At 47.7% G+C, this 56,964-nt stretch overlaps 3 protein-coding genes across 5 annotated transcripts in view; 2 read left to right on the forward strand and 1 right to left on the reverse strand.

The window, feature by feature from the left end:
* The window catches only part of XPC (XPC complex subunit, DNA damage recognition and repair factor), a 55,172-nt gene extending 43,794 nt beyond the window's left edge, over positions 1-11,378 (forward strand). For 2 of the 3 annotated variants that reach the window (XM_004368367.2, XM_023742524.1), the window contains 6 exons: positions 602-683; positions 4,277-4,411; positions 4,492-4,661; positions 5,168-5,261; positions 6,386-6,475; positions 10,480-11,378. In XM_004368367.2, coding sequence (XP_004368424.1) covers positions 602-683; positions 4,277-4,411; positions 4,492-4,661; positions 5,168-5,261; positions 6,386-6,475; positions 10,480-10,689 — 781 coding nt within the window. In that variant the 3' untranslated portion in view covers positions 10,690-11,378. Of the gene's footprint in view, positions 1-601; positions 684-1,410; positions 2,291-4,276; positions 4,412-4,491; positions 4,662-5,167; positions 5,262-6,385; positions 6,476-10,479 lie in introns of those variants that run through there. The other variant, XM_023742488.1, reaches the window with a different exon arrangement.
* A 1,220-nt stretch (positions 11,379-12,598) lies between these two features.
* On the reverse strand, positions 12,599-30,239 carry TMEM43 (transmembrane protein 43). The gene is made up of 12 exons (XM_004368369.2): positions 30,070-30,239; positions 25,605-25,754; positions 24,543-24,677; positions 23,879-23,973; positions 22,985-23,034; positions 22,622-22,691; positions 21,742-21,812; positions 21,481-21,602; positions 21,118-21,192; positions 20,405-20,506; positions 17,088-17,205; positions 12,599-14,648 (listed from the first exon to the last, which is right to left on the reverse strand). Exons 1-12 carry the CDS (start codon positions 30,079-30,081, stop codon positions 14,446-14,448), a joined length of 1,203 nt encoding a protein of 400 aa, XP_004368426.1. The 5' UTR covers positions 30,082-30,239; the 3' UTR covers positions 12,599-14,445.
* A 243-nt stretch (positions 30,240-30,482) lies between these two features.
* On the forward strand, positions 30,483-44,683 carry CHCHD4 (coiled-coil-helix-coiled-coil-helix domain containing 4). Its single transcript, XM_023742618.1, has 3 exons — positions 30,483-30,619; positions 40,765-40,863; positions 43,562-44,683. The coding sequence occupies exons 1-3, from the start codon at positions 30,598-30,600 to the stop codon at positions 43,864-43,866; spliced, it is 426 nt and encodes a 141-aa protein (XP_023598386.1). The 5' UTR covers positions 30,483-30,597; the 3' UTR covers positions 43,867-44,683.
* Positions 44,684-56,964: the final 12,281 nt, after the last annotated feature.

Raw genomic sequence — 56,964 nt, forward strand, 5'->3', positions numbered from 1 at the left:
GTCAGAGCAGTCAGTGGTAGCCAGGCTCCATCTTGTTGTACTGGACTCACTCAGTCTGGTGGAGGCTGTGGTAGTTGTAGTCCATTAGTTTAGCTAGTTTCTATGTAATCTTTGGGGTTCCCTTCCCCCTTCTCTGGTCACTCGCCCCCTTGCCCGGGTGTTTAGCCCCACACCGGACCACAGCAGGCCCTCACTCAGTGTGAGAAAGTGTACTTGTGCCGCTGTGGGTCTAGGACAGGAGAGGAGAGGAAAACCTAGGAAGGAAAGGAGGGGCGAAGGCAAGGCATGAAGCTGCAGACAGAATAGCCCCAGTTAGCTTAGGAATCTTAAGTGGACACAGACCCCCCCCCCGCCCCCCCCAAAAAAAAGAGATGGGAAGTCACAGTTAGAGATGGTGTGCCTGACCCAGATCCTCTGGTTGCCTTAGGAGTAGGGCCTGCTCCAGGCCACGAGGCAGAGCCTGGGAAGTCAGCAGGGCTGAGCTTCCTTCGCCTACAGGGTCATGAGGTACTTCGGTTGTGCAGATTCCGTGTATAGAACATCCCATCCAGTGGGGCATGTACTAAGTTTGTCCTTTGTCTCCCTGTGTTGTCTCCTGTAGGGACTGTGTGCACACCCTGCACTCTAAGGACACGTGGCTGAAACAAGCAAGAGTGGTGAGGCTGGGAGAAGTGCCCTACAAGGTAACCGGAGCTGGGGGTTCCTGGGGAGCTCTGGATAAAGCTGGGTGGAGGAGTGGAGGTGGGAGGTGGGGAGGGATGACTAAGAAGCGAGTGGATGCCCAGGACAGGAATCCAGAGATGCCTGACTTTGCTGGCTTGAGAAAGATTTGAGGAGAAGACAAGCATTTAAATTGACTTGTTAACAAGGGATTTATAAGGGATAGATCTCCCAGAGCATGCAAGAAATCTAGACCAAAAATCAGCCCTCAGACTCCTGTTGGGTGCCAGAAGACCCTGTAGATTGGAACTGCACTGTATAAACTCAACTACCAATCAAAATTATCCTTTTTGTTTGACGATTTATCAAGCATTTTCCATGTGTATGATCTTAATGGGGTCCCAGCAACCATAGGCATTGGCATATGATGCCCATTTTACAGACGAAGAAACAGGAGCTCAGAAAGGGAAAGTGACTTGTCTAAGGGCTTACAGTTAGTAAGATGGCGGAGCCAGGCAAGAATCACGGGCCCTGCCTCATTCCAGGGTTCTCTCCCTTACACTCTGCTGCTGCGCTCAGTTGTCACTTGTGCATAAGAGACAGGAACTCAGTACAGGTGGTCCCCGACTTACAACATATATGATGAACCGTGCCTAACAGCTGTCTGTTTTTTTTCGTACATCTTACCATTAGTAATGTGCATTGCATACAGTGTTGCAGCGTGTAATCGGCTGATGTTATCATTCCCAGATGTTCGGTTGCAGATGTTCAAAGATCGGATTTATAAAGATAAGATTAATCAAAGGCAATAATAATGAAAACTGGAAAAAAAAGAGGTATTTGACTTACATCAGAACTGACTTAAGACAGAGTCATCCGAACAGAACCCTGTCAGAAGTTGGGGACTACTTGTACAGTACCTCAGAAGGCTGTCACAGCTCAGCTAAACCAGAGGAATACAGTAGCTGTCGCAGGGAACACATTTTTATTTGTCAGATCCCCAGGAGGACCTCTTTGGGATTGCAAGGCCCTGAGGACCTGTGTGGGGAGTGGGAAAGCTCCCATTAGTGGGAAGGGGCTGTAGGAATTTGTAGTGGGTCCCTTCCAGAAGCAGCTGAAGTACACTATTCTGCCTTCCAGGACCTGAAGGACTGTGGGGGTTTTTTCCAGTTTCCCCAGGCCCCTTTACCTTTGTTTTATGTTCTATATTATATAACTAGTTTCTTCATTCTAGAATACCACTGTTCAATAGAAATATAAATGTGAACTACAAACAGGAGCTCGTGTGTAAATCTAAATTTTTTTTTTAAAAGTAAAAAGAGTAGCTGAAATTTTAATATTTAAATATATTCAAATATATTTAAAAGTTATTTCAACATGTAATGTTTTTAAGGGTTATTGAGGTATTTTACATTCATTTTTTTCATATTAAGTCTTTAAAATCCAGTGTGTATTTCATACTTTAAATCCATCTCAGTTCAGATTGCCGTATTTCAAATGTTCAGTAAGCCACATTGGACTGGTGGCTGTTAAATTAGTACAATGCTAGAATAACCTGGGGGGCAGTGTTGCTTCATTGGTAGCATTTTCACCTTCCATGTGGGAGACCCAGGTTCAAGTCCCAGCTAATGTACCTCATGTGCAGCCACCACCCGTTTGTCAGTGGAGGCTTGCGTGTTGCTATGATGCTGAACAGGTTTCAGCAGGGCTTCCAGACTAAGATGGACTAGGATGAAAGGCCTGGCAATATACTTCCAAAAATCAGCCTATGAAAACCCTGTGGATCAGAACAAAATTTCAAATTCTCATGTAATCCAGAGTTTCTTGTGCCATTGAGGATGGATGAGCCCCCAAAACTACACCCACTCCTCACTTACCAACATGGTTAGGTTCCAAAGACCAAGTTGTCATGTGAAATTGGTGCTGTGTGGAAATGAAGGATAACTACATCGCTACGTAACTGCCAAATTACATCATTACAAAACTGACAAACCATGAGAATCCTGGCCCAGCCAAGTTGACACATAACCTTAACCATCACAGCCGGCTTTACTCTCTTGCCTGACACTTCAGCGTCAGTTACTGCCAGATGTACGTTGTTAACACGCAAAATAGTCGGGTTGTAGTTCTTTACTATTGTTGTAAATGTGAAATGTAGGATAACGAGAGAGTCAATAAATGAGAAATAGGTGTATTGCCCTGAGATAATCTTTAAACTTTAAACCAATAATATCCTCTGAAGTCTTCTTAAAACTAAATAATAGTCTAGCTTAATTAGTAAATAATAATGTCTGCCTTGAGCATTGTGCTCTTTTAAGAGCTATCTATATGGGATCAAACTGACGAGCAACTTCAAAGGTTAGGTTAGGAACTTAGGCGGCAGCGAGATCATGTTAATGGAGGAGGAACAGTTCGGAAAAGGAGGGTGAGAATGGTTGCATAAGTTGAACAATGTAGTCAGTGTCATGGAATTGTACATGTAGAAATTGTTGAATTGGTGTATGTTTTGCTGTGTATATTCTCAACAACAACAAAAAAAACTGTTGATCACAATGGTCTGATCTATAACTGAACGTGGGGGTTTAAATGATTAAAGTTGCACAGCTCATAATTGGCAGAACCAGTATTTAAACCCAGGAAGTTTAGCTCTAGAGTCTGTACTTTTAACCACTGTACTATTTTCTCTACTTTCATCCCTGATAGTGAAATAGAGACTCAGGGATGATGTCACTTACTTAATCTCCCATGGCTAGTAAGTTAGAAAAGCCAGGATTTAAACCCAGCTGTCTGTCCAGCCAGTGTCTTAACCACCACCTTCCTCTATGCCGCCTCCTGCATCCTGGAATGCATTGACACTTTAGGGCCCCCCAAAAAAGACTGTGTGACAAGGGACATATGTGACTCTTTACAGAAAAAGTTTGCTGACCTCTGCACCAAAAGAAGCTAGTGTGCCCAGCCCGGGAGCCAATACTTAGCCCTACCCTGCACCACTCCTCCTTGCAAAAATTATGCAACCTTTTCCTCCTTGCCAGTCCTCCACCCTTTCATCCGTTAACTCCTCAGAGGAAATCTTGGTATTGGCCGCTAGACATCTGCCAGGGAGCCTTTTGGGGGCCCTAAAGTGCCGTGGAAGATTGATTAAGTAAGTGACTTTATCCCTGAGTCTCTATTTCACCATCAGGGATGAAAGTAGAGAAAATAGTACAGTGGTTAAAAGTACAGACTCTGGAGCTAAACTTTCTGAGTTTAAATACTGGTTCTGCCCCTTATGAGCTGTTCAACTTCAATCCTTTAAACCTCCTAGGTTCCTCATCTGTCCAGTGGAATGACAATAGGGCCTACTTCACGGGTTTGTTATAAAGATTAAATAAGTTAATACATATAAAGCACTGAGAACAGTGTCTGGGACAGAGTGAGCACTCTGTACATGTTAGTTAGTACTAGTAGTAGTGGTAGTTCTAAAAGAAGATTAAAAAGCTCACCCATCTCAGAGGTTTGTTTTGAGGATTAAATGAGGGAACAGATATAAAGCACTGAGCAGAGTGCCTGGTATATACCAAGCACTCGAGAAACGGTAGCTGCGTGTCATAAACTGTGGCTGTTCCCTCTGGTGTAGATGGTGAAAGGCTATTCCAACCGGGCCCGGAAAGCCCGTCTGGCTGAGCCCCAGCTGCAGGATTACAATGACCTGCCCCTGTTTGGCCGCTGGCAGACAGAGGAGTTCCAGCCGCCGGTGGCTGTGGACGGAAAGGTAAGGGCAGCACTCAGCAGGACCAGGACAGGCTTCTTCATCTTCCAGCTGGCCAAATCCTGGTGTGTCCCTCTCCGCAGGTGCCCCGGAATGAGTTTGGAAATGTTTACCTCTTCCTGCCCAGCATGATGCCTGTCGGCTGTGTCCAGCTAAACCTGCCCAATCTGCACCGCGTGGCCCGCAAGCTGGACATTGACTGTGTGCAGGCCATCACTGGCTTTGACTTCCATGGAGGCTATTCCCACCCTGTGTGCGTGAGGGGCCTCCGACAGAGGCGAAAGGAGGGATGAGGAGTTTACGGAGATGGGGATGGGAAGCTGATGTGGGCTGGTGGAGGTTGAGGCCCGGTGGCTTTCATTTTCAAGTTTTTATACTGGATTTGCAGAATCAACCTCAACACTTTACCAATCCTGTCAACAAAGCCAGTGAAGCTAGCATCCTAATAATGCTAGATTAAAACACCTCCCTGGCAGCGGTCACAGCATCCTTCCAGGGCTGCCTGGTTCGTGGTCTGTTCTGCTATGCAGTGGGGGGTGGGAACCTCATCCCAGGGCTCAGGCAGGACTGGGGAAGTAGCTGCTGGTCCAGTTTCCCTAGGCCTTCCTTCTGCAGGAGTGATGTCTTACTAGCTGCCAGCCGGCATCGTGGACTGGCTGACCCAGCAAGTCCTTAAGGGCCTGAGTGTTTAGAAGTGCCCACTGTCCTCTGCAGAGGGAGGCAGGGTCGGGGAACATCACCCATATTTTGTCCCCTCAGAACTGACGGGTACATCATCTGTGAGGAATACAAAGAAGTACTCCTAGATGCCTGGGAAAAGGAACAGGCACTCATCGAAAAGAAGGAGAAAGAGGTGAGCGGCCTGGAAAGGGGCTAGCCTGGGAGTGCTGAGGTAGGGACAGCACACAGCTATCAGGTCTCCTCCCCTCCTTGGGCCTCACCTGCACCATGTGTAGGAAGGGGAGAGGGTAGACGAGCTTTAAAGCTCATTCTAGCTCTCTTTATGAAGGCATTGTAGGGCACCAGCACTGTATAAAAAGGGTCCTGCCTACACCTCAGAATCCACTATCAGGCTCTTGATCTGCCTGGCTCCAAGGACCACTGCCCCTGCCACCAAAACCTACGTCTGTCTTGAAAGGAGTTACCCATAGTCCAGGTTCTGGATGACCTCATCTCCTAAAACTTCAGTCAGTAACAATTAAAAGAAAGGAGCCCTCATGGCACATAAGCAACACTTGGTTATTAACCAAAAGGTTGGCAGTTCGACTCATCCAGCGGCTCCACAGGAGAAAGACCTGGTGATCTGCTCCCATAAAGATTACAGCCTAGAAATCCCTATGGGCAGTTCTACTCTGTCACATGGGGTTGCTGTGAGTTGGAAGTCGACTTGACAGCACCCAACAACACAACAACAACAGCTGTGGCTCAGTGGTAGAACTTTCCTCTTCCAGGTGGGAGCCCAGGGTTCAGTTTCCAGCCAGTGTACGTCATACGCAACCACCACCTGTCTGTCAGTGGAGGCTTATGTGTTGCTGTGATGCAGAACAGGTTTCAGCAGAGCTTCTAGACTGAGACACACTAGGAAGAAAGGCCTGGCAATCTGCTTCTGAAAATCAGCCCATGAAAACCCTATGGATCACAATGGCTTGATCCATAACCAGTCATGGGGATGGACTGGGCAGTGTTTTCCATTGTGTATGGGGTCGCCATGAGTTGGGGGTCAATTGAATGGCAGCAAACAATGGTAACAGTTAAAGGGAGAGGTTTCTTGTTTTTGGTGGTTTTATAAAGTATCACTTTATAAATGAGACCAGTTTTTAAAAAATGAGACGTGGCATGATTGAGAAACTTATTTTTTAATCTAAAATTATATATATATATCTTCATATTCACAGGCTCTATCTAGATACTTACTTTTCCTGAAAATATCAATGCTTACTTAACGTTTTATGTTCTCCACCCTTTTCTGACATGCAGAAAAAGGAGAAACGGGCTCTAGGGAACTGGAAGCTGCTGGCCAAAGGACTGCTCATCAGAGAGCGGCTGAAGCTTCGCTATGGGGCCAAGGTCAGTGCGGGCCTTTGTAAAGAAAGCAAACCAGAGTTGCTTTCCTGGGGTTTCAGCTCAGAAATCACTGGTCAGGTCCTAGATAACTGCGGCACGACACCACCATCCCTGTGTCTCCAAGGAAGGCACTCCTGGAGTCCGGCCTCTGCTGGCTCTTCCAGCACCCAGCCCTGCCCGAACATCCCTTTCCTACCCGTCTACACTAGTGCCTGCTGTGGTCCAATCTGTGCTAACTGCCACCCAGGAGGGACAGTGGCCTGCCTTGTCTGTCTGATGCACCAGACAGATGCAAATGCCTTTTCTGCATCCGTAGAGATGACCGTGTGGTTCTTTTCCTTTGTTGTATTGATGTGGTGTATTACGCTGACTGATTTTCTGATGTTGACCACTCTCTGCATTCCTGCAATAAATCCTGCTTGGGCATGGTGTATAACTCTTGTAATATGCTGTTGGATTCTGTTCCCTAGTATTTTGTTAAAGATTTTTGCATCTATATTTATAAGGGATATTGGTCTATAGTTTTCTTTTCTTGGGGTATCTTTGCCTTGTTTTGGTAGCAGGGTTATGTTTGCTTCAAAGAATGAATTAGGGAGTATTCCTTCCTTCTCTATCTTTTGGAAGCATTGAAACAGGATTGGTGTCAGTTCTTCTCTAAATGTTGGGGAGAATTCCCCAGTGAAGCCATCTTGTATTGGACTTTTTTGTTGGGAGCTGTTTTAATCACTGATTCAATCTCTTCAGTTGTTATGGGTCTGTTGAGACTTTCTATTTCCTCTTGAGCCAGTTTGGGTAGGTTTTGTGCTTCTAAGAGTTTGTTCATTTCATCTAGGTTATCCATTTTGTTGCCATGTAGTTGTTTAAATACTCTGTCATAATTGTCTTTATTTCTGTTGGTCAGTTGTAGTGTCTTCACTTTCATTTCTTATTTTGGTTATTTGCATCTTTTCTCTTTTTTCCTTGTCAGTCTGGGTAATGGTTTGTCAATTTTATTGATCTTTTCAAAGAGCCATCTTCTGGTTTTGTTAATTGTTGTTTTTCTGGTTTTGATTTTATTTATTTCTGCTATGATCTTTTTTATTTACTCTCTTCTGGTAGGTTTAGGCTTAGTTGGCTCTTCTCTTTCTAGTTCCTGAAGTTGTCAGGTTAGGCTGTTAATTTGAGATCTTCTTCTTTCATGTAGGCGTTTATGACTGTATGTTTCCCTCCGAGTACTGCCTTCGCTGCATCCCATAAGCTTTGATACGTTGTGCTTTCATTTTCTTTTGACTCGCTAAGAAATCTGGTATTTCCCTTTTGATTTCTTCCTTGACCCATTGGTAGTTTAATAGTGTGTTGTTTAATTTGTGTGTTTTCCAGTTTTTTGTTGTTGTTGTTTTCTGTTTTTGGTTATTGATTTATAGCTTTACTTTGTTGTGGTCAGAGAAGATATTTTGTCTGATTTCAGTCTTTTTAAAAGTTTATCAAGACTTGCTTTATGCCCTAATATGTGATCTTCGCTGGAGAATGATCCATGTGCACTGGAGTAGAATGGATATTATGCTGTTGTTGGGTGAAATGTTCTGTATATGCCTGTTAAGTCTAATTGGTTTGTAGTGTCATTCAGGTCCTCTGTTTCCGTGTTGCTCTCTTTCTAGATGTTTTGTCCAATATTGAAAGTAGTGTGCTGAAGTCTCCACACATTACTGAAGTACCATTTTCCCTTTAATTCTGTCAGTGTTTGCTTTATATATTTAGGTGCTCTGATGTTGAGTGCACATATATTTATGATTGTTAAATCTTGTCACTATATAATGTCCATCCTTATCTCTTCCAACAGATTTTGTCTTAAAGTCTACTTTGTCTGATATTAAGGTTGTCGTTCAAGCTCTCTTTTGGTTATTATTTGCATGGAATATTTTTTCTGTGCTTTCACTTTCAACTTATTTGTGTCCTTGGGTCTAAGGTGTATCTATCTCTTGTAAAAAGCATATGGTTAGATCATATTTTTTTTAATCCATTCTGCCACTCTCTGCCTTTTGATTCGAGTATTTAGTCCGTTCACATTCACTGTAATTACCAGTAAGAAGTGGCTTACTTCTGCTATTGTGTTATTTGTTTTTTATGTGTCTTAAACCCTCTTTGTCTTTTTTAATTCTGCTTGTTCTTGTGTTCTGTTGGTTTATTGGAGTGAGTCATTTTGGTTCCCTTCTCCTTCCCTTTTGTGTATGTTTTTAAAGGTATTTTCTTAGTGGTTATCATGAATATTACATTTAACAGCTTTTATTTATAACATCTAGGGTAAGTTTTTAACAACTTAACTTTAGTAACATACAAGAAATTCTATACATATACCACCCCCCATTTTGTTATCACTAATTACATGTTTATATTTCATGTACCCGGTAACATATTTTTATACTTGCTTTTTATACATTTGTTATGAAGAAGCATGAAGGACAAAACAATTAGAATTATCAAACATGAATAGCTTATTAATAGCTTCTCTTCTTGTCCAGGAGCCCTGGTGGTACGGTGGTTAAGAGCTTGGCTGCTCACCAAGAGGTCGGCGGTTTGAATTCACCAGCCGTTCCTTGGAAACCCTATGGGGCAGTTCTGCTCTGTCCTGTAGGATCGCTATGAGTTAGAATCAACTCGACGGCAGTGTGTTTGGTTTTGGTTTATTTTTGTCCATGCAATTCTCTTTATTAGGGATCTTTTTTTTATATATATATATATGGCTTGAATTACTTTCTAGTATCTTTTCGCTTCCATCTACAGAACCCCCATTAGTATCTTTTGTGGGGCCAGTCTGGTGGATATGAACTGTCTCAGCTTCTGTTTATCTGGGAATGTTTTAATTTCAGTCTCATTCTTGAAGGACAGTTTCACGGGGTATAGTGGTCTTGGCTGACAGTGTTTTTCTTTCAGCACTTTAAATATACCATTCTGTTGCCTTCTGGCCTCCAGGGTTTCTGAGGATAAATTGGCATTTAATCTTATTGGGGATCCTTTGTATGTGACTGTTTGCATCTCTCTTGCTGCTTTCAGGATTCTCTCTTTATCCTTATTTTTTGGGTACCTAACTATGCTGTTTTCTCAGTGTAGCTCTCTTTGGGTTTATCCTGCTTGGGGTTCTTTGAGCTTCTTGGATTTGTAGACTCATGTCCTTTGTCAGATTGGGGAAATTTTCTGTCATTATTTCTTCAAATATTCTTTCTATCATTTTCTCTTTATCATCGTCTTCTGAAATTCCCATAATGTGTATACTAGGTTTCTTGTTGTCCCATAATTCCAGTAAATTGTGTCCAGCCTTTTTGAGCCTCCGTTCTTGTTGCTCTTCAGCGTCTGCAAGTTTAACTATCTTCTACTTCACTATTCTTTCTTCTGCCTGACTAAATCTATTGTTAAATCCTTCCATTGTGTTTCTCTTTTCAGTTACTGTCCCTTGCAGTTGCAATATTTGTTTGGTTTCTTTTTATCTCTTTTTTTAGAACCGTTTTTTGTTCTTGCATTGTTTTCCTTATTTCTTTTAGATATGTGTATAGTTTTCTCTTAACTCCTTAATTATGTCTAATGTTGTTGTATTCTTCCATTCTTCGCATTAATTGGTCTTCCATAGAGCGCTTTCACTCTATAACGTACTTTTGTTCAAAACTGGGATAACAAATGCAAAGCACCAGTCACACTTATCTCCTAGATTTGATTTTGAGCTGCCCCAACATCTTTGCACTCCCCCATGCTTGGCTTACAGCAGGCTCTCCAGGACCTGCTTAAATGAGCCTCTATCCAAGGAAGGCATAGTAAGAGTCATATGAGTGGGAAGCGAGACTTGGAATGCTGATGGGAAGAACTAGGAAGTCTTGGTTCTTCCCACCAATGCCTGTGTGTCCCCAGAGCCATACCGCTCAGGCTGACTGGTAGCTGGGTCAAGTGCTGGGAGCTATACTGCCTCTTGACAGCACTCCCCGGTGTTTCTTCACTGACACGTGCCATACGTTTCCCCTCCCCCTCTCCCACCTCTGCAGAGTGAGGCGTCTCTCCACACCGATGCAGGAGGTGGGCTCTCTTCTGACGAAGAGGAGGGGACCAGCTCCCAAGCAGAAGCGGCCAGGATCTTGGCTGCCTCTTGGCCCCAAAACCGAGAAACTGAAGACCAGACGCAGAAGCGTTCTAAGAAGACCAGAAGGGGAAAGAAAGAAGCGGCTTCCCATCTATTTCCGTTTGAGAAGCTGTGATGCTAGAATCTACCTTGTTGTGTGCTCTGCCACTGCAGGCCTCAGCCTGCCCTTGAGGGGTGCCCAGGCCCTCATGGCAGCAGCTTTATTGCTGAGAAGGAAACAGAAGCAGCATGCGCTGCAGACACTGGCCAGAGGACGAAGGGGTCACAGTGAAGTTATGCCGCAGTGCGGCCTGGCCCCACCCCTTGTTGGATTCACCCAGGATAGGGCTTTCACAGCTTTTTGCTACCAAGCCCTAGCCTCTGAGCTATGAGAAGCTTCCCAAGGAGCCACTCTGCTGCCACCTTGGGCTTATTCTTCCCATCTTTGGAAATGTGGGTCAGCTCTTTTATAGACACCACTGGGGGCTTTTTAGATGATGGTGTGTTGAGGAACACGCTGGTCGTTTCTTGCGGTTAAATCCTCCAGCTGTCAAACACTGTGCTCGTGCCTCTCTTTTGGACTTTCGCTGAAGGCCACTTATTTTCCCCCTGAATCAGGTTCACTAATACTGCCTAATGCTGCCTCTTGGCACACAAGAGAGTGAAGGAGAAGCGCAGATCATCTCGGCTTGTGGTGTTGGTGGGATCTGCTCTCTGAGGTAACACCTTGTGGTTGCAGCAGAATAGAACTAAGAGCTAAAATCAGGAAAGAAAAGGAATAACTAATTGAGAATTAAGGAAATGTTAGTAAAAGTAGACCAGTGTTAAACTAGATGTTTCTCATTACTGGATAAATTTACAAAGCTACGTGCCACTGTAGATACTCAGAGAAATAACTTTCGTAATATTTTGAGAAAAAATAAAGCATTTATCTAAAAAGACTCAACTCTCCATTTTCTCTGAGATTTTGTCAGTTGAGAACACCCAGATGACTTAACAATTTGTACACATGTTGAGACTACATTAAAAATCAGATAGTGATTTCCTGTAGGCTCCTCGTTACACACATGGGATTTTTTTTTCTGTCTAAACTAGGAGATACTACTTTATCTTTGACAGGAGCCATTAAAAATTTGAGTCAGTTTTATCCCAGGGAAACAAACAAAACACTTGGGGTATGACTCATGCAGCAAGAGCCTGGCTGGAACTCTCTTGTTGAAAAACACACTGCTGTTGCTATGGAAACTGCAGTCTCACACTTCCTCTACCAATGCCCATCTCCTAGAGGTAAGCCGACTTGTTTTTTTGGTGTTTTGAGTCAAGGGTATAGTCCTGCTTCTGGAGAAGCAACTTGTTATTCAGGCAGATGCCACCTACTAGGAGGTATTCTGGAAATAAAACATTAGGTTTCGAGAAACATAAAAGTGAGTTTTGGAAAGTTACCTTGCCAGTTTCACTTGTAACAAAAAGAACTCAAACTGCTAGCTTCAGGGTGGACAATGAGGCATTTCATGGGCTTTATCTGAGACAGAAAGACATTTTCCCAATTTTAGATGAGGAAACTGAGGCTTAGTGATCATTGATTTGCCCAACATCACACATCCCATCAGTGGCAGACTTGGGACTTGGACTCAGGTCTTTGTGCTAACCCAAAGCCCTTAAGACCCTTTGTAGTGTTTCATACTGCTGCCCCATTCCACCTCTTCTAGCACATTCTGAAGATGGGTGAAGTATGAGTCATTCACTTTAAATCAAGCAAAGCAAAGTAAGCCTTGTTATGTAAGGCTTCTAAGTGCTAGGAATATTGAGTTGCCCTTTTTTAAAAAAAAAAAAAAAGTTGAAAAACTTTAGCCACTAGCTACTAAAAACAATTCAGAACTGGGTTCTGAAAATTTATCATACAGTTCTGTGACTGAATTGTCTAGGACAGAAATTCAGAAAGAATGCAAATAAAAGGATAATGGCAAGGTTGTATACCAAAAGATACTTAAAATTTTATTTTGAATTTTTCTCAAAAACACAAAAAGATAATACAAATTTCATGGTGATTTTTCAAAGGCTTCAAATTTTTCTTTATTTTGCTCTTTGAGAACAGTTTTTAAATTGTAATTCAAAATCCGTATTAAAGAAAATTATACAAACCAAATCCCAAGGACGTTGTATTTAGCTAGCATCTTGTACACTGTGTCTGTGTTTTAAAAGCATCTGTTCAGAGTTTAGGTGACACTGCTCATTTAATAAGCAGTAGTGAATACTATTTCAGTATGTAAACCCAGGTAAGTCATCTGTGGGGCTGGCTGTTTGTTTTTAACATGAAGAATCTAGAGCAGAGATGCCCCAGGACAACAGAATATTCAGTCACCAGTTTCAGAAATTCTGACCCCTTATTCAACTATCAAATACTTACTTACAAAAGCAACCACTCCCAGCAAGGGCAAAACAATTTCTGAATATTAGAAAGAAAAAAGATGCACAAAGAATATGTTAAAGACATCAAAATTACAACACACTTGTATCTTTAAAAGCGTGTAAAGTAGTTGGGAAATTTAGGGACTATGTAAATTAACCATGGGTGGATTTTACTACAGAGGAGATGCTGGAGACAACATAGACAAGAACCTCCCAGAGAAGCCTTCTGAGGCCCAGATGCCAGTGTCTGTACTCTGCGATGGAGGAACAGGCCAGACTTGGGCATTGTACAGCCAGCCTTCAGCCTGAGTCTTGATTTTGGTTGACTGGGAGTCACCATGCTGGAGCCCACTTAGTATAAAGCTTCCAACCTTTTAATGGTTGACTAAAGACTCAAAACTATCTTCAAGTAAGTGGGCAGTTTATGATACCAGAGGATGAAAGGAAATGCTTTTCTCCATCCTGTAGAGACTCCCCATCTCATCTCAGGGTGAAGAACAAATCCTTGCTAACACTTGTTTGAAAAGCTTCTTAAAGTTTTCCAATAACCCAGAATAGTGACAGAGGTAACTTTTAATTTTTACCAACTAAGCCACACCCCAATTTAACATGTTCCTGTGCTCTGAATTAACTTCAGCTGACAGGTTAAAGGGGTTTTTCTGTAACGGTCTGAAATGTTAATCATTCAGGAGGTTTTTGTTTTGTTTTTTAAATCTTATTTTAAACAATTCCCACTTGGGGTAGAAAAGTACACAAGACGAGACTATTAATCATAGCAAAGAAAAGCTTATAAACAGGACTTGCGGACATCCTTTACACTAAAAAGATTCTGCCAAACCATAAAATAAGTATAAAGCCCAATAAATGTCCCATTTTTTCTCATCATGACACCTTCAGTGTTTTTGTTTTGTTTTTCTGAAGTATGACATGAAGTTCTACCCAAACACTTGGTTTCTGGTGCTCCTGCATTGCTGTGCACGTGCTTTGTCTATCAGTAATCCAGTAGAGCTTAGCAATAACTAAAGTTTGCCCTGTAGGACCATAGATAGGTTTGATGGTTGTGGCAGAGTCCTGGCACTTGTCTCCAGTGACGGGAATCAGCAAGTGATGAGGCTGAGCCCTTTGATCAGCAGGCCTCTGTGGAGTGTCACTGCTTCGTCACCTTCTGCACACAGATGAGCTGAGTCAAACAAGCTAACCTGACCACATACACCAGGTCACAAGAGAAGGGAAGGGAACAAAAGGAGAACGCTTGTTACACTGCCAAATGTAAGCTGCCTTCTGCCCACCAAAGCTGCTTATTGGCAAGAGAAGAGGTGGGGAAGATGTTAGCTGATGAACACCAAATCCTGGCGTGTGCATGTTGCTGAGTCAGTCCTCCTGAAGAGTGGAGGGAATGTGGAATTGAAAACCAATCCGGACTCGTGCTGGGTCAGTGGAGCAGGGAGGTGGTGGCTTGGGTCAGGCAGGTGCCAGGCCTGTTTCACTCCAGCTTTTTGGCCGGTACCCGTGTCCGAGCAATGATGATGGGCACCAATGCCAGGCAGCCGATGAAGAGGGCCCACAGGGGCCGGTAGAAGAGCCAGCCAGCAGCCACAGTCAGCAGGGTCAGTGAAGTGGCCACGCAGAAGGCAAAGGCTTTCAGGCCAATGTTGACCAGGTCTCGGAAGACAGGAAACCAGTCCACTGTGGGGAAGGAAAGGCACTGAGCTGAAGAGGCCACCATGCACTGCAACTCAGCAGGTGGTTCCCTTCCTAGAACAGGGTTGGTACTTGACACCATATGAATAAGGAGAGGGAAGGGTCAAAGTGATGGAATGCAGGTAACCACATACTGACAGCCAGACAGTCCAGAGGAGGGCCCTCCCAAGCTGTGTGGCTGTGCAGAGCCTGAGCCACTCACTCTGCTCAGTTTAGGGGGATAAGGCACACAGTAGGGATCTGCAGACTTTATATATTGATAGCAGCTTGAGGCCAATATAAAGACATTCACCTGTATGTTGACAAGTGCTGTTTCCTGCATTCTCACAAAGAAGCTTGTGGATGCAGCGCTCTAAGAGTGCCGATTTGGACTGCTCAGCCATCCCTGGAGGTGTTGGTTCATTCAAGCAGCAAGCTGTGACTAAGTATCTACGCGCCCAGCTCTGGGCAGGGCTGAGGGAAATACATTAGCCCAAGCCTTGGGCCTGCCTCAGGATCTCACAGGCGACTGGCTCAGCTAACTTCACCTGAAATTACTCTGTTCTTGGCCTGACTGGCCTCTCCAGGTAGGCACTGCAGCAGCAGATGTCCACTGGGGCAATCTCCAGCCAGGTCCTAGGAGGCCCCCGGGGCTTTGATTCCACTGGGTTTGCAGAGCAGCCCTGGTACTCCATCGTGACTACAGGAGGCCCCTGAAGACCACCTCTGGGCCTCATCTTGGTCTTTTCATAATGAGTGGCTCCTCTACTTAGCCCTTACCACAAGTGAGTTCATGTTCATTAGCTCTGCCTGTGTGTCAGGCACTATGGGCATCGGCTCATCAAGCCCTAATGCCCACCCTGCAAGGCAGGTGCTATTTTTAACCCCATTTTACCCATAAGGAGGTTCAGGGAGTTAAGAAACTTGCCCAAAGTTCTACAGCTAGAAAGTGCCAGAACCAGGATTTAAACTCAAGACTGTCTGGGTGCAGAGCCTGAGCTCTTAGCCACTGCTCTAAAATGTAAGCCTTGAGAGGACAGGGACCCTGTCTGACCTGTTCACTGCTCTGTCCCCAGGATCTAGATCACTGTCTCTCACACAGCAAGCACTCACTAAGTTATTAGTTGAACGAATGAATGAGTGGATGAATGAATGCTTCTGTGTTGCAGCTTCCTGGATCTTTCTGCCTGCAATACACACCCCGTCTGCTCTATTGTCTGTCCTGAGTCGAATGTTGGCATTCTAGGGGTGGAGGGGACCAGAGGGCCACGGAGAATGAAAGAGGAGCCCTCTGAGAGGGGCTTCAGCTGCCTCATCCTGGCAGTGAGGGAACTGAGTGAGGCTCCAAGATGGGGAGCAGCCTGCCCAAGGCCACACAGCCAAGATGGGCTTAGTGCAAAGGAAAGGTGGGGATTTTGTTTAAAATTCTGGTCACTCCCTAGTGGTGCCAAAGATGTGGCCAGTTTTTCTGAGTACAGTTCAGCTGTCCAGAAAAAGCCTCAGAGGAAGAGTCCTCCCTGGGCCTCATTTTCCCTTCTGTAAGATGAGGGAGGTGGTCCTCCCAGCTCTGACAATCTGGGCTTTACAGCAGCCACATCTCTCCCCAGCTTGCAAGTGGCAATGGGGGAGAGGTTTCTGTTGAGGCCCAGAGGAGGCTGGGCAGGATCATCTGACTACATGGGGAAATGCACTGGGGTAAAGGCTCGAGTGAAAAGTCCCCTGAGAAGCCCCATCCTCCTGGATCAGCACTCAGCCCAGCACTTACTCACCCTGGGGCTCAGAACCTGAACCACGCTGGGTCACTGGGCTCCTACTGGGCTTCCTGGCTGCAGCCTCAGGCCAGGTGAGCAGCCCGGCAAACTCCCCTGAGCTCCAACCTTGCCCAGGTTTGGGGGTAGGGAAGGAAGCATAACAGTTTTTGAGTGTTTCCTATTTGCCAAACACTTCACAAAATTGTGCAAGTCCGGTGTGAAGTAACTGAAGTGGAGATGGAAAAGGGACTGACCCAAGTACCCAGAGCTCCAACAGCATAGACTGCAAGTCCAGGTCTGGCTCACTCATAGGCTGTCCAGCCTCCCCCCCTGAGGCTGTTTGATTACTTGTGGAACGAACAAATGAAGGAATGAACAAGTGACAGCCAGTGGACAGGGGGACAAGTGGGCCACACCCTCAGATCATGAGAGCTAGGCCTGCCTCCCGTGAGTCTGGCATCCACCCTGCCCTCACCCCCTGCAAGCCCGTGGTAGGCACTCCATCTTGGCCCTCATGCCTGCCTTCCTCTGCTCATTCATCCCAGAGCTGTGGAGCAGGGAACACCCTATCAGCCGGAGAGGCTGACAGATGACAGTGTGGTAAGCACAGAGGGAAGCACTCGGGGCTGAAAGAGGGAAGGTGGGGCCCCGCAGCCCCCACCCCCACAGCCCCTAGCCGCATTTCCACACCTACCTAGGGTATAGAGGATCCGGGTCATGAGGTTGAGGCCCATAAACATGGCTATCCAGCCGGTGGCCCGCAGGCCCCATGTCTTCAAGGAGTTGCTCTTTTGTTCTCTATGAAACACCTCCTGCAGGACAAGGTGGAGGCAGGGTGGTCACGACTCCCTGAGTGGTCACCAGCCTACCAGCTGGCAGGCGTGGGTGCTGAGAGGACCATGCCAACCCAGAAGCTGTTGGCCATCTCTTAGCAGATCAGAGGGAGATAGGGCAAACCTCCCACTCTAGGACTAGGCTCTCAGCCCACCTAGCACAGCACAGGGCAAGGCATAAGAGATGTTTGTGGAAGGTATGAACCCTCCTCGGGCAGATCCCACCTCCTTCAGATACCTCAGCGCACTGTCTCTTCTGTAATGAACTTGACTCTCCTTCATACTGCACCGGTATCTCTATGGGGCCATTCAGCACCATCCCTAAACAGCTGACGGTGTCTGAGCGCATGCCAGGCACTATGCAACATGCTTTGTGCATGCTATCTGGTTTACCCTCGGAACATGGCTTCTGGGATGCCTCCCTCTCCTTGCTTCCCTCCTACTTCTTAGGCTGCTGCTTCTCAGTCTCCACTGCTGTTCCTTCCCTTCGTCCTGTCCTCTAAATGCTGAAATTCTTTACTTGCTTTCTTTTTCCTTCTCAGTCTACATTCTCTACCCAAGTAATCCCGTCCACTGACTCTCAAACATAAAGCTGCAGCGCAAGCACCTCTTCTGGGCTTCATACACTCCTCTGGGTCTCCTGGCACATCCAACACTGACACGTGAGCCTCGACTCCAATCCATTTCTCTTTCCATCTTCCCCCATCTCAGCAAATGGTACAAGCAGCCACCTGCTCAAGCCCAAACCTGGGGGTCGCACCTGACTTGCTCCCCCCTCACCATCTACCATCCAATCCATCAGCAGGTCCTGTCAACTCCACAGCCACATTTTCCCAAATCTTCCCTCTCCACTGTCAACCCCCTGATCTAAGGCATCATCATCTCTCATGCCTCTCACCAGGACTACTGCAGCAGCCTCCTCAACGGTCTCTCTCCGTCCACCTGTCACCCCCACACAGCCACCTGCCAAGGCCCTGCTGCCCTGCCCCTGCAGCCTGCCCCGAGACCCACTGGCTGCCTGTCCTGAGGCCAGGTCAGGTGTCTTCTTGCCTCTGGGCCTTTCCACAGCTCCCTCTGCCTAGAACTCATCTGCCCATAGTTGTGCCCAGCCAGCTCCAACACATTCTTTCCATCTCTGCTTAAATGCCTGTTCTTCAGAGTCTTCCTGGCACCCCGATCTCAGTCAGGCCCCCTTGTCATAATCTACAGCAATAACAACAGTGACAGCTAATGTTCACCAGTTACTATCTGTCAGTCACTGTCCTAAGGTTTTACAAGTGTGACGTAATCCTCAAAATAACCTGAACAAGGTAGGCACGCTTATCCCCATTTTACGAATGAAGAAACAAGTTCTGAGAGGATAAGTAACTTGCCCAGGTCTCTAAGCAGTTAACTAAACCCTAAGTTCCCGAGGGCAGGGACCATGTCTGCTCCCTTCCTCCCTATGTCCCTGGGGCTCAATAAAAACCTGTTGAACGAATGAACAAATAATCCTCACAACAACCAAGGAAGGTAAGAATGATAACAACGGCAACAACAATAATAATAAGCAAATAAATAAATGTTTCCATCTGACAGATGAGGAAACAGTCTCAGAGAGGACGAAAGATACGCCAGGGCCTGCATGAGGGCCTGTCTCTAATGCCCACTCTATAACCACTACACTCTCCGCCTTCCTGGGACCACAGTCCAGGCATCCTGACTTGCAGGGTCTGGGGTTTCTTCCGGGTGCCACGGGCTGGCTCTGGGGCTTCTCTCTGCTTGGCAGAGACCCTAGACCCTGTGGGGGATGGGAGCAATAGGGGGCTGTGGCGAAGGTGGGTTGGGGCTACTAAGCAGCCAGAGGTGCAGTGTGATCAGGAGGCCAGCTGATCTGCACTGTCAGTCCTGGCCCCCTGGGGTGGTATCTAAGCCAGAAGCCCCACCCACTCCTCTCTCGTGGGCCATCTCTGAGACCTAGGCCACCCTCTGCCTGCAGAGGGTGGAAGCCTGGGGCTGAGCAAGAGCCCTGGGAGAGAACAAGGTCTGGACAGGGCTTCCTAATTTTAGAAACACCCCAGGGAGCCCTTAAAGCTGGGTGGAAACGGTGACTCATAGCATGGCCTGACAGGTTAGGAGGCAGCAGTTAGGAGGCTGGTGACTGGGCTCCTGGGCAACCTCCTGACCACACCCTGTCCTGGTCAGGTACAAGGAGTGGGTGTGACCCAAGTCCCTCCATGGGGCTGTGAGGCTGCAGTAGGAGAGGTGACAGCTGAGGGCCTAATATAGGGACAAAAGAGGTCATAGCTAATCCATGACACCTGCCCACCGCCTTTACCCTTTCTAGCCCTCCTGACGAAAAGCCTCACAATCCATTTTAGGGCCAGCACAGAATGTCCCACCAGTGATACAATGTGAAAACTCTATTCTTCTGTTAAAGAGAAGGATTTCCTGCCCAAAGAAGAGGCCAACTTTGAAGGCACAAAATGAACTGATCACTGTATCTTTGCACCCCTTCTCCGTGGACTTGGGTGAGGTATAACCCTTCCCATTTTACAGATGGGGAAAGGAGGCCAAAGGAGCTCTGGAGTCCACTGTCTCAGGGTACTGGTCCTGGGACACCCCAGCTCTAAACCCTCACTGCCTTCCTAAGGCTCTTGAAGAAGTGCACACCTCTGCCCGCCGTGCCAGCCTCACCTCCCGTGCCCACTCCCCGATAAGACGCACTCCTCCTTGCCTTGACTGGGTCCTTCTCCTTGCCTGAACCGCTGGCTGACTCCTGACTCTTCCAGGGTTGCCTCCTTCTCATCAGTTCAATCTCAGCAAAAGCGTCACTCCTCAGAGAAGCCTTCCGCACCCACCATCACAATCCATTTCCTTTGTCCATTTATCTCAGAGTGCCCGCTCTTCCCTTCACCACACTCAGCACAACCTGCCCTTCCTTCCTAGCTTTCCTCATTCATCTGTCCCACACAGCCGAAGGCCTGTGGCAGAGTCTGCTGTGCTCGCCATTCTCTCCTCAGTGCCCAGCAGGCTGGCACACAGAGGGAGCTGATCGTTCCTTCTATTTCTTTTTCTTGCCTCGTTGCACTGGCTATGACCTCTAGCAGCGGAGCTTGTTATATAACTGTTTCAGGAAAGGAAGGAGGGAGGGACACGCCTGTCCCCCTATCACACAGGCAGGGCAGCAGCAACTCACCTCTGCTGAGAAGTCCCCGTGGTGCAGGAGAAGCAAGGTGTCCCCAGACTTGGTGGAGTATGGGACTAGCTGGTCACCCCGCTGCCGGGCAACCACAGTGACCTGGTCAGAGAATTCAGTGTCAGAGCTGAGGGGGGTGATCAGAGGATTGGCACAGGTTGAGACCCTCCTTCCCCCACCTTCCAACCCACTTAGTCCCAGCAATCCCTCTGGGGACTGTGTGCCAGCTAGGGAAGTGAAGAGAACCAAGCGTCACCCCTGCCTGGGGCTTCTCTCTCCACACATCTACCTGGGGGGACGCCAAGCCCAGGGCGGGTTGGCTGAGCTGTTTCATCCAAAGCCCCAGGGAGGACCACAGGCAAAGCAGGGGCTGAGGTGGGACTGCGCATGACAGGGTCAGGAATACAAGACCAGGCATTTATAGATCAAAAATTGGGGGCTGGGAGGAGAGGGGCTGGACTGATTGGAAGAAGAGCCGTCACAGGTATAGTTATGAAATCCTTCTAGAACTGCAGGGGTCCACGGATGGGCTTCAGGGGACACGAACTTCTGAAATGGCTCAAAAGTGTGCACGACTGAGCGTGTGCCTGGGTGCATATGTATGGATTTTCTAGAGAAGGCTCCAAAGTGTCCATGAGATTCCTCAAGGAGTCCATGCCCGGTGAAAGGTTGTAAGCCCTGACTCAGAGTCTGCCCCTCAGAAGGCAGCTTACCACGTGAGCGGGACCCAGGTCGGGGTCATCCCCACTCAGTCCTGCATAGGAAAATGAGACGCGCAGGTCTCCCACCTGGGGGGTGGAATAGAAGTGAGATGAGTGGATCAGAAGCCATTGTCCTGGGTCCATGGGTCCTAAGCCAATGATGACATCAAGTCCCCCAGGCACTCACGCCCCTTTCACACCTCCATGCCCTGGCCCAGGCTGTTTCATCACCTGGAACTCCTTTCCCCCTCCTCCAACCTCCCAATTGGGCAAGTGTAGCTATGGAAGCAGCTGAGTTGAATCAGAGTCTCAAACGGGGACAGTGCTCCAAGGCCCTGATCTGTGCTAGCTAGACTGCCCAGGCCTGCCGTGTACCTCTGGATACTTGGGGTTCTCGCTGTGGTAGAAAAAGTCTCCCCGGCGGACGATGTCCACGTGGGGGTCCTCCAGCTTGGACAGGCTTAGTGGCTTGAAGTTGTCAACTTTGTCAATGAGGCCTGAGAGCAGCAGGGTGGTAAGGAACAAGGTGTATCAACTGAAAACCTGAACCCCTCAGCCTGACAGCTGGCCTCACCTCCCATCCTTCCCACCACCACCACACTCATATCTCATACCCCAGCCGCACCTGAGGCTTACCTGCTGAGAGGAAAAACCTGCCAATTTGGACAAAGGGGGCTGTGGCCGTGAACGACTCCACTGCCATCGCACTGTGGGACAGAGGGAGCTGTCAGTGAAATGAGGCATCAGGGTGAGAGCTGTCTGGGTCCCCCTGAGGTGTGCTGGGCAGGGTCCTTACCCAGGGGGCCTCCAGTGCATCCAGACCAGCCCAGACACGGCAGACACTTGTCCCATCCCCAGGGGCTTCTGTCCCCCCTCCCCTGGGTTGAGCACCCCCTTCTGTCTCCTGTCCCTCAGAGTTTGATACCCTCCTGCGTCAATCTGCCAGCATGCCCTGCGGCACTCATTTCCCACCCCTCACTGCCTCCTCGCAGCCCTGAGAGCATCTGAACCCTGCTGTGCGCCATCCAAGGCCCTTGCGGCACAGCCCTGCCCACTGTTGCCCACAGCCCACACTCCAGCCGTGTCTGGAACTGTTGCCGCTTCACCACCTCCATGCCCATTCCTTCCTTCGAGTGCTTCCTCCCAGGTAACCTCCCTCTGTGGAAATCCTTGGAAGCCCAGATCCAAGGCCACTGCCTCCAGAAAGCCCTTCCTGATGGTCCTCCCACCCTCCTAGCCCCCTGGCTGTTAACTAAATGCCTCCCTGGCACAGTACTGCAAACCCCTTTAGGCACTTATTCCAGGCCTTGTTTTTATGCCTCCTTTGAGGGGCACTCATGGGCCAGGGGAGTCCTTTTCCCGGGCACAGGTCCTGGCCTAAAAACCATCTCCCACATTTTCATCAACTCACAAGGCAGAAGTAACTCAACCTTATTACTCAGATGAGGAAACTGAGGCTGGAGGCCTGCCCAGGGGCAGGGAAGGCTGCCCTTAGGCCTAGGGGCTCAGCTCTCACCTGGGGTTTTTGTGGCCAATCTCTCGGTCGAAGTTTTTGCTGTTGACAATTTCCGACCTCCATTCGGTATCTGCACAGGGAGAGGAAATGACTCAGACCGTGGTAAGAGCGGCCACGTGACTGAGGCTCACTGACCCCGCGTCCTCTTATCCTAGCCCACAACCACTCAAAGGGCTGAAGGGGTAGCTCCTGGAGCCACATTCGATGGATGGGGAGACCCAGGCGCCCAGGACTGGCACCCAGGGACTTCCCACAGCTCCATCCACAGCTCCGCCCACTGTGGTCAGCCTCCCCTAGGGCAGAGACCACCTGTGTGCAGGGGACATGGCCAGCACATCTGGGGGCGAGGGTCCCGGTACTCACTGTAGGAGTACCTCGTCTCTGTCTTCACCTGCCCATCCTCAGTGTACTCCCTGCAGGGAAAGCACAGGCAGCCATGGGTCAGCCCAGTCACTCCTGGGCATTCCAATCTATGCATCTCCCACTGGAAGCAACCTCCACCATGAGGTCAAATCTCACACTGGGGCAGAGCCTTGTCCGCACCTGCCCAGGGACAGGGCGCTCACTCCCTGACAGAGGCAGCTCCATCCCCTGAAGGTTCTGACTGGAAAAAAGTACCTTCTCATCTGGAGCTGAAAGTCACCCCCACCAGGCTCACCCAAGGGTCCCAGCCTCACCCTCTGGGCCCTCCGCCCCAGGACAGCCCTGCTGAGGGCCTCCGAAACTGTCTTCTTCCAGCCACCTTCCCATCCCTCACTCATGTCGATGTGGCTTAGGGGGGGCTGACCCTACCCGACTCCAGGTGACCCCAGCCTAGCCATGACAGCCTGCTCTGGGACTTCTGCTGGGACTGGCAGGACGTAAGCCTGGAGGCCACCACTGCTCCCTCGTGGGAGAGAGGATGGAACCAACGCAGCAGAAAGCTGAGCACTGACACTGGGGTAGGGTGGGCGGTACACTGACCTAGTGACATTGCTTGAGGCCTGGATCCAGTCATGCTTAAGCCTGCGCTTCCCCTGACTCCCAAACAAGGGAGCCAATCAATCTCCTTTCTTCTGGAAGCCACTTGGCACTAAACTCCTGCCACCTCCAAACAAACGATAACGGACTAATAATTTTGGGATAATCTGCAATTTTTCTGATGGGGAGATTTTAGACTTTATACCTCAGAAGCGTCAAAATGGAAGCCACCTGCATTTGATTCTAACATCTGCACCTCCTTTACCCTCAACTGACTTTCACTTCCTGGCAGCTCACCTGGACTCTTCCGTTTCCACCCACTGATACATCTCCACGTGCCGACGCAGCTTCACAGCGGGAATGTGCACCCCGTAGTTTGGATCAGACAAGAGCTTCAAAGAGAATCAAACAAACCAAAAAATAAAGGACGAGACTTACTTCAGCTCAGAATCCCAGACTTAGGGGAAGTCAGACAGGTATCAAGAAGCAGGGACACAGAACAGAGAATTTTCCAGTCACTTCATATGGGAGAATCCAGTGAAACTGCCTGGCCCAAGTTCTTAACACTCAGTGCCCATCGCCATGAGCCACACAGCACAGGCACAATGGCAGGGCGCCAACTACAAAGTACTCAGTGTTCAAACAACAGGAGGATGGCATTAGATACCCGTGGCTAGTAATGATCATTAGATCACCTATTTGTGAAGCTCAAACATGTGCCAGGCACTGAAGCCTATCTACTTAATCTCACTTCAAACTGGCATGTTACAATTTCTGTTACAGTGCTTATTTGTTACAATTATGGTCCCCATTTTCTAGATGAAGAGTTGAGACTCAGAGTGACTGGGCCACACAGCTGTGAGTGGTGGAGCTGGGAATCATCACTTTCAAAATGCTCAACCAGACAATATCCAGCGATGCGGCAGAGCCACCAGTGGCCCACGACCATCGCCAAACCTACCTTGGATGTCCGCAGGGCCCCGATGATGTGCACCAGCCTCCCCTCATTCTCCGGAGCCACGCTGTGGATGCTGTCTGGGGATACCACAAGAGACAGCCCCTCAGCCAGGGAGGTCGCCGTCTTCAATGTGCGGCCCTGGGAGCGAAGGAAAGTGGTATCACCAAGTCAGGGGTGGCTCGAAGCAGCTGTGCTTGCTGCAGACTGTCAGAGCATGATGGGCCTCAGGGAGCACTGAGACTCATCTCTCCATTTTACAGCTGGAAAGCTGAGGCCCAGCTAGTGGCAGATCGGGATCCGAGCCCAGGATCCCTTCTTTTCCAGGCAGACCTCTTCCCACCACTCCATTGGTCCCTACCCTTTCCCTCTAGCCAGTCTCAGCACTGACCCCATGTTGGGAAGAGCTGGTGTTTCTCTCTGTCCTGGCCCTTATCCCATTTTCCTTTGCCTTCTCCACCCCTCCCCTACTCTCAGTCCATGTGGTTTACACAGGCTGATCTGAATGGTCATTTAAATCATTTGACTAAGGCCTAGCCACCCAGAACCCCCTGACTACAGGTATTGGTTCAGAGAGAGGACAGAGACCCAAGCCAGGACACTGAGAGCCCTCCCTGCAACTTTAGCTAACTGACTTAGAAAGACATGGTTCCTCTTTTCTCTGGGGTGGCTAAGCTAGTTGGATGTCACCTGAGTTTCTGGTGCCATCTCTGCCACCATGAAGAATGAGCCTTCCCAAGAACAACGCCATCACAGAGAAAAACTGCTAACAGATGGAGAAATGGAGATTCCTGGTGACCCAGCATGAACACCTGGATCCAACCAGGCCTGAAGCTGGTCCTACCCCTAGGATTTTCAGGAGTATGGACTGATCCATTCCTTTTCCTGCTTACGTCAGTTGTGAGGTGGGTCACAACAGAAAGACTTCTGATTAAGTCAGCACCTCTCTTGCTCTCTTTTGGAAAATCTGGGCCCTTTGTTACCAAATCTAGCCTCTGGATTCACAGCCTTAGCTCCCTGACACTGAGGGGACCCTCACTCTGTACCGAGGGACCCTGAACATTTTACCTCATTGGTGAAAATTATGTAGAAGGAGAGCAGGAAGGTCATGAGCCCCACAAACATCCCACCCGAGGTCTCACTAAGCCGCTCCAGGAAGCCTGGCTGGGGGCTGGCCGTTGTTTTCATGTGTTCTTTTCTCTTACTCGTACTGGAGTACTGAGGAAAAAACAGATTTTTAAAAATCAGAACGAGTTAGGTTTTAAAAAATATCATTGAGTTTTGCTATTTATGTATTTAGACTCAGTTCTTATTGAGACACAGTTTTTATATGGTAATAATGCACAGATATCAAGGGTACAGTTTGACGGGTTTTGACCAACGTATACCCTGTGTGACCAACACCCAGATCAAGAAACAGAACATTTCTATCACCCAGAAAGTTCCTTTGTGCCCTTTCCTGTCAATACTCTTCTCTCCCTACCCCCAGAGGGAACAACTACTCGGATTTCTATCACTATAGATGAGTTTTGCCTCTTCTAGAATTTGACATAAATGGAATCATACGGCATGAGCTCCTTTCTATCTGGCTTCTTTCACTCAGCATAGTGCTTTTGAGATTCACCCGCGTTGTGTATCAGTGGTTTTGTTTCTTTTTATGGCTGCATAATATTCGACTGTGTGGATATGCCACAATTCGCTTATTCATTCATCAGTTGATGAACATTGGGGTTGTTTCCAGTTTGGGGTACTATGAGTAATGTGTGGACATGTGCTTTCATTTCTTTTATATATATGTATATATAAGAGAAATTATATATATAGGAGTAGAATTGCTGGGTCATAGGAGAGATGTATGTTTAACTTTTGAAGAAACTGCCTGTTCTACAAAAAGGTTATTAGAAATGTATTTTTAATTAAACTCAACAAATAGTGACTGAGCTGAGGGCCGTGCGTGCTGGGCCTGGTGGGGAGGGAAGAAGGGGAGACAGGCTTATGGGGCAGTCATGCCACAGCCACAAACAATACTAGGAGGTCATGCTGAGTGTCCGGTGAGAGGGTGGACCCAGTGCTAAACGAGTGACCTCTTCCAGCTGGGGGATCAAGGCAGGCTGCCTGGAGGAGGGTGCATTTGAGGAGGATTTTAGAGGCAGACCCTGGGGAAGGGCATCCCTAGCAGGGGAGCTATGCAGAAGTGGTTCTATAGGAAGAGTGACGTATCTGCTGTGGCTAGGGCTTTAGGGAAGTGGGGGAGATGCAGGCAGCTAGGCATGTCCGGGCAAACTCATGGGTGGCTTCTAATGCCAGGCTTTGATCAGGTTATAAAAAACCAAGGTTCAGAGTGTGTTCACTGCTGACTACGAGGCCACCTGGTATCGCTGTCATGAGCATGGAATCTGGAGCCTGGGTCTGAGTCCTGGCTCTGCCACACCAGCTATGGGACCTTGGGCAAGCAATTTTATCCCTATGTTCCCTCCATTTCCTCATCTGTAAAATGGGGATAATCCAATGCACTGGGTTCCTGTGAGGACATAATTAGATGGCTCAGTGCCCAGTGCATGGTCAGCCCTGTATGGGTGCTGGCTGGTGGGAATGTTATCAGATTTCTGTGTGACTGATGCTAAGGTTAGTGCCAAGGCTGGGGCGAGCTGACTAAAGTCACCAAGATGTCAAGTGGTTCCCAGATGAGCATCAGGGTAAGCCAGGTCCCATCCTGCACTTGTGGGGGCGGGGAGGGGTCCGTGGAGAGATTCAAGACGGAGTATCTGCTCCGACAAAGCAGATGCCTTGTTCTTCTGACTGTCCCTCAATGCCACCAGCACAGACCTGTCAAGGATCAGGTGTCCATTATGTCCAGAAATGGTCTTGATTTTCCATGCCATTTGGAAACATTAGCGAAGCTACTCACCATAACGCTGAAGATCATAAATGTTGCAGTCTATCACATGCTCATCACGGACAAGCCCAAGGAGGTAGGTGCCATCACTACCCCAGTTTCACAGATGAGAAAACCAAGGGCCAGGGGTTAAGTCGCCTGCCCAGCTAACACAGCCAATAAAAGATGGATTGATTTAGGATTCAAATCCAGGCAGACTGGAAGCCACTCTCCTACCACTCTGCTCCAGACTGCAAATCGCATTTCTTGGGCTGTAATGTGAGCTGAACGTTGGGAGCCAGCTGTGGGCAGTGACAGAAAAGGAGCGAGGGCAGCCCTAGCCTTGGCTTCCCCTTAGCATACCTTGAGAAGCCAATGTCAAGATAAGGGGCTCAAAGATGGCCTTGAAGGGAGGGAAGAGAAGCACAGGGGGTCCCCCGCAGGCTAGGGGTATGATGACACAACACACACAGACCACATTGTGAACTGAAATTCCCAATAAACATGGAGGCATATTTATCCCCAATGACACATACCCAGGTCTCACGGCTCAGGGACAATGTGGTAGGAACCGAGGTCAACATGTACGCCTTGGTAACAGACAGAACTGAGTTCAAATCTTGGCGCTGCAAATCACTTGCTGTGTGACCCTGGGCAAGTTGCTCCACTTCTCTGATTCTGTTTATTCCCTTATAAAATAAGATAGTATACTACCTCCCTCACAGGACAGTTGTTGTTATATGAGTATAGATTCTGTCACTTCTCCGCTCCACCCCTCTATCTTCAGATCTTTCTTCCTCACTCAGCGTGGTGGCTCCTGTAAATGTGTACCCAGCTACTGGATGAAAAAACCAAGGCTTGGCCGCAAAGGATACCCAAGTGAGTCTATGTTACCTCACAAGGTGTCAGGTCCCAACATATGTGAGGTCTCTGCCTACCAGGGCAGGGAGAGAGACACAGTTCAGCAACTGTGAGGACAGATTTTTTTCCCCCATGTATTAACTACCTACTGTGTGCCAGGCAGAGCCCTGGTGGCGCAGTGGTTAAGAGCTCAGCTGCTAAGCAAAAGGATCAGCAGTTCGAATCCACCAGCTGCTCCTTGGAAACCCTATGGAGCAGTTCTGCTCTGTTCTATAGGGTCGCTATGAGTCAGAATTGACTCGAAGGCAACAGGTTTGGTTTTTCTAGTTTATGTGCCAGGCACTGTGCTGAGTGCAGTCTCACTTAACCTTCACAGCAACCTATAAGACAGAAACCATTACTGATGCTATTTTACAGAAGAGGAAACATAAACCAGAGAGATTAAGACCACACAGCTACTGAGCAGAAGAATCTGGACCTGCCCCCAGGGCACTCTGCAGCACCTTCCCATGACATAGCCCTCCAACCTGGCTACAGTTCCCAGGAGCAAGTGACTCTGCCTGCTGGGGAAGTTCCCCACCTGTAAAATATGGTGGGGGGAGGGGCAGACAGGATTCCACCCCCTGCACCCTCCTCCCAGCAGACCCTAGGCCTCTGGGTCTGAAAGCCCATGGACCACCTCAGTGGGCTTTCTAGGTGTGACATTCAAGGCTTCTACCCCCATACTCCCAAGACAACTCTAACCTGAAGCAGAGCGTGCTAGGGATGTGGGTGACAAACCCTGGTCTTTCAGGGGGCATAGGAAGCAGAGAGGATGCTTGGGGACAGAGAATGAGTATGGACAGCAGGTGTAACAGGCCAGGGAAGGGTGGCTAGAACACTCCATCAAAACCCGAGGGAGGGTGTGTCTGGGGCTGGCAGGGCGCCCAGGCTGGCTGCAGAAACACTTTCACACAGGCGAGTGGTGAGTCACCAGCTTCTCCCAGTCCAGCGCCGACACATAGGGTGCTGCTCCTCGGTTTGCTGAATGAATGTTGAGCTTAAATAGAAAAGCTCCTGAGAAAGGCTGGCTGCAAAAAGAAGACGGCAGCCTTTGGAAGGAAACCACTTTCAGCCAGGGCCTCTTCAATCGAATCCCCTCCAGAAGGAGGTGGAGCCCGACAGTTGGGAAATGCTCTTTCTCACGTAGCCCTAACTCTTGCGCCCCCACTCAACCCGAGCTCCTTAGCAGCATCACGGCCTCGATTTGCATACATCCGTGGAACCGGGAGCTCACTTTCCGTCCGGAGAGCCCTGTCCGTTGCTGGACAGCTCCACCTGCGCCCGGAACGACCACCCCACCCTGCCCGCAGGCAGGCCCTCTCTCTGAGGTCCCATTCAGCTCTCATAACACCGCAAGTTTGAGAGCCCCAATTTGCTCACACGGAGTCGCCATGAGTCTGAATCAACTCGACGCTAACTAACAAGTGCCCAGGCGGGAACTGGGAGTGAAAGGTGGGGCCTCAGGGACGCCGTGCACAAGATCCCACTGCCAGGAGCGACACCTCCCAGGTTTCCCTCCCTACAAACGCGCGATCCGAGGATGAGCTGGACTAAACAATACGGACAAGTGGAGAATGGAGAGAGTAAAGGTAGATGAACAGACTGATTAGCTGCCAGAACACACAGACACAATCGTGCATTAGTAGACAGACAGCAGGTCTGCGCACAGACGAGGGTCAGACGGACAAAACGGACCGGAGGCTCCTGGGTGATGGGAAAGTCTGGATCTGGCCCAGCTGAGCAGGAGACACTTACATTCGCTGCCATCGTGGCACCTGGCTCGTTGCCGCCGCCTCGCTCTGCTCAGCTAGAGTTGACGACCGGAGTCCAGTGGCCTCTTGCCGGCCGAGAGCTGCGAATGCCACTGTGGGGCCCAGAACAAGGCTGGACTTGCTACAGAGTTACCGCCCAGGGTCCCCATTCTTCTGAGCACGCGCGCCGCAAAGCCTCCTGGAAAATGCAGTCCGTGGAGAGCCCGGAGTCACAAAGTTGCAACATGCACGCAACCTCATTGATGCGCCTGCGCACTGCGAGCCTTTCTGGGAAATGTAGTTCCTGCTGCCTGGAGAGGGACGGAGCGTCTTGCGGCCTGCTGGGAAATGTAGTTCTCAGTTGAGAGGCCGGGCTGAGGTTAAGAGGGCGCGGAAGCAGGCGCGCGGCGGGCAGGCCTGGAGGGGGCGGGTCCGCGCGGACCTCTGAGCCGCCGGCCCTACCTGAGTAGAGGTCACGGCGTGGAGCGGTCGCCGCCGTCCCGCTGCGAAGTCTGAGTGCCGGGCTGCCGCTATGGCCTACTGCCGGCAAGAAGGTAGGGAGGACGAGCAGGCTGCCAGTGAGACCGGCCTACGAGGGCCTGCAGGGGACAGGCGACCCCGGAGAGCCCCCACAGGCCCGGCGCCCTGCGATCCTTTGGCCGGCCCCGGAAACCCGAGGCGCAGCCCTGGGAGCCTCGGTCGGGACCCTAGGGGGTGGTTTGGGCGGCAGAGTCGTCACACCGTTTTGCAGATGAGAGAACTCAGGCTCTGGGAGGAACGGGGCTGGTCCAAGGTCATGGAGAGGCTTGAACCCTGGTTTCAGAGGAACCCGCATGTGGGAGATTCATAAACTAGGCCCGGAGGGTGTACGAGAATTGCTGAGCACGTTTCCAGGCCTGTAATTGGGAATTTATTGGTATTATTACTATCGTTGTCACCACAAACCACGTGTTTCCATACTGCATGCGCCTTGTTCCTGTCTCGAAAAGTTGCCACTCAGGTCAGGTGCTGTGCAGGAGTGGTAGAAGTGCCCCTGGCGGGAACATTTGTTAGCCCCTAGTACGTATCAGGCACTGTTCAAGGAGCTTTTACATGGTTTATTTCACTGGTCTCTCAGCGATCTTTATAAGTCAGCTCCTGTTATTAACTCCATTTTACAGAAGAGTAAACTAAGGCACAGAGGGGTGTAAGTAACTTGGCCTAAGTTACATAGCCAGTATGTGGTGGAGCTGGGATATGAGCCCTGGCAGTCTGAACTGTACTATCCAATCTGGAACCTGGATTCCCAGGAGCCTTAGGCTGGGAAGGCCTCCCTGTCCCCCAACAGCGTTGGTCCCCACCCACACCTTTCTGCTTCCCTGTTGTTAACCTCTACCCCAGAGCTTGGAAGGTTGGAGGGTAACCAGTGGTTTGTCCAAGGGCCTCCCCATATACTACCACTAACTGCGCTGCCAGGTAACACCTCCAGGGCCAGCTTTCCAGACTGTAAAAGGAGAAGTTGGACTTCATTCATTCAGCAAATAATCATGAAACACCTCTGTGCAAGATAATGGAGATGGTGGAGACTTAAGAATATAAAACTCCAGAGAGCTGGAACTCACCCAGAGATTCTTTGGTGAATAGTTTAACTTAGGAAACCTGAAGTCCAGAAGAGGGGCTCACCTACCCAAGGTCATACAGCCAGTTAGGGGCAGAGCTCCTTCTAGAATGATGGGTCTTTTCCCTAGTGCCCCAGCCTGCTTCTAGAACTTTTCCTCCTTCCCTATATCATAAAGCCATAATACTGATATCTCTAAAAACCTATTGCCGGCGTCTCTGACTCAGTGACCTTATAAGACAGAATAGAACTGCCCCATAGAGTTTCCAACGCTGTAATGTTTGCAGAAGCAAATTGCCACATTTTTCTCCCCCAGAGCTGCTGGTAGGTTCAAACTGCTGACTTTTCAGTTAGCCGAGCACTTAACTGCTGCACCGCCAGGGCTCCTTGTAATGTCTCTAATGAGTACTCTTTCCTGCTGATTAATAATTAAGTCTGCCATGAACAAAAGTCCTCTGCCCTCACTGGGTATGTTAGACAGTAGCTCTCTTGTTTTTAATGCCCTTTGTCTCAGTGTCACGTTTACTTCATTTAGCAAATAATTTTTGACCCTGTTGGGTACAATGAGGCTGTGCAGATAAATAACACGTCTTGGTGGTGTAGTGGTTAAGTGCTACGGCTGCTAACCGAAAGGTCAGCAGTTCAAATCCGTGAGGCACTCCTTGGAAACTCTATGGGGCAGTTCTACTCTGTCCTGTAGGGTCGCTATCAATCTGAAATGACTCGATGGCAACGGGTTTTTTTTGTTTGTTTTCTGTTCTTGAGGAGTTCACAGCAGTCACAGATTCCCTGGGAAGGAGGGGCAGTGTTCATCTGCCACCAAAGCATGGAGCCCTGTCTTCCTGGTTCAAGGATCTCTCTCTTCCTTAGTTTGGAGATGAGAGTTGAAAGCACTCACTTTCAGGCCTTCTTGTTATTTTATCCATATCACCGTCCCCTAAAAAGTCCTTAAGTTTTTGTTTTTCTACGCATTGATCCTTTATGCTTCCTATGGGACTTAGAAAAATGATCCCAAACTCTTTTATTCTATAAGGGTCTACATGACCTAGCCCCTGCCTTTCCCCCAGCTTCATCCAGCATCCATCCTCCCAGCCTAACTAACTGGCCTCCTGGCTGTTCCCTCTACCTGGTGATCCTTCCTCCAGCTCTTCCCATTGCTTAAGATTCAGCTCAAATATTAACCTCCTCAGAGAGGCATTCTCTGACCCTTTGTGTCTAATATCCTAAACTCTTTGGGATTATCTTGTTCATTTCTGTCTATCTTCTCCTGCTAAGCTGAGAGCATTAGATGGGCTGTATCCCCAGCATCTAGCACCGGGCCAGGTATACAGTAGGTGCTCACATCTTTATTGAATGAACCCATGCACATGGCTGCCCTCTGTTCTGAGGAGATCACTCGCCACCCACCACACAGCATTCAAGTTAAAGGCCTTAGCTTGGCATTCAGGGTGTCCCAGGGTGGACTCAGCCTTGCTCTGTGGCTCTGGGCCCCCCACACTTCTCTGTGTTAGCTCCACACTGCTCCTTTCTTTGGTTTATTCTCTATACTCTGTAGTACTGAGCCTGTCCTCTCCCATTCAGTCAACAAATATTTATTGAGCATCTGTTAGGTGCCAGCCATTGGACATATATTAGTGACAAAGGTGACACAATCTATGCCTCCCTGGCATCTAGTGGAAGAGATGGGCATTAAAGCACCACCAGTTATTGTTGTTAGGTGCCATTGAGTCGATTCCGACTCAGTACCCTGTGTACAACAGAATGAAACACTGCCGGGCCCTGTGCCATCCTCACAATCCTTGTATTTTTTCATCAGTTCTTTCAGTTTAAGAAATGCTTAGCGTGTTCTTCCCTTTTGGTTTTCTATCTCCAGGTCTTTGCACATGTCATTATAATACTTTACTTTATCTTCTCAAGCTGCCCTTTGAAATCTTCTGTTCAGCTCTTTTACTTCATCATTTCTTCCTTTTGCTTTAGCTACTCGACGTTTAAGAGCAAGTTTCAGAGTCTCTTCTGACATCCATTTTGGTCTTTTCTTTCTTTCCTGTCTTTTTAATGAGGCACCAACAGATGAGTATATAATTCCAAACAGATAAGTACCATGAAGAAAAAGCCCAGCATGCTATGATAATGTAATGAAAGATTCTGTGGGGTCAGGGAAGGCTTCCCTGGGTTTTAGAGCCCATTTCAAATGCCACTTTCTCAAGAAAACCTTTTCCAGTCCTTCTGACCACATGTGAGTGAACACTACCACCTTAGAACCACCTTTTGCTTTCCAGGTTTTGCCTGTGTGGTTTCTTCTGGAATGTCTTATCCCCTCTGCTCTCCCTGAAGCTGTTTGTCAGACACCTTGCCCCAGATGTGGTCCCTACCCTAGGGCCTCCTTCCAGAATGGAAAGGCTCTCCTTCCCACCAGGCTTCTCCACTGAATGCCTGTGTCTTATTCAGCTCTAACTCCAAGTCCAGCACGGAGTAGGAGGTAGTGAAGACTTATATTCTCTTTACACTCCGTATTAGAGCTGTTCATGTTTTCTTTACAGATACATGCCCTCTTCCACACCATTCTCTTCAGTTTTAAGGTTCTAAAGGGCTAGAGGGGTATCTCCTCTCTGTTCCCCAAACTTTAGCAAGGTGCCTGATGCAGACTAGTTGCTCAGGAAATATTTGTTGAGTTGAATTTCCCTCTACTTGCTCCACCTAAGTACAGCAGAGTTGCATCTTTCAAGGGAGTTAGATTCTAAACATGAAAGTCTGAACAGTCCAGTTTATCATTCTTAAAACGCCTTTACCTCACTCAGAATACACCACAGGCACAACTCGAAACCAACCAGGCCAGTTTTCCCTGGGGCCTTAGATCTCTGTTTCTTGGGTTGAACATCAGCTAAAGTAGTTGGAGTTGTTATTTGTCCATTTCAACGAACATTAGCATTGTCTGGGTACTAGGATTGAGGGTGCAAAGATACGTCACTGCCCAGTAACCACAGTCAAATTACCCAGGGGACCTTCTTTCCTCTGGGAAAAGTGCCATCTAATTTAGGTCACTCAGTCAAGATGGTGTTAAGTGGATTCAGTTCTCCATGGGCGAGGTCAGGTACCGAGCCCTTCCAGCTTGCCCTCGTCTGCCTTCCCATGCAAGGCTGCCACTGTCTGTCTTCCCCCAGATGTGGACTCCATGGGAGTCCCCCGATCCCTTAGTCCTGCTCCTTCTGGCTAGGAGGTATATTGTTGCATATTTGTGTCTGATCATTAATAGGAAAAAAAACCAGTAGCTGCCATTCACTGTCTGTCATATGGCAGAGTTGGGTTTAGGTTTTCCAGTTCATTTAATCCTCAGAACAGCTATGTGAGGTGACTGGCGTTTTTAATCTCACAGGAAATGCAGACTCAGAGATTAAGAGTGTCTTGCCCAAGGTCACACAGCTAGTATGTGAGGACTGGAACCAGGGTCTGTCTGCCCATGCTGTTAATAGGAATGAGATGCATCATTGCAGTGGTCTCATTACTGTACAGTGGAGTCCCACTGGGATCCTTAGTTGAGGTTTCGTTCCCTCATTGGACTTTACTTCCATAATTATGTGAGCAAAAATAGTTGAGCTGGACCATCTTGTAGATTCCATCTTGTAGCCTGGAGAACAAGGTTACCAGATCTTGCCATTTCTTGCGTCTTCCACTGGGCTTTTTACTTAGTGGGTGTTTGCATATTTGTTGATTAAGTTGAAGTTTATCAACACTATTAGTTGACTATGGTGGCTTAACCTAAGTCCCTGAGGCTTCCTGGACAGAAAGCGTGGGAGGGGGTGATCTGCTGAACCCTGTCTGGCAGAGTGATGAGCCTGATTCTAGAGTGGGCCTGGTGGAGGAACCAAGGAACCCAACCCAGGAGTTTGCTGTTCTGTGACATAGGACCGTAAGGTTCAACCCACAGAGGGAGAGTTGCAGTTTGACAAGCATATGGAAACTGGGCACAGGAGGGCAGAGCTTGGGGGAAATCGAGGCCGTGAGCTGACCATGTGAGGAGCCAATGAGGAGATAGTTGTGTGGCCAGCTGAGAGGGATGGAGCGGGACAGCAGATAAAAGTGTCAGAGCTAGCAAGTGAACATCCTGAGACTGAGTCCCAGGCCTTTTATAAAGCTCCCTGGGGGATTCTCGCACCATCAGTCCAGCATTAGGGAATCACTCCTTCTTGAATTTGAGTATATATCAATTCCAAAGGACGTAAATTCTTTTGGACCCTTGGCGTTGTGTGCTGTCGAGTCAATTCCAACACATAGCAAGCAACCCTATAAGACGAGTAGAACTGCCCCGTGGGGTTTCCAAGGCTATAATCTTTACAGAAGCCAACTGCCACACGTTTCCCCCACCGAGTGGCTGATAGATTTGAACCACTTAACTCCTGTGCCACCGGGGCTTCTAGTATTGATATTTTACTTTCTTTTATTATTATGTAATATGCTTACGTATAAATGTATGCTTGAGGTCTTAACCAGCTCTAAAACCAAGGAGGTTAATGGATCAAGTGCTATAACCATTCAATTTAACAACATTAATTTAATCTGCTGGCTGATGTTTGCGAAACTTCAGTTGCTCCTCTCACCGAGCACTCGCTTCTCTGCCAGTGCAGGTCCTTTCAGGCTAACCATGCCTGTGCTACCATTACTTGTCAGCCAGGGTCGACGAGGGCAGTCTGAATAACTGAACGCGATGTGGCGATTGAGAAGTCCTTCGGCACTTGCTGGCTGTGAAGATGGTTTATTTGCATCAGTCCCCCTCAGTTCTTTTCCCCCATCATCAGCCCATGGTCATTAGTCTTTCTGTTTGGAACTCTGCAGGGGCATGAGGTAGTTATTCACATCCTTCTCAATATGCTTATATTATTATTATTTTTTTCTTTTTTTAGATTACCTTGGAAATGAGAACACAAGCATTTTTATTTCTTTAGAGAATTCCTGAGAACTCTTGAGAATTCATGAGAAATATCCGTCTAGCTGGTTATTCGAGGCCTTCTAGCCCCCCTAGTCAGCCATCTTATGACGAGTTCTTTTTTTCACAGTGAGGTCTGTTAGGTTAAGTAAGTATTGTGCTTGCATCAACATTGTCTGCTTTTAGCCATTCCAGAGGCAAGTGCCTGGGGGTACAGTCAGCTGGGATGGGACAGGTGTGCAGTGGACACATCAGTGAGGGTCCAGAGCGCACTCGGGGTCTTTCAGACCAGGGCTGTGTTCCTGCTTGCCCTTCTCACCTCCGTGTGCCTTTGGGCTAGTTTCTTACCTCCTCAGAGCCTCTGGTTCCTTGGTCTCTAAAAAGGAGGTAAAAGTAATACCCACAGCACAGGGTTGATATGAAGACTAAATGAGTCAACAGATGTAAAAGGCATTGCACAGGACGGAAGTGTTTAAACGATGTAACTGTTACTGTTTTACTGCCTATCCGGTTTGAACTGTGCTCTCTGGGAAACGTCTGGAAGGGCCTGTGTGAGGACTTTGCTGTGTGGGAGGGACCTGAAACAGGATGGTGCTAGGCCAGTGTTTCCCAGGCCTTGCACTGGACGCTGTGAGCAACATGGGCTTTCCGGAGAGCTGGATTCAGCTTTTGCTGGGTTAGGTTGGGCCTCTGTTTATATCACAAACCCCACGGGTGCCTCTGATACTGGGCCAGGTTTGCACCCTTGCCTTCTGGGCCTGTGACTGGGCCTCATCACTGGATGGACCAGACTGAGATCTTGGTAAACAAATGTCAGAAGCTGAACTGAGACATTTACGTCAGCTTATTCTGGTTAGCATTCAGCGTTTTTGCAGATTGCTTTTGAAAACTGGCTGTAATTACCAAGGTCATTAGGCACGTTAACAAGGCCCACTGCAGGCCCAGTCCTTTGCTAGGCCACGTGGGGAAGCAGACTTCTCTGCAATAATATATGAGGTGTCTAGGCAGAGAGCAGTTCTGGAGTTGAAACCTCAGGTGGGGTGGGTGTCTGGTACCTGTGAGTGCCAAGGGCTAGCTGTCATTACTGTTGCCCCTTGTCGGGGACGCTGAGCAGGTGTGGAAAGGTATAATGCACCAAGGTGCTTTCCTCTGTCTCTGAACTGGCCTCACCCAAGGTGTCGCTCTAATTTTTGCTGCCACCTCCACTCCCTCCCCCAGCCTCTTCCTCAAATACTCCAGCCCAGGTGTGGGCCCAGGCCTTTTTCCTTGGTTTCCCTTAGCATACTTGTAACTGAACTTTTCTAAATATAAACGGAAAGCAAAAAAGGTTGAAATGATCAGAGAAAATGCCAGCAGCTTTCAGAGAGCCACTTTTCTGCAGGCTCAGCCTCCGCCCCCACAGTAGCTAACTCTCACTGATGAAGGCCCTGTCTCTGGTGCCCCTGTTCAAGGGCTCTTTTGGGCGGTGCCTGGAGAAGTCTTCTTAAATGCTAGGTGCCTTCTGCCCCTTCCAAATGAGATCCCATTGTCCCAGATCATCTGGGGTCAGATGTGGTAGTCAGTGGTATTTGTCCTCACCCGTTACCAGGTAGGCACCCAATAGCTTAGAAGAAAGAGCTTGTTTACTCATTCCACAAACATTTACTTGATTATAAGCTTCTTGGGCTGGGATTGGGTCAGTATTTGTTGTATGAAACGTTTATTCATACTCAGGCACATAAAGCTCGCAGGACGGTGCTTGCCTTATGGTAAATCCTCAGTGTCAGCTCTCATTATTATCTTATATGTGGGGGAAGGGGACGCATGGAAAGATCTCCTCAGCGTAGACTTTGAAGACATAGAGCTGGGTTCACTGAGCTGCAGGTCACACCCCAGAGCCTCAGGCTGTCATAAAATGGGGCTACTGCTGCCCTCCTCAGGGTGGTGATAAGGATGGCCGGAACTAGCCCACGTGCAGGACCCAGAGGTGGATCAACCCCAAATCTGCCCTCCAGGGACCAGCGGGAGAAACAGGGCCATGTAGTGTGTCGGGTACTTAAGGACAAGGTCCGTTGCAGAGATACCTTACAAATAACTGCCGTTGGGTAGCTGATGTCAGAAGTTTTTAGGAAGGTGAGGTAAAGTGTTAACAGCTACAAGGTGTAGGGGAAAGCCTGTGGGGGAGTCAGGTGAGGGCCGAGCCTTGCTGCTTCCAACCCGTAGACTTTGAGTAGCCATTCTGAGCCTTGGTTTTCTGCTGATAAAAGGCTGATAATATTTTATGGGCTCACCGTGAGGTTCAGATGAAATGAGGCATGTCATGCACTGGCCCCAGGTCAGTCAGTACTGGTTCCCTTTTTGTGTTCACTCAGCCTCCCATGGCAGGAAGCTCTTATTGTGTTTGCCTTCCACCAGTTTGTTTCCCTGGAGGACCTGTCCCAGTGCCCTCTGGCCTCCAGGCATGCCAGGGCTGGGGGCTCTGGCCTGACCAAGGCTGTGTTCACTCTAAGCGCTGGCTTTCTGTTGCTGGTCCTTCCAGAGCCTCAGTCCTGACTACTCACCCCGCCCCCAGCTTTTATGTTTGGGTGACTGTTTTTAAAAAATATCAAACTGCAGATTGTCACAGAAGTTAATATCATCAGCAATTCCATGAAATGGGCCTGCCACCCCCTCCACCAGTCATTTCTCTGTTGGGAAATAGCCCCCCAGGCCTCACGGACCGTCATGATCCCTTCCTCTCCTGGCCACAATTGGGGGCCAGGAGGAGTCTTGACTCTGGGCACTCTCACACCACCAGAGTCCTCAGTCCTTCAGAGGCAGGCGTCGTCTTGGACAGACCAAGTGCCATGTGGCCAATCAGCCAGCTGAGTCTCGACATCACTGGTGCACTTCTTGCTTCGTCAAGGTGCTCATCTTTCTCAGACTTGCTGTGCATTCTAAACCCTGTAGGTAAACCCCCAAGGGGGCTGGAGTCAAGTGTCCTTTTTTTTTTTTTTTTCCAGTACTTTTTTTTTTTCTGTTTCCCTCCACCACCACCCCCCTCCCCACCGAGCCTGAGAGAGCAACTCGTGTAACACGGAGCATCCCTACCCTAGTAAACCGTCTTCATCTGCCTACAGATCCCTGTGAGGCCTGGGGGAGGAGGGATGACGGGATATAGATGAGGCTGCTCGCAGGTTGGTGTGGGGACAGTGTGGACGGTCAGAGAGCCGTGGGAGTTCTGAGAAGTGACGGTGCCTTTCCTGAAGGGAAGAAGAAAGGACCTGCTGCACTGGTGGACTGTTTGCAAACTTGGGCACTCATTTTGCTGGACTGTGGGTGTCTGGGGAGTGATGGTCCAGCCGGATAGGCTGGGACGGGGCCCTGAATGCCATGCTAGGAAGTCTGGCATGATTGGAGCTACAGATGAGGAAAATGAATGTGGCAGCACTGCTGAGGTGGCGGGGAGGGGAACAAGTGAAAGGCCAGTTGGTCAGGAGCCTTGTGAGAGAGACGGGAGAGGAGTGAAGAGAACAGAGAAGACTGTGAGTTTGGTGATCAACTAACCAAATGTGGGAGGGCAGACAGACCCAAGACGATACTGTAGCACCTGTCAGGTTGGGTGACTGAGTGGCTGGTGGTGGTCAATTACTGGGATCTTGGATGAGAAGGAAACTTGGGGAGAGACATAGTGACTTGTTTGGGGGCAGTGGGACAGTCCAGCTGGGAGTCGGATACGGATACTGGAACAGAGGAGATGGCCCGTGCTGGTTTACAGATTTGGGCCTTATCTCCTGAGAGTGGTAGTTGAGAGTGGAGAGGGTGAAGCCAGTGTGTGCAAAAAGCCACTCGAGCAGTAGGAGGGGTAGAGAAAGAGTTCACCATCCTAGAAGCGAAGGGAGAAGTGTGGTTTTAGAAGGGGGCATTTTGTTTCCCAGTTGGAGAATTCACGCAGAGGGCAGGCCAAGCCGTCTTGCTGTCTTCATCCTTGCCCAGCCCTCAGTGGAGCTTTTGTTCCAGCAGCAGGCACTTGGAAGGAGTGGCTCACAGACCCTCCACCCAGAGTCAGTTACATAGCCCAGGGAAGAGCAGTTTGATGGGACCCCTCACTTTGAGGTTTCAGGGGGCTGTTCTTCAAACTTGGTTTGTGTCACTGCTTTGGGCTTAGGGCTGCTTCACTGCTCTTGAGTGAAACATTTCTTTCTCTGTTCTCCAAATGCTAGGGAAGGATCGAATCATATTTGTGACCAAAGAAGACCATGAAACTCCAAGCAGTGCAGAGCTGGTGGCCGATGACCCCAACGATCCGTACGAGGAGCACGGTGAGTGACGTGTGGCTCCCAGGGGTCCATAGACAGACTGGGGAAAACTCAACATTCATGATTCCTTCCATATTTCATCCTAGTCAAGGCTGGGCTTTGAGAGATCCATCTCAGTCTCGGATGGTCTCTCAGAACAGTGTGACCATCTCCCTCAGAGGTGTGAGGGGTGCTGAGTGCTTTCCAGCCTCATGCTGATTCACTGCCCTGGTGGTTAGGCCAGAGCACCAGAGTTTCTCCTTACTGAAGTGCTTCTGCCTCTTTCTCTTGCAAGTTTTTGCGCTGACTTAAGCAGGTCTGATGCTTCTCAACAATTAAGTTTGGGGGGAGGGTATCAGTGGATTCTAATAGTTACAGGTGACAGGGCTCCTCCTGCTCAGTCAAGCTTCCAGACTGAATTCTGCCACATCTACAGACTTTGTTAGCAGGCAGGCCCATAAACAGTCATGCACATGTGCTTGGAGGTTGGTGAAGTCCCTGCACTCTCCTTGGAGATGCCAGGCCAGCACCTGGCATGAAAAGGTAAGTCGAGACTCCATGGGGGCCTGCTGGACACACAGGACTTGCTTTATTTGTTTGACGGTGTTTTCTAAAATATGAATGTGCCTGCCTTTAACCTGGGCATTCCCTTCCAGTTCCCACTATTCTTAATTGTCTCTGTTTTCTCTCCTGTCTGCTTCTATCACTTACAGCATCTCTGCTCAGACCGTATAGGTATTTATTTGTCTTTGCAACCCTTTGTAGTGAATAACTGTATGAAGAAGCATAGAAAACACAGAGAACTCTGGTATCCAGAGAGCTCGGGTCCTCTGAGCTCTCAAATGCATAATTCTTAAGTGGACTACGTGGGTGGCCAGTTATGCCAGCTGCTGTGTCCCAGCACCCAGGGGCTCTGGCTGAAATAGCACCTCAGACAGCTAAGTGCCAGGAGAAAAAATGGCAAAATTAATATTCATAGAATCAAAAAGCCAGGAGAGCCTTAACTATCACTTAGTCCCAATGGGAAAACAGGGCCGAGGAGAAGGTGGGGACTGGCTAACGAAGTTAGTGGTAGGGACTAGAACGCAGGCCCTTAACTGTATATTTGAAGACATACTGCATCCCAGGACAGACTTGATTTAATATGCCGAAGCTACCATCTGTCCCTAAAATGCAGATTGGCACCGTAAATGTTCTCCACGAGGAGCTTTCCTATTCTCCTGAGAAATAATGAACCAAGTACCTCTGCAGACCTGGGTTATAATGTCCGTATAATAATCTGTTATCCCTTTTGGAAACTGATTGTATGGGTTTGTTAGCAGACTTAAACCTCCAGGGGGCAGCATTTGTGTGTGTTTTTCCACTGAGATGCCCCAAGAAGTAGGGTAAGGTGGTGGGATATAGGGGAAAGGGCACAGACTCTGGAAATCTATCAGCCTGACTCCATTCCTGACTTGGACCCCACTGAGCCACAGAAACCTCATGTGTAAACTGGGATTAGTAGTACCTACTGCAGAGGATGGCAAAGGGTTGCATGGCATACTGAGTGAGGCAGTAAAGCTAATACTGGAAAACTTGCTCTGCAGCTGTCCACGAGACTAGTGGTGCCGCAGGGGGGCAGTATCAGCTGATGTCTCCACTGTGGTCCCCATTTTACAAATAAAGAACAGCAGATTCTTCCATCAGCTTCTGAGGTAGAATTAAGAGGTAGGGCTCAGCCTAGGACCTAGGACGGTGGACTCTAGCTCAGCATGCTATCCCAGGTACTTCCCTGGAGTAAAAATCATGTGTGCTTCCATTGCACATTTAGTGTCTGTAGAAGACTCATGTAAGAAACTTCTCTCTGAATCATATTTTCGGGTCCATGGTGAAGCTGAAAATGAAGCTGTTGTCTTGAAAGCATTTTGGAAAACCAGGAAATACTATCTAGGTGTGAACAAGGGTCAAAGATAAGAAAAAGTGGGAAATTCAAAAGGGGGCCTATGTAATACTGAAAATGAAAATCCATCTGTAACCCCCACCTCACCCCACCCCCCCAATATATATATACAGTTTAACAGTTTGGTTAATAGTCCTCCAGGTTTTTAATCTTTACAAGAATGGAATCATACTGTCCTGGTCCACCACTAGCCTTTTCATTGTACAACGTGTCAGACATCTTTCCACATAAGCACATAAGGACCTACCTCCTCCTTTTTACTAGTCGCAGACTGCTGAGCTTCTGAGAAACAGCCTCAGAGTAGGAGGGGCTTGAGGACCAGGAGTACTGGTGGGTGGTCTGGTCCTGATCTTTTGTATGAGAGTCAGGCCAGGGATTGGAGGGAGGTCAATAGCTCAGCTCTTTAAAGCATTTCGGCTTTCAAAAAGCTTCTCCCTAACCTTCAAGTGATTGCTTCTTCTTTGGATTAAATGGTTTTCAGTACTTAGTTCTTGGAGCAATCTCACAGCCCTGGGAGGTGGCTTAGAATATAGTTCAGTATTGCCCGTGGAGAAAGATGCTGAAGGCGGCTTCTCTAAGTGGACCAGGGAGTGCTGGGTTTATGCCAGGCATTTGAACCTGATCCACATCAGGAAGCAGTTCTCCAGGTGAGTGCCCACCAGCTGACATTTTATACTGCTCTGCACCTCCCAAGTGACCTGTGAGGACAGGACTTGGTTTTAATTTTTCTGAAACCTTAGAGAAGGTTTCTCTCACATATCTTGCCCCATCTTCCTGTTCCAGGATTGATACTGCCAAATGGAGACATTAACTGGAATTGTCCGTGCCTTGGAGGAATGGCCAGTGGCCCCTGTGGGGAGCAGTTCAAGTCTGCCTTTTCCTGCTTCCACTATAGCACGGAGGATGTCAAGGGGTCAGACTGTATAGACCAGTTCCGGGCCATGCAGGAATGCATGCAGAAATACCCGGACCTCTATCCCCAGGATGATGACGATGACGACGAGGAGGAGAAGAAGAAGCCAGAAGGTTCAGAGGAAACAGCTCCCACTGAGGCTACTGCAACCAAAAAAGAGGAGGGCTCGAGCTAATGAAGGCCACAGACACTGGGCTCCAGTCCTTCCATTGCAGATTGATATGGACCTTTTACAAATGCCTTTCGGTCACTCTCAGAGAAAGCGTCTTTCCTTCTTCTGTTCTGTGCACTGTAACGTACACAATAACTTATTTTGAGGATCAAGGGTTTTGGCCCCTTGACAGATATGCTGAAAAAAGCAGGGGTTGTATGTATGTGTGTCTTATGTAAACCTATCAGCAAATGTAGCTGCCACTTGTGAATTCTCTTTTCTCAGACTGCCCTGAATTTTGCCACTTTGAAATAATGTGCTGAATGTTCTCAGCAACCAAAAATCATCCAGGAGTGTTTCTTGTGAGTGAGCTGATTTATTCTAATCCATTATGTCCCTTGTAGTACATTTCATATCCTTTTGGGAAATGAAACAGAAACAAGAACATCTTCCTTTAAAGATGCTGGCATGGGCCATTCCTAATAGTAGAGACCAGATTATCAGATACGTATTTCTCAGAAATCATCTAGATCTTGAGCATATAAGAGGGTACCGTGAGGTTGTTATATACTTCATTCCTGATCCGTCTTGGCTTTCGTTTTTCTGTTGAGTTGCAGGTTTTCTGCATTTGGAAGGAGGAAGTCTGGACTCTCCCGTTTACAGTCCCTTTGTAAGTGAAGGGAAAGGCTGGTTATCGCTGTTCCTTTTTTTCCCAAAAGCCCTGGTTCAGGGCCTGTGTTAACACTGGTTCTGTCTCAGCCTGTGCAGATGCCGTGTTCTTGAGAGGTGGGGACCTAGTTGTTACCAGAGTAACAGCCAAGAGGGAGACTGGTGTGAATTAAAAGGAAAAAAAAAAAAAGATTTCTACCTAATTTTGAATGTGTTCTTTGTTTTTTACTAGTTAAAGATGTTTTTGATGTAAGGAAATATAAATTATTAAAAAATTCAATTGAATTTCCTCTTCAAAGATACTGGTAACCCATTTTGAGTTTGTTAAAATTGTCTATGTTGAGTTCAAATCAAGCCGCCTTTTATTGTCTGTGAGTCAGATGCCTTTATACAGACACTGCACTCAATCCCTGAGGTGAGGAAAATGCTTCCTATTTGAAGATGGGGAACTGCAGCCCTTGCAGGTTAAATCACTTGCCCAAAGTGAGTGCTACGCAGTCTATTGCCATATAACAAATTACCCCAAAATGTAGTGGCTTAAAAATAACGAACAGTTATTTATCTCACAATTTCGGTAGGTCAGGAATCTGGGCGTGGCTTACCTGGGTCCTCTGGCTCCAAGTCCCACAAGGCTGTGATCCATGTGTCAGAGTTACAGTCATCTCAGAGCTTGACTGAGGAGGATCACATTTCAAAATCACTTGAGGTTTTTGGCAGGATTTGGTTCCTTGTGGTTCCTTGTGGCTGTTGAACTGAGGCCTCAGTTCCTCACTGGCTACCGGCCCGAGGCCTCCCTCAGTTCCTTGCCACGGAGCCTCTTCTTAAGGCGGCTCATAACATGGCAGGTGGCTTCCATCAGAACAAGCAAGAGAGCAAGAAAGGATGAGCAAGATGGAAGCCAGAGTCTTTTTGTAACCTAATCTTGAAAGTGGCATCCCTTTACATTTACCACATTCTGTTTGTTAGAAGCAAGTCACTGGGTCCAGTCTACACTCAAGGGGAGGAACACAGGGCGTGAATACCAAGAGGCTGCCTACCACATGGGAGGATGAGGAAACACTACATTAAAGCTCAAAGCACAGCTAAAACGTGAAGAGTCGTGGCTCAGAGGTGTTAGTGAGGTAGAGAACTATAGTATCAAAACTTAAAAAAAGCTTGGTTAGAAACCAAGAACCTGGAGCTGGCTGAGATTGGAAGTTATGACAGCCTCGTGGAGGGCCCTTGTCACTTCTTTTAGCCACACACATGTAAAAACTACTTTTCAGTGAAAATTTTGAGCACGATAAAAGTTACTGATGACCGTGTCATGATCCCATTTGCTTGATGCAGTCAAGAAACTTTTATAGGTCCAAGCCAGAGGGGCATGGGAAAGTGATTCATATATGGTGCCTGCCCTCAGGAAGTCACAACTGAGTATAGAAGTCAACATTTACTAGAAAGCAGAAAGGAATGGGTATTATGACACCAGATTCTCAGGGAAGATTATTATCTTCCAGCCATGGGAACTCTGAGAGCAGAGATCCTCAAACTGCCCAAGTCCACTTGGGTTAGGCAAAGGACTCCATCCTTTTCCACTTCGCAGAGGAGAACCAACTTGGTGATAAAGTGCCACTGCATGAGCAATTGGGAGTGGGTGGAGATTGAGCTTTAGCACCAGGAGTTTGGATAATTTATATTTAAACTGCCATGTAGCCTTATAAGCAAAAAACTTTCAATAGATTAAATAGATAATGTAAAGACAAAATTACAGAGATGATAATTTAAAAACAGCAATTGAAATGAAGGTGCCCTTAAGATAACACTGACTTAGAAACGCCAGCCACTCTTACACGTACAGTGTTTTGTTGTTTTGCCACATAGGCAAGTGCTGCATATCAGTCAGGCATCTTAGAACATTGAATTTTAATCTTTAATAAATTCTAGCGATGTTCAGGTTTTAATTTAGTAACATATTTTGGTAACTCATCGTGTCTCAAACTTCTAGAAAGTAGCCTTTAAGTAAAAATAAAAGACTTCTCCTTCACTTGGAAGAACTAAAGAAAAGACTTGTATGTTTTTATCATTTTATACATAACTTTCAAGACCCCAGAATGGTACTTTCAGAAATGAGTATTTTACTGTGATGTAAATACACAACCAAAGAGTGAAAAAAAAGAGCACACAGTTCACCAAAACAGGGTATTAAGAAAACAGAGGATAGCAGTATAGATGAAACAAGATCATCTATCAGCTGGTAATTGATTTACTCTTTTCATATATGTTTAAAGTTTTCCATAATAAAATGTTAACAGAAAAACCAGGTTCTAAGCAGAAATGTTTAACCTCCTGTTGTTACCTCAAGTTGTAAGTTCACAGCCAAGCTATTGCCCTGTCCCCCAGTGATGTCATGGGCAGTGGCTTACAGTTTGCCTTGCTGATCAAGGACTTAGAAAAAACAGATTTGCAAAGTTGGTAACTAGGAGGTCTTCGGGAAAGCATGAGGGTCAACCTCACAGAAAGGCAGAATGTGAAGATAGTCATCACTACACGAATGCCCACCAGAGGAATCCACATTATGGAGGGAATTCTCCATAATCAGGCAGACATGACAGCCTGTCTTGTGGATGTCACTCAACTTCTTTCCCAGCCTCTTTCATGTTCATGTAACCATGCACAAAACGGAGGCTGAGCATGGAATGTACATCATGATCTTTCGCTCCCCAAGGTTGCCCAATCTTCCAACATTAGAGGTTGATGTTGAGTCTTTGATATGGAAACATTTAGTGGTAACAGGTTGAATATTAGACTTAATCATAGAGAGGTAGGGGTGGTGCTTTACTCACTGGGATAGACACATATTCTGAGTATGGATTTGACTTCCCTGCCCAAAGCTCTTCACCGAGCACAACCGTTCCTGACTTACAAAGTGTCTGACATGTATCTTACAATGTCTCTATGGTATCTTGTAAATTGTCTACAAGCTAGGAGACATTTTAAAGCAAAGGCAGTGTATCGGGAGTCATACCCATGGAATTCACTGATTTTTCAATGTTCCCCATCACTCAGAAGTAGCTGATTTAATAGAATGGTGGAGTGGCTTCCTGGAAGCTCAGTTACAGTGCCAGTTTTTTTGAGGGGAGGCCTGTGGGCTTTGGATGCTGTCTTACAGGGTGTTGTGTATTTAATATATGGGACTGTTTATCTTGAAGCTAGACTGCATAGCTAGGAACCAAAGGGGGAAGGTGGGTCCTTCTCATTGTTACATTTGCTAATCCACTTGTAGAATTTTTTTCCTGTTCTTGCAACCTTGGGCTGGGAGAGAGAAGGTAATGTGACAGGAGTGGGTACCACGGGCATTTGGGTCACTTCTGTAACTTCCTTGTGCCTTCAGGTCCTACTCGAGCCTGATCTTGTATACATACCACTTTCATTTACTGATGCAGTGCTGCATTGCACATTCGACTTTATGACTCTGTGGGTCAGACAATACCCAGTTCATGAGGGTCAGCTCAGGCCTCATAGTAACTGGATGGCTCATGATTAAGTGTTCAGTCTCTACTAAGGACCAGTAACAAGCCAAAAACTGTTTCTCAAAAGGACAGCAGTTTTCTGCAGAGGACGGTAGGACTTTGTTCCAAAATCCTAAGGGTCTGCACTGTGAGTCACCAATAGGGGCCTGCCAAAGACCCCAAACAGCATCTGTATCTGCCACTGATGCTTCAAGCACCATTGGATCAGCTAGATGATCCATATGACCCAAGTGGCAGAACGGCTTACACGGCAGCCTGAACCTGTTGCAGAGCCTTCTCTTGTTCTGGGCCCCACTCAAAACTAGCAGCTTTCGAGTCACTAGATAAATAGGCTGGAATAGCACACTCAGACGAGGGATATGTTGCCTCCAAAATCCAAAGAGGCCGGTCAGGCACTGTGCCTCCTTTTTAGTTGTAGGAGGGGCCAGATGCAACAATTTGTCCTTCACTTTATAAGGAATTTCTTGACATACCACTGGACCCTTAGAAATTTCACTGAGGTGGAAGGCCCTGTAATATTTATTGAGTTAATTTCCCACCATCTGACATACAAATATCTTACCAATAAGTCTAGAGTCATTGATACTTCTTCCTTAATAGATCAAATCAGCATAATGTCTTCAATGTAATGGACCAGTGTGACGTTTTGTGGAAGAGAAAGGCCATCAAGCTCCTTGCAGACTATGACAAAGGGCTGGAGAGTTAATATACCCCTGCTGTAGGACAATGAAGGTGTATTGCTGACCTTGCCGGCTGAAGGCCTTTAGAAACAGGTATGAAGGAAAAAGGCATTGGCCAGATCAATAGCTGCATACTAGTGCCAGGAGATGTATTAATTTGCTCAAGCAATGAAACCAGCTGCGATTGGAACAGCAGCTGCAATTGGAGTCACCAACTGGTTAAGTTTACAATAATCCACTGTTATTCTCCAAGATCCATCTGTTTTCTGCACAGGCCAGATAGGCGAGTTGAATGGGGATGTGGTGGGAATCACCACCCCTGTATCCTTCAAGTCCTTGATGGTGGCACTAATCTCTCCAATCCCCCAGGATTGCGATATTGCTTTTGGTTTACTATTTTCCTAGGCAGGGGCAATTCTAATGGCTTCCACTGGCCTTTTCTACCATTATAGCCCTTATTCCACATGTCAGGGCTCCAGTGTGGGGTTCTGCCAGTTTCTGAGTATGTCTATTCCAATTAGGCCTTCTGGAGCTGATGAAGTCACTACAGGATGGGTTCAGGGACCCACTGGACCCACTGTGAGATGGACCTGAGCTAAGACTCCATTAATAACCTGACCTCCATATGCCCCTACTCCGACTGGCAGACCACAGTGATGTTTTTTGTTTCCTGGGATTAGTGTCAGTTCAGAGCCAGTGTTGAGTAATCTCCAAAAAGTCTGATTATTTCCTTTCCCCCAAGGAACAGTCACTCTCATAAAAAGCTGTAGATCCCTTTGGGGAAGGCTGGGAGAAAGATTAACAGTGTAAAGTTTTGATAGTGCAGTGAGTGGGGTCCCTCTCAAGGGAACCTGGCCTCCCCTTCATTCAAGAAGATGTGGGTCTATAAACTGGCTGAAGTCTGGGAATTGATCGAGGAGCTGTGACTATTTGGTGATTCAAGCTAGATTGCCATTTACTTGACCTATAATACTTTTGTTTGTACAGATCGAGGAAGTATTTAGTATGTTTCCCATCTATATCACTTCTAGGGACACCATGACTAAGTAGCCAATGCCGTACGTCCATGCGAGTCAGGACTGTTCTGATTACTGCTTTGACTGCTGTCCACTACAGTAACCACACTCACCTTGACTTTGACAATTAAGTGCAGCCACTTGGCCCCTGCCATCCCGGGATCCAATCGCCCCCATTGAAGTTAGGTGTCTTAATTCAGTTACAGCAGTTTCCACTGTAAAATCTGCCTGATATGGAAAAACAATCACAGCAGTTTTCAAGAATGCTGGGGCTCTCTTCACAAGTTTATTCCTCATGGTTGTGGTAAAAGGTGTGTCTTCTGGGCACTCCATGGGTGGGTCTATGGGTCCAACCTGATAAATCTGCTTTAAAATTCCAATTTCCCTAAGCCTTTGGATACCTTCTTCTACAGTATACCAAGGCAGTTCTGGCATTTCAGCTTCGTTTAGTGCAGGCCACCTCTTGGTCCATGTTTCAGTCAATCAACCAAATAAACTATTAGATCCGTTTGTAATCTCTCAAGCTAAAACACTGAATGAAGAATCTGTGCTTAGTGGGCACATATCAGTAAACTTAGACTGATCCAACTTTATGTTCCTTGCACCATTATCCCACACCCATAATAATCATGCCACACATATTCCCCAGATTTCTGTTTATATAAGAAAAATCGAGCATTTCTTTTGGAGTGTAGCATACCTCCTCATGGGTCACACTTTGTATTTCACCTCTTGGGGCTGCCTGGGACTTAAGTTTAGTTAATAGGTCTAGAAGCAAAAATGGGTGATGGTGGTGGGTCCTGGGGACATTCAGCAATGTCTTGCAAGGAAACTGTCCAAAGCACTGCCCCAGGCAAGGACACTTAAGATACACCTGGGTTAATATCATCAGATGGGGGTAGGAGTGATGGTTTTACTGGGGAAGGTCCCTTAACAGACAAAGCTGGAATAATCTCTTCAGATGGGAGGGCTGGTTCTTTTGGCAGGGTGGATTCAACAGAATTCAGGGACTTAATGTTCCTGGTTTCCAGATGACCTGCCCATATGTCCCCACCCCAAGTTTCAGGATTCCATTTATTCGCAGTCAATGCCCTCACTTTAATTTCAGATACCATTTGAGGTTGGGAATTCAAATGGCGTAATTCAGTCACTCTTAAGATAAGACTCCGGATTTGGTTTTCGGCATTATCACTGAAAGAAATAATTTACTATAAGAAGTAAGACTTTCCTTCAGGGCACAAATAACAACTTTCAGGTTTTTTTTAACCACTCTGAATAAGGGGTTTAGGGGCAAAAATATGGTTGATACTTAAACATGAATGCTGAGGGAGATGTTTAAAAATAAGAGAGAAATGTACAAACTTTCACCTAAAAGAATGTTCATTACACAGAATTTTGCCGAAAAAAATCTGATCTCCCAGCAAAAGAAATGATTGCATTTTCTAAACCAAAAAATTTTTTTATAAAATTGGAAATGTTCTAAAAGTATATGCACCAGGGTCTGAGCAGGTTTATTCTGGGGAGTTGTATGGGGTTGAAGAAGAACAGCTCAATGAGTCAGAATTGACTCGATGACTGTGGGTTTGGTTTTTTTGGTTTTGGTATAAATATAGACAGACATAGATATAGATATAGGGTTGCCATATGGTTGCATTACTTTGAGATATTAAATGCACCAAGGATTTTAATTGAATACTGAATATCTAAGTAAGCCACCGAAATAAAATTAGTCCATTAAGTTTAACTGAAAGCAAACCCTTGCTATATTTTAATTTTGCATTTGTAAGAGTGCCATCGTTTGAAATGGTCTTTTCTTTTTAAAACCTCATTCTTCCCCCTTCCCTTCCTCCTCCTCCTCCTCCTTATTTTTTTCTTTCAGGCAGTTTTTAAGATTTTTTGTGTTTAAAGTACTCATCATGCATTTTATGCAATTGTACAAACCATCAAGTAGTAACTAGTTTTTAAAAATGTGCTTTCATCTGTGGTTCCTGGATATTGCTTCCTCTTTGATGACGCAGAAATTTTCGGAGTGAATTTTGTTTTTTTTTTCCTCCTGTTTTAATGAACAGGGACTTACCCAAGCTGAGTAGGCACTCACACACAGGAGGAGCCTGGCCGTGGTCCCTCCCTGCCAGTGGGGCTCTCCCTGGTGGTGTCACCTGAGGCAGAGCCTGAGAGGAGTAGGTCAACAGCTGACTCTCCCAGTTCAGGCCCCATCCTGGGCCAGGACACCTTGGCCAGTGCAGCGAGAGACACTTCTGTATTTGGGTGCTGTGCTTTGCACTTGGTGTGACAGGCTGAGCTACACAGCCTCATCCCTGCCTCATGCGCTGACCCTGATGAGAAAACGTACGGGTGGGGGGCTTACAGCGGGCCTCTTCCTCATCCTCACCACTGGAGGCAAGAAGACCAGGGAGGCCACGGCTGCCTTATGAGTCTGAGAGGGTGAAGGGTGGTAAGGTCACAGTGGAAAGTCAGGGAGAAACTGAGAGCTGATGGAATAAGGGCTGATCTTAAAGATTCCTTGGGTTTAGTGGAAGAAGAAAATCCCACAATGTACTATACAAAGAGTGACACATAGATGTACAAAGAGAGCTAGGAGAACTGGGCTATCAGGAACCAAGGGATTAGAATTCAGAAAGGAGCGAAAGATTGATAGGCCAAAGGTCAAAAGAAGAAGTCCCTGGGTTTTGTCAGCTCAAGGAGCTTCTTGCCTGGTTGGGTGGAATCTACATCGGTTCCTGGGGCTGGAAGGGAGCACTGCCTAGACTCTCTGGCATGGTGGGGTGGGGGGTGGGGTGGAGAGAAAGGATGAGGTGTGAGGAGTTTGTGGAAAGTTGAAAGAGAAAATAGATTCCATTTTAGGAAAGTTTGGATGGGAAGTTTAAGATGGAGAAAATGAAGAATCCAGATGAGGTTGCCTTTCAGGAGAAGATGTGGTAGAGATGAATCTCTCTTGCCTTTTAGAACTGTCTTTATTGAGGGTATTTTGAGTTTTGAGTCATTCTTTCCTTTCTTAATCCTGCTAATTCGTCCTAGAGTATATATATATAATATACGTCTATACAATTCACTTTCAATTGTAAAAGGGACTGGTGTGTGTGTCTTAGCTATGATATGGATTTATTAGTTTTCTAACCTGTTCTATTGAGTTTTGTACATTTCATAGGGAGCAGGGGACACCTGTGCTTTATTGCCTACCTTCAGGAGGATTCTTAAGGAGGTATTAATAAAGGGATACCCATGAATGATTTGAAGAAAACACACCTCTTCTCCATCTACCATAATATAATCTATTTTACTTTTTATTGGTGTTGATATTTTTACTTGTTTGTTCTCTTGCCCCCATCCATGCTAGACAGTCTAGACAGAGCTTTCTTCAGGTCCCCACAAGGGTCTCTACAAAGACCTAGGCTGAAGGCTTCTGGGCCTTTCTGAGTGATCTGATGTATTCTGATGTCTCCTTTTCAGTAACGTTATAATATGCAAACAGCCCATGAGCTGATTCTGTCAACAAAATGGGACATGCCACAACACTGATTCCCAGACCTACACCCACACTCCCCAAGGCTGGAGGTGCAGCAACAGGTCCCAGCATCATGGCTGCCCTTGGTGGCACTGAGGAACTGAGAGTGGCTGCCTGCTACCATGCAGGGCAGGAACTCCTAGGTGTTCACCGCTGCCACCAGTTGCCAGCATCCCCAATACTTGCACGCACACACACACACACACACACACACACACAAAATGTGGAGAACCAGGCATAGGGAGCAGGCCAGCCCCCAAGGTCAGTGGCTACTTTAGGCCTCAGTGTGAGGACTCACAAGGTACAGAGGTGATGCAAGTGTGGCAGCAACAAGGTCCCAGGCTGAGAGGTGTGGGTGGTGTGAGTAGGGCAACACACACACACAGATACGCACACACACAGTACATAAAGAGACATTTAGATAGCTCCAGACAGATAAACTCACAGCTACACGTCCTCACCCAAACAGGCCCCTGTACACACACATACGAGTAAGCGCATGCGCGCACGCACACACATACACACACACACACACACACACTCTCTCTCTCTCTCCCTCCAGGAATCTAAATGCTTCCCCTATACATTCTCGCCTCCAGGAGCCCCGGTGGTGCAGTGGTTAAAACAATTGACTGCTAACTAAAAGGTCGGCGGTTTGAAATCACCAGTGGCTCTTTGAAAGAAAGATGTGGCAACCTGCTCCCATGGAGATTTACAGCCTCAGAAACTCTATGCAGTTACTATGAGTCAGAATTGACGGCAGTGGGTTTAGTGGGTTTGGGGCGTCTTGTGGTGGTCACTGGTTACCTACCCTAAAGCTAGTTCCTGGCTGGCCTCAGGAAGAGTGATAGGTGAGCTCTGTCTGATTCTCACCCTTCTGTGGAGGGGTGTGAGGGGACCTGCCTGCCAGAGGAGTGAGGGCACCCGCCCACAAGGGGAGCAGCCTGCGGCTCAAGAATCCTCAGGGAGGGAGTCCCCAGGCTCCAAGGACTGCAAATCTGGGGACGAGGTGAGGGAAGGCTTTATTTTCCCACAGCAAACCTCTCCACTTTCTAGTCCCCTCCAGTCCCCCTACAACTCCCGTCAGGCCCCCAGGGACTTGACACCTTGAAAACTCCCCACTGAGACCAATCCACTTACCCCTCCGCAAGGGGAGATCCTACCCATACGCATCCAGGGACATGCCACACCTGGAGAACCCTCATGCTGCATCCCCCTCTGCACAGAGTATAAAAACATCCAGAGGCCTCCCATGCCTGAGGCCTCCACCCCCAACTCACCCCCTACTCCCGCCAAAAAAAAGCCATTGTCTTCGAGTTGTTTCCGACTCATAGCGACCCTATAAGAGCCCCATAAGTTTTCTAAGGAACAGCTACTGGATTCGAACTGCCGACCTCTTGATTAGCAGCTGAGCTCTTAATCCTTGTGCCACCGGGGCCTCCTGTCCAGTCCAGTGAGAGGTAAGTACCCACCTAGAAGAGCTCCATGCTAGAGGTGGCTGCCCCCTGCAAATAGCCACCACCCCTCCAGTGAAGCCCTTTTTCTTCCATGGCTGCGGCCGCCCCTCCCCTGGGGGGTCTTAACCCCCATCCACCCAGACACCTACATTCTTCTTGGCAGGGTTCAGCAGCCTCTTCTTGGTCTTTATCTCTGTGAGGTGAGATGGAACAACAGGTCAGCTGAGTGGAGGGAAGCGGACCCCAGCTGCCCTCCTGTCAACCCTGGCCTGTGCCCCCTGACCCTTTGGGCAGAAGCCATGGCTCCACAGGCTGCATTCTAAGTCCTGAGGGACAGGGGTGGCCTTCTCACTGGGCACTGCAGTTGCAGCTGTGGTGGGGTGGGGTCAAGCACCCTGTGATGACCAAGAGTGCCTGAATTAAGGACCCACCAGGCAACTGGACCCTACCTGTTTGGAATATTGGGCCACAAGGAAGTGGTGGCCACCTGTGGAATGCCTGGGAATAGTCACCTAGCAAGGGCAGTGTGGTTAGGGCACCATAGCTCAAGTGGAAGGAGCTCCCACCCTAGGTCTATGTGTTTAAGGTTACAGTTTCAGGGAGGGAAAGTCAGGCTGGCCTGACCTGAGACACATGACTGCCCCTTGGCTTGGGAAGGGGTGCCTCAGTCACAATCCCACCACCCTGTTATCCCCAACAGGACTGTGGTAACTTCCCCAGGAGCCTGGAGAATGAGAAATGGTTGCTTATCACCAGAAAAATAACTATGTATTAAGGACCTACTACGTGCCAGGCACCCCACTAAGAGCTTTGCTTGTATGATCTTATTGATCCACCAGCACCACCACTACCACCATCCTATGATCCTATATCATAACCGAGGAAAGTGAAGCCCAAAGAGAAAAAGGTTTTTGGCCAAGTTCATGCAGCAAGTGAGCAGCGGCCAGAATTTTGACCCCAGGGCTGTTGCCATTGATCGACGAAGTGGTTCTACGTCTTGGCTGTATTTCTGAGTTAACTGGGGGTACTTTGGAGAAGTAGGGGGCCTAGGCCTCCCTCAACGCATCAATTTTTTAAAACCTATACTTTTCCTTTTTCTGCCAAGCACCAAGACTGGGAAGTTGTGCTAGCTCTTCCTTGAAAACTGGTGTTTTTCTCCCAAGATAACGGATTTGAAGGTGTTTGACACAATAGCAATAGAAAGGTGGGGCCGGCACGGATGGGATCAGGATTGACTGGGGTTCTGAATTGCGCAGGTAGCCCCCTCTGCTGCAGTTGGATCACCCAGCACTGGACACCATCACCAAAGGGCAGCTTGGGAAGAGCTGGAGCCCTCCCTTTGGCCAGAGCAAGTAAACTTTCCTGGCCCTAAAGCCTTCCTCAGGGTCTGAGAATTCCATCCCCTGACCCAGGCTAGACCTCAAACCCGTACTGAGGACCCATTGGTACAGCAGCTGGAACCTGTAAGAAAAGTGGATTCCTCCTGCAGTGAACCTTCAGTGCCCTCCACCGAGAAAGGTCAACACATCAGGCTCAGTGTGAAGGAGAAATGCTTAGAATGCCCAGTTCATTGTGAAGGTGAAGGTACTGAAGAATGAGTTGGTAGCTAGGCAACACATTGCAAGCTAACCCAACTCATCACCTCACAGTTAATAATATGATAATGAGGACAAATGGCTAAAGTTTACTGAGCAATTAACAATACGACTGGTGCTGTGCTAAGAACTTCCCACGTATAGTCTTATTTAATTATGCAAACAAGTCCATGAGGTAGGTTCCTCCTATTTTATAGCAGAGGCCCAAACAAGTTGAGTAACTCATCCACAGACTTGTAGCTATCAAGAAAGCAGAGACTGGATTCAAACCCAGGCTCTCTTCAGCACCTTGCTATACAGAGATGTCCCAGTTAGCATGGTGTGTGCCCTGCACAGCAGACACTGTTGGTTGTCTCCCACATTTCCATTCCCCACTCCTTCTTTCCAGAGCCAGCTACACTAGCCCCCAGGGGCACTAGGTTTAATGAGACACCCAATTCAATATGTGTCCAAAATTAATTTAACTAAAATATTATCAAAACAAACTAAATATCAACGAGTTTACATGAGTTCATATAGATGTTTTGCAGTGACGAAAATAGGATGCACAAGACCCAGCTGTAGAAAATACTCTTGTATTTAAGAAATGATTTATACAATCCAATCCTGATCGAAATACCAACAACATTCTTCAAAGGGATGGAAAAACTAATCATTAACTTTATATGGA

Source organism: Trichechus manatus, unplaced genomic scaffold (assembly GCF_000243295.1).
Source record: "Trichechus manatus latirostris isolate Lorelei unplaced genomic scaffold, TriManLat1.0 scaffold00001, whole genome shotgun sequence".
NCBI classification, from domain to species: Eukaryota; Metazoa; Chordata; class Mammalia; order Sirenia; family Trichechidae; genus Trichechus; species Trichechus manatus.

Bases quoted from the DNA above. Each gene is read 5' to 3' on its own strand.
- TMEM43 (XM_004368369.2), bottom strand. The intron at 21,603-21,741 runs GTAAGCCTCAGG...TGCTGCTCTCAG, and splicing joins CAGGTTTTTCCTCTCAGCAG to GCCTCATTGACAAAGTTGAC. The intron at 14,649-17,087 runs GTAGGTGTGGAA...CCTTCCCCACAG, and splicing joins CCGGATCCTCTATACCCTAG to TGGACTGGTTTCCTGTCTTC.
- CHCHD4 (XM_023742618.1), top strand. From the start codon at position 30,598: ATGGCCTACTGCCGGCAAGAAG. The intron at 30,620-40,764 runs GTAGGGAGGACG...TCCAAATGCTAG, and splicing joins GGCCTACTGCCGGCAAGAAG to GGAAGGATCGAATCATATTT. The intron at 40,864-43,561 runs GTGAGTGACGTG...TTCCTGTTCCAG, and splicing joins CGATCCGTACGAGGAGCACG to GATTGATACTGCCAAATGGA.